Raw genomic sequence first — 72,089 nt, forward strand, 5'->3', positions numbered from 1 at the left:
CCTGCTCTCTGCTACCTTTGAGAGACAAACTTTCCCGAGGAATCCCACACGTGTTTCCCCTCAGAGCTCTTCTGTCCCCCCCCCCCCCAACACACACACACACTCGCTGCCTTAGAAGTCTCGTGTCAATGACCTCAGTATGGGACAGCTAGGTCCTCCATCCTAAGTTCCCGGTCCATATACCCATAAGCCTCCTGGGCACCTGCATTTCCCGGCTTCCCAGCTACTTCTGTCCTAGTTGAGGCCTTTACCTTGCCTCCCTATCTTTTTCTGTTGCTCCGCCATTTTGTTTCTCAGTTAAAGGCATGGTCACTCTGCCGGTTCCTTATTTCAAGTCATGATTTCTTTTTCTCTTCTGAAACACTGCGGTGGCCTCCACATGGGTCACCCCTCCTCTTTCTGCTTTGTGCTTCATTTTCTTCCAACCTCATTATTAATCATATATATATGTGAGTGTATATATTGTAAATGTGTATATATAATGACCATATCTTTGGTGAAGGAAATGTAGGTTAAAGCAAAAGTAAAACACACATTTCACTATTTTTAATATATAGTGAAAAACTTCCTTTGTTTTTGTTTGTTTGTTTTTTAGTTTTTCAAGACACAGTTTCTCTGTATTAGCCTTGACTGTCCTGGACTCGCTTTGTAGACCAGTCTGGCCTCAAACTCACAGCTATGCCCCTGCCTCTGCCTCCTGAGTGCCACCACGTCCGGCCTTATAATTCACTTTTTTAATCTATTGTATTTACTTCCTGAGACTTAAATATCAAACCACCACAACTTGGTGGCTTGAAACAACAGAGCTCTAGTCTCTCACAGGCCAAAAGTCTGAAACCAAGGTGTTGCCAGGGCAACATGCACTCTGGGGACTCTGGAGTAAATTCCTTTCTTTTGTCATCTGGGAATTTCCAACAAGACATCCCTGGCTTGTGGCCACAACACTCCAATGTCTGACCCCTTCTACGCATCACTTTCTCTCCTGTGTGTGTCCCTCCAAACTTCCTATGTCCCTTGTCTTATAAGAATATATGAGATTCTGCCGGGTGTGGTGGTGCACACCTTTAATCCCAGCACTCAGGAGGCAGAGGCAGGAGGATGGCTGTGAGTTCGAGGCCAGCCTGGTCTACAAAACAAGTCTAGGACAGCCAAGGCTAACACAGAGAGACCCCGTCTTGAAACAAACAAACAAACAAACAAAAAGAATATATGAGCTTCTATTTCAGTGTCACCCCAATGTCCTGCGGTAAGTCCTCCTCTCTCTTTTCTGTAACTTAATTGTGTATTTTTCTTTATGAGGCAATATTCACCCTTTGCCATAGAAAATGATGAGCACAGATTTCAGGGACCTGGATAGGGACTTACCTGGGGCGGGGGCAGATGGGGAGGGGGGGGGGGGTGGGGGGGGAGGGCAACATTCAGCACACTATCCCGACCTAATTATTAGGGCTAAATTAAAGATACAATGTGAACAGGAGAGGCAAGGCTCCCCACCTCTCTCTGTCTCTATCTCTCACTCTCTTCTCTCTGTCACATACAGAATTAGGAAAATTATATAAATGTTCAAAGCAACATGAACCAAGAGCATTAAAAATATTCATGCCATGGCAGGGGATGTAGGCAAGTAATGGAACACTTGCCAATAACATGCTAACGCCTGAGTTTGACTGCCAGCCTCATAGGCAAAAACAATGATGATGTTGTCTAATAACCCTTTTTTCAAATTTTTTTATAGACCAGGCTGGCCTTGAACTCACAGCGATCTTCCTGCCTCTGTCTCCCGAGTACTGGGATTAAAGGTGTGCACTGCCACCACGCCCGGCGTCTAATAACCCTTATTGAGCAAGTTGTCTTAAATATATTTCAATAAGACAAACAAATTATTCAAATGTACATATCTAGTCACCGTTACCTAAATATTTTATGATGTTACTTATATGTTTTATGGTGAGCATGCACTCTTTTTTTCTTTTCTTTTTTTTTTGCATGCACTACTTTAATAAACACCTGTTTACTTTTCAGTTTAGTCACTGAAACATAGACTGGACTTACAAGAGAGGAGTATATGATTAGCTACAGAAAAATTGAATATTAATTACCTAAATGTTTAAAAGCCAGCCGATAGTGGCAACATTTCCAGAGCTAAACAAAGCAAAATTAAAAATAAAATTTTTTCTTTAAATCAAACTTCTAGGAAATGTGATCAAGCCTCCAAAGATGCTAGGCTTCATCTTTCTCTTTAAAAAGATTGAAAATAAGACAGAGATAAGCCAAATTGGCATGACCTGTAGGAACTCTTGCAAGAGTGTAGGGAATCTTTTTGTTTTTTGTTTTTCTGTTTTTCGAGACAAGGTCTGTGTAACCTTGGCTGTCCTGGACCTGCTTTGTAGACCAGGCTGGCCTCAAACTCACAGTGATCCGCCTGCCTCTGCCGCCCAAGGGCTGGGATTACAGGCGTGCGCCACCACACCTGGTGAGTGTAGGAAATCTTTTTTTTTTTTTTTTAAGGTTTTATTTATTTATTTTATGTATATGATGTACATCTGTCCACCGGAAGAAGGCTTTAGAGGGTATAGATGGTTGTGAGCCACCATGTGGTTGCTGGGAATTGAACTCAGGACCTCTGGAAGAGCAGACTGTGCTCTGAACCGCTGAGCCATCTCTCCAGCCCCCAAGTATAGGGAATCTTAAGAAGTCATTGTGCTCATTTTATTATGCAAAGGCAAGCCACACAATGGGAAAAATCTTTTTTTTTTTTTAATCTTAAGTCTCTATTAAAATAAGTATGTAGGGAAGAGAAATTCAGTATCTCCAACTGGGCTTCCATATGCTTAAATACAATGCCTTCAACCCACCCCCCACCCCCCACGACAGTTCTGCAGGTTCAGACACTGGAGGAGCTATGCGAGTCGATGCATTTCCTTTGGGGAAGAAATTGAGAAAGGGAGGAGAAATGTTCCTTTAATTCTGTATTAAATCTATCTACAAATAGCACATTCTCTTATGACTATTTATAACAGACTCTTGTGTGAATTCTGGCTTAAGATATTGATAACTAAATAATCACTAGATAGGCCATTATTATTTAAAAGATCAGAAGTTAAAAGTCTCCATACAAGAGGAAGTTTTTTAGTGTCCCACGTTCAGTAAGAAGTAACGGATCTAACTTTTGTCAAATTAAAGAGATCACTTTGTTCAGTGACACAGATGCCTTCTTCATGCTGGTCTGTCTGGTTAGATAGAATCTGAGGGGGGCCACTTAGCCTTAAAATAGAGTGGCAGAGAATCTACCTATCATGAGCTTATTTAGTAGTTATTAACTTCAACTCTTCAATGCACTGGTCAATACATTCACCAAGAAGTAAATAACTTACAGACCCTGTCTCAGGACGCCTTAGAAGAAGTGATGGCTTCCCCATTCATGACACACAAAACATCTTAAAGGATCAAAACAGTGTGGTCAATGGACTCTCCTCCTCCATTGTGTGCAAAGATCTTCAAGGCCTTTAACCTACAGAGATTATGGAATCAGTTTGGATGATTAACTCCGCTAGAAGACAAAGCACAAAGGAGGAGAGACGCATCACCAAGGAAGACCTGCTTAGGTTGTCATCTACTCTGAGAAATTACATCCACACAAGTGCGTTTGGTCCCAAAGCAGGGCTTACCGATCTTAAAGGCATCTTTCTAAGGGAGTAACTGTGTAAGTACCAGACTAATACCTAGGAAATAACCTGTTTTGATGACTGTAAATATATCTAAGGTTTTTTATTATTACTTGTGGAGGAATTTGCTTTAAATGGAAAATGGAATAAAAAGAATAAATGATATACATATTTCAAACATATATGCATAGAGCTGAATTAACTCCTAGTACGTCCAAAGGTTGTCTTTTGCCATTTTCTATTGAAAAGTTGTAAGAAGTTAGATATATTCATTTCAGGAGTGATGCTAAGAAGGCATACAGAATTAAGAAAGGCCATATAAGCCATGTGTGGTGGTGCATGCTTTTAATCCCAGCACTCAGGAAGGCAGAGGCAGACAGATTGATGTGAGTTCAAGGCCAGCTTCGTCTACAAAGTGAGTCCAGGACAGCCAAGGCTACACAGAGAAACCTTGTCTCAATTAATTAATTAATTAATTAATCCAAAAAGAAAAGCCATATATTATATAAAATATAATATATATATATATAATATGTAGTCTAGGATTCTATAAAAGAATACTAGACAACTATAAGAAATGATACGAACATGAACTTGTTACTTGTGACATTTTTTTTTATGAAAAGTAAAAAAAATAATGGATGGGAGATATTTTATCTCTATAAATTTGTCTGTAGGTATATATATATATATTTTTTTTTCTGTTGTACAACAAACGCACAATCAATATTCTGTCCAGTGTCATAATGATGACTAGGATTTTTTTTTTCTGGGCTATAGTTACATTTCCAAGTAAACAAATACTACTACAAGAAGGGAAGGTTTTGCTTGGGTTTTTTGTTTGTTTGTTTGTTTGTTTGTTTGTTGTTTTTTGAGACGTTTTCTCTCAGTTGCCCTGGATATCCTGCAACTTGCTTTGTAAACCAGGCTGGCCTTGAACTCACAGAGATTTGCCTGCTTCGGCCTCCAGAGTACACACCATCACTGCCCTGCTACAAGTAGGAACACTATTAAAAAACAACCCCCCACAAAACTATTAACATCATTAACTCCCACCTCCCGACATGTAAGTCACTGATGCCATAGCACTGATAACCATTAATGACTCAGTTTGGATTTTAGCTGAATTCATGTTGTGATTCTGGGGCTTTGTAACTGTTCAAACGCCCAAGTTTCAGATATAAGAAAACCTGGATGAGAAAAACTCATTGATGCCGGGCGTGGTGGCGCACACCTTTAATCCCAGCACTCGGGAGGCAGAGGCAGGTGGATCTCTGTGAGTTCGAAGTCAACCTGGTCTACAAAGTAAGTCCAGGACAGCCAAGGCTACACAGAGAAACCCTGTGGGGGGGGGGGGGCAAAAAGAACCCAGACAAACAAAAAAGAGAAAAACCCATTGAAGAGACTGGTGCAAATAGAAAGTTAGTGTGGAAACAATAAACCTGACTTCACACTCCTGTGTTCAATTCAGAGTTTCCCACTCTTTGTCGACTGAGTGCCTCAGCAGCACAGGGGAGAGCCTAAGAAGGTGGCTTGAAGCTTTCTCCCACCTCAGATTTTCTTTCAAGGCTTAGATTACCTATAAACTATTATAAGAATTTTACTTTGTGTTTCACCATATTTTCAATGTGAATAGAGGTTTTTATATTACGGACGCTGGAGTAAGATATGTTCCTAGAAGGGGCTGGCTACGTTTGTTTGTTTTGCAATTTTGAGTGGCTGCTAGGTTGGGTTACCTGGGGGGGGGGGGGGTTGGGTACCCATCCCCCGCTCTAGAGACCAATCAGCATCCTAAGGCATACAGGTTGCCCTCAGCATCCTTAGGAACAGCTGCCCTATGTACAATGAGCCTCCAGCTCTGCTCAGGGCTTAGACACCTGATGAGAACTGCAACAGGTGGGATGGAAAGCCCACGATGACCACGTCGCTGCGGACGCGTGCTCAGCTCTCCCTGACCACAAAATATTGTTTGTATCACCAGTTCTTTTCAACATCCGAATTCTTAAAACTAAAATAGTAGTTTAAGGAAAAAAAAAAAAAAAAGACTTGGGAAGGGAGGTGCTGTTTGTAAAATATGTTCTCTTAGTGCTGAATACTTCGATAGGACATTAAAGAAAATCAGAGATAAAGCTGAAGTGTTTGTGTGTGTGTGTGATAATCTTATGGATATTTTGTCAATATTATACCTCCAGTGTAGATTTGCCTTGTAAAAATTTAAACTGTCTACAGAAACTAGCAAATAAATAAGACCCCAGTTATTTTATTCACATACGACTCACAATATCCAATTTAATTTTAATATGAAGTGTTTGCTTCATGAAGTATTGCCCCAGTCTACTTCTGTGGCAATGAACCAAAATTCAAGTGATGTGTCTAGCCCCCAGGAAAAAAGCAAAACAAAACTGTTAAACCGCACCAAATGCACTTTCTTTCAAGAAAGCGATTCTCCCAATCATCACTTTAAAAAAAAATTAGACATTTCTAATAAGCATGTAGATGACTCAAAATCTACCCATAACTGTGGCCACTCTTCTTATTTTTTAAAAACAAACAACAGTGCATCTGAAGAACAGGGAGCAACAAAGGAGCCAAATGGTGAACATCAAATCAAAACCATGCAGAACCAAGCAAGATGGTCCTGCAAACTTTTAGAAAGCATTTTTTTTTTTAATTGTGGCAACTGAAAAGGAAAAAAATGCACCCATGTTGTAAAACTGCGTTGTTGGCAGCTTTTTTGAAGGGGGATATAGCTGGAGCTGAGAAAGTTTTCAGTACTGTGAGAACTTAAGAAACACTTTTTTTTTTTCTTTTGCAATTACTTATTTTGAATCAGAAATGGTGATCTTATTTTATTTTTCCTTTCTTTCCCCAAAACATATTGTGATAAAAATTTATAGAAAAAAATTAATCCTCTTCTAGTCAAAGCCACATTTCAAAGAGAACAAGTAGATTTATTTTTTTTAACATTCAAAAGCAACTCAAGGCAGTAAACAGATTACTGTATCTGAATGTCCCATTTATGCATCACATTTAAATTGTCGGAGACTGGAAACTTAAGTACCAATGCTTAATTCAAAGAGATATTTATCACAGTCTCTAAATTGATGGGAAGAACACACAGACACAATGGGGATTACAAGTGTCTTTGATGAAGTCTCCCTCATTTGAGCCTGGTTTTTCCTCTTTTACAGAAAAAGAGATAATCACCCTGAAATAAATATTTCCCCCTTTTGAAAAATGTTTCAAACAAACGATAGTTGGGCAAAATAAGGCACTCCATACAGGGCTACAGTGGACAAAATACCAAGATTATTTCTCTCCACTCTATTTTTCAAAAGAGAGAGGTAATGAGCAGACAGCCACTTGTAATTTACAAGCTCAAGTCTTCCTTTGACAGCCCACAGATCAATTAAATCCTCTTCAAATTAGTTTTGATGTGTTAATGTGCCAGTCCCCCCACCACCACCGCCTGCCCCCCTCACCTCCCTGCGTTTCCAAGGACAGTTCCTAGTTTCCAGGCTGGCTGCTGGCTGGATTGTTTCTCGCGCTTTGTTGTTCATTAATACAAATCACTTGCAACTATGGAAAAGACTTAGAAAAGTAACCTTGAAGCAGAAAGCTTCTGGCGATGGTTTCTTCCCTCACGCTGCTTTCTATCTTCTAGCTAATTAAAGGGGGGGAAAGTACCGGGATCCTGGGTAGTGTTTCTTTCCCCTGAGCTGTATTTGGGACCTTTAGCTGCACTTCGAATACCACAAACGGAGCAGGTTGCCTCAGTTCCAGTTTCCAGGACCCTGCTCAAAGATGCCTCGATTCTAACCCTCGTTCACCACAATTTTTACGCCAACCATTCCCTTGAACCTTGAAGGTCCTAACGGGGAAGGAGGACTGTTTTACGTTCGTCACTAGGTGATGCTTTTCTCATACACAGGGACTCCAAAAACAATACCTCAGCTTTATCTGACACGGAATTACTGTCACGTTTGCCTCCCCAGTGCTTCCTGTTGGGGGTGAGTGGCCTATTCTTCAGCATGACAAAGTCTGATTTCTGACTGGCTGGTAGTGTCAAAGGGCCATTAGTATGCTAAGCCTTTTAGTGGCATGGGATAGCTCCATCCTGCTTTCCACAATTGTTACAACTAGCCCACGTGACTAGCTGATGATTTCAAGGCAGGCTTTGGAATCTTGATGTCTTCCAGAAATTAATATTCTTTCTGGTAATACAATCTAGTGACTCCTCTTGCCTGGTCTTTTAATGCTTAAAAGGACATGATCCAGAGCTATGAAGAAAAGGGAAGTTCAGCAAATAAAATGGCTAGGTTCTCTTATAATTAGTTTTTAAGAGTCTAAAAAGACAGACATAATTTGTTCAGTGAGCCTGTTGACAGTTTTTGCCATGTTGTTCGGTTTTAAAGTTTCTGCAAAATTTTTTGACAGTTTCACGTTAAAAGCAATTTTTCAAAAATTGGCTGAAAGATAAACAATGTTCTTCTTCTTTGTATAGTCAACTTTTTAATTCCCAGCACTGTCTCTTTTTCATTTCCTGAAAAATATTCCTTCATGCTGATTAACTGCCAGCAAGCATAGTACAATGGAATAAGCACAGAACACTCATTTGAAAATGAAAGGAAGTGAGTCAGACGGTATCTGAGTCTACACTGACTGAGTGCTTATTTTATTATGTCTTATGCTGATCGGCGTTTAATCTGCAAACCAATATGTTTGATGAAATAACACATACTTAGTTCCAGAGATTGAAAGATGAGACACTCTGGGTTCCCTATAAACGGTTCTATAAAGGCATGAACGGAAAACCCCAACCGATTTCTGGGCCCAGCACTAACAGGATCTAGGTAACATGCCTGTTTGATTAAGACGGCTAGTTCAAGACTATCAACCTCATAGATAATAAAATATAGAAAGAGAAATTATGTCTCAAAGCTTAACGCACTATGTTACTTAGTTTCGTACCCTTACATTTTGCACAAAACCATGTCCTAGTGCTGAGTAAAAATTTGACTTTTCTAAGTCAATAAGAGACTGACTAGCTTTTCAGAAAACAAAGCAAAACAAACAAACCTAGCAGCCTCCTCCTCCCCCCTCCCCCGCCCCCATCTTCCCTACCCCCATCCCCCAAGCACAGAGTTAGACCACACATCCTGTCCTCCTTGGCAATTTGATGCAATTTGTGCCTGAGTTTCCTCTAATACAATATATTTAGCTAACAGAATGTTCTTCGCTGCCAGGCCTGGCCCATTAAACTTTCTCATAGTTGCTCCTTTATGCCCTTGCTCTATCTGCCAACCTGGCTCAGAGCACGGTGACTTTGAAAGCTTTTGGAGAAGCCGAGCCAGAGGCTTCTTGATTCGGGAACATTTTTAAGAGGAACATCACCAGCTGGGCAGGGACACGGATAACGTATCTCTCCACTCCACACTTGTAGAACAGACGTTCATTTCCTTAGTTAAGCAAGTGCTATGGACAATCTGGCTTGTTTTGCTCAACAGAAAAAAAAAAAAGTTTTAGGGGCTGAAGTGGCTCAGAGGCTAAAAGAGCTTATTCTTGTAGAGGACACAGGTTCGATTCCTGGCAACCACATGGCAGAGTATGGCATTCTGTAACTCCAGTCCTCTCTGACCTCTCCAGGTAGCAGGCACACATGTGGTGCTCAGACACATGCAAGCAAAACACTCACACGCATAATGAAATAAGATAAACACACTTAAAAGAATTTAAAGACAAAAAAGCAATTTTAGGTCTTGGGATTTTAAGTTGGCTATGAGCAACTTCTAGATATTAGTAATCACGTTTTTAAAATCTGAAGGGGAAAATCAGTTTAGAGGAAAAGATCAATTAGATTTTGAGATCAAGCTTTTTTTTTTTTTTTTTTTAAGGCAGCAAACTCAGATCTTTAATAAGGGTAATTCATTTTAACAAAACATTTCTTCCACACTAGCACTCATTCTAGGGAATAGCATAGTCTACCAGGACATGACCCAAATAGAAATAAAACAGCGTGGTGGCATATTTACTGATGGCATTTGTGAAATGGAAAGAACCTTCAATGTAATTTGGCCAGAGACGGGAAAAGCAACTACAGACAACACATAAGGTTCAATTTGAAACAATTAAGTCTGAAATCCTGTTGCTACCAACTGGCTTTTCTTGGCAGTCTGGTGGGAGTCTAGTGAGCTGACCCAAGATGAACTGACTGGCATGAGTCAACCACGGAACTTCTTAATAGTCACAAATTAATACCGTGTGTGTGTGTGTGTGTGTGTGTGTGCGCGCGCGCGCGCGCGCGTGCGCGCACGCGCACGCGCGTATACAAGGTCTCTCACTATGTAGAGGTTGCCCTTGAATTCACAGAGAGATCTACCTGCCTCTGTTTCCCAGGTGTTGGGATTAAAGAAATGCGCCACCATGTCCAGCTGCAAATAAACTCCTTATCAAAGCTTCTTGTAAGGTCAGCTGGTTGCTACTCATCTCACTCTGGTGCTCATCCCTCATTTACAAATACTTGTTTGTGTTTTTCTTTTGTTTTTTTTGAGACAAGGTTTCTCTGTAGTCTTGCCTGTCCTGGAAATCACTCTGTAGACAAGGCTGGCTTCGAACTCAGAGACCTGCCTGCCTCTGCCTCCTGAATGCTGGGATTAAAGGCATGCAGGTGCATAGCATAGTTTGTAAATCTTAAGAAAAATAATTTGCTAATGTTTAATCTTGTTTACAGCTCACTGCCCTGGCTACACCCGCTCTGTTATGAAGTTTACTCCCCACCTAGACTTTAGACTCCCCAGAACCTGGAGCCCACAGCACTATGCATTTCAGCAGTACTTAGATTTGAGCTGGCTAATTTTACTTACATTTGTTTTGTAAGAGAAAAACCTCTTCCAACAAGTTTCCTCGGTCTTCCGAAAACAGCGCTGTGTAGGAAGCTATTTTCCCTTCCGAGCAGCATTGGGACAAGTGGAACACTGGATTCCTTTTTATTATTATCATTTTTAGTTATGGGTGCATGCGTCGGTGTGTGGGTATGAACACGTGTATTTGGGTGCCTGCAGAAGCCAGAGGCATTAGGTATCCCTGGAGCTGGAGTGACAGGAAGTGAGAGCTTTCCAACATGGCTGCTTGGGAACTGAACTCAGGGCTGTGCAAGACCAGTACACTCTCTTAACCTCCAAGCCATCTCTAGCCTTGTTTGAATTTTTAAAATGTTGCTATTGGAACCAGGTCGTGGTGGTGCATGTCTTTAATCCCAGCACTGGGGAGGCAGAGGCAGGCAGATAGATGCGAGTTCTAGGCCAGCCTGGTCTACAAAGTGAGTCCAAGGCACCCCTGGCTACACAGGGAAACTGTATCTCGAAAACTCAAAAAATAAGAAATAAATAAATAAGATGTTGCTATTGGTCTCATTTTTTTCTATATATGATGAGGACAGAAGTTGGACAAATCTCTCATCCTACAGTTTGCTGAGCAGATTCCAGTTCTGAGTTTGTACTCATCAACCTTCCAAGCAGGTGCCCACTTTAAGTGAGCCACAACATTGCATCAACCCAATAAAGGTATAGGTTCTATCACACACACCACCCACATTTATAGGGCTGGCTTCAGCAGTCCTCTTTTAGAAGAGTTATCTTATACTGACTGCTTTAAAGATTGCAGTGATAATTCTGTGATAAGGTAATGCAAAGAGCTCAAGTTATCCGAGTAGACACAAGGTGCATCACCCCAAAAAGCACATACAGTCTTCGAACTGCATCGCACTTTGGTGGGGGTTGGAGGGGTAAGGGGGTGGGGGGGGTTGTGTCAAGGGGCAAGGGGGGTGGGGAGCTAGCCAGTGTGTGTGTGTGTGTGTGTGTGTGTGTGCGCGCGCGCGCGCGCACGCGTGTGCTTGTGGTGGAGGATGTGAGCTAAGCTTCCTGATCCGGCCACCACACCTTCCAGTTGCAGCCATGCCTCCCCACCAAGATGGACTCCTATCCCTCTGGAAATGTACACTTAAATAGTTTCTTCCATAAGTTGCCTCTGCTTCGGATTTGTTGTTGTTGTTGGTGGTGGTGGTGGTTGGGGCAGAGGGCTGGGGGGCAGTAAGGTGGGGAGCTAAACTGAAGGGAAGAATTGGCTGATGAACAGGAAAATTAGGAACATTGTCTTCCTCCACTGTCTCCAGCCCCGCCCCATTTTTTGCTTCCAGATCGGTTCAGCCTTGGCAGGGCTTGACTTTTTTTTTTTTCCTCCCCATGTTTCTAGTTCCTTTGGAATGCCCTCTCTGTGCCTGGTGATCACAGCTTCTGCTACACAACCCTAGCTACAGTTTCAGATCCCATGAACAGTGCTGTGTGTGTGTGTGTGTGTGTGTGTGTGTGTGGTGTTAGCTCCCCCCGGGGCTAACACAACCTACTGATTTTAATATCTTCCTTGACTCACGAGCTACCTGGTTTGGCTTCTGTACAATGCAATCACCTATATAAACAGTTCTCATGAATTAAGTGTGTCTGCTTGGAATAATCTAACGTGGCTTGCTCTCCTGACCGGACACTGACTAATATGCACGTCATGGAAAGTCTCACAAAAATGGTGACATTTGATCAAAGACTTAAAGGGAGCCAAGCTGATATGCAGGGGAAATAAATTCCAGGCAGACAAACAATTAATGCAAACCCCAAAGGGGAGGTACCTGCCTGGCACATTTAGAAAGAATAACAGTGAAAAAGGAAAGACAGGTAGCAGAGGAGGTAAGCAAGAAAACGCAACTAATGAAGGGCCACCGAGGACACGTTGGGAAGCTTTGGAAGGAAGTGACTGATAAGAGCCCAATACTTCAAGAAAAACAGTGACGGCAGCTGTACTGAAAATATGCTGGAGGGTTGAGCCCAGTGGCTCAGGCCTGCAATCCCAGCTACCTGTGAAACCGAGGCAGGATCAACAAGACTTGAAGGCCATTTTGAGCTACAGAATGAATGTGAAGCCAGCCTGGGCAATTTAATGAGATCCATTCCCAAAATAAAAATTTTTTTAAAAAGGAAAAAGTAAAAAGAGAAACGAGGAGATGGTGTGTTGGTTCGTACAGTACTTGGCTAGCATGTATGAGGCCCTAAGTGTTAGGATTCTGCCTGCCAGTGATGTCATTGCCTACCTCCCATTGGGAGAGGCCCTACCCTAGATTATAAAAGGACAAACCCTCCTGGAGGCTCTCTCTCTTTCCTTTCTCTTTCCTCTCTCTCTCTCTCTCTCTCGGGGGCACCCTCTCCCCTCTTCCTTCTCTCCCTGTGCACATGTAATAAACTTCTCCATCTAATATATCTGTTGCCTGGCATTTTATTTTTAAAAAATAGAATAAAATCGGTGGATTAAAAAAAAGATGCCAGGCTACAGATATTAGATGGAGAAGTTTATTGTATTAGCACGGGGAGGGGACGAAAGGGGAGAGGGGGGCCCCTAGAGAGAGACAGAGACAGAGAAAGAGAGAAGAAGAGAGTTGAGAGAGAGACAGTGAGAGACAGGGAGAGAGAGGGAGAGAGAGAAGTAAGAGGAAAAGAAGAGGTAAGAGGGAGAGGGAGAAAGAGGCAGAAAGAGAGAGGTAAGAGCGAGACACAAGGAGGCTTTGTCCTTCTATAATCTTGGTAGGGCCACGCCCAGTGGGAGGTAGGCAACGGCATTACAAGTAGGCAGATTGGGCCAGAATTCTACCATTAGGTTCAATCACTACCTAGTAGTTGGGGGGAAATAAGGCAGCCTCAGAAAGACAAATAATAAATATTTTCTTTCACATACTGCCCTAGTGTGTTGTTGCTGTGATAAAACACTAACCAGAAACAACTTGCTGGGGGAAAATTGTTCATTTGGCTTGCAGGTTTGTCTTAGACAGGGTTGCTACGGCTGTGACGAAACAGAAGCAACTCGAGAAGAAAGGGTTTATGAAGCTTCCACACTACCTCATCACTGTTCATCACTGAAGGGAGTCGGGACAAGAACTCAAGCAGGGCAGGAAGCTGGAGGCAGGAGCTGATGCAGAGGCCATGGAGGGGTGCTGCTTACCGGTCTGCACAGCATGACTTGCTCAGCCTGCTTCCTTATATAGCTCAGGACCACCTGCCCAGGAGTGGATCCACCCACAGTGGGTTGCACCCTCCAAGCTCCGCCCACATCAATCATTAATTAAGAAAATTCCCTACAGGCTTGCCTACAGCCCAGTCCTATGGAGGCATCTTCTCAGTTGAAGTTCTTGCCTCTCAGATGACTCTAGCTTGTGTTGAGTTGACATAAAACCAGCCTGCACAAGGTCACTGTTGACCATTAAGGAAAGCCCAGGCAAGAACTCACAGCCAGAACCTGGAGGCAGAGACCAAGCAGAGACATTGGAAGAACTGCTTAATGGTTTGCATTTTATATGGCTTGCTTAGTTTACTTTCTTAAGCATCCCAGGGCCACCTACCCAGGGGTGACACCACCTACACTGAGTTGAGTCTTCTCACATTAATTATTAATCAAGAAAATATCCCAGGCCGCTCAAAACTCTAGATTGTGTCAAGTCAACAAAAACTAATCAACACAGGACCGAGGTTCAGTTCCCAGCATTCACGTGGTGGCTAACAACCATCTATAATTCCAGTTCCAGAAGTTCTGTCTCCCTCTGTCGTCCTCCGTAGGCACTGCACACACACACAGTACACAGAGCCAAAATACACCCACATAAAATAGAAATAAATAATTTTTTTTTCCTTTTCTTTTTTGGCTTTTCGAGACAGGAGTCCTCTGTGTAACAGAGCCCTGGCTGTCCTGGACTTGTTTTGTAGACCAGGCTGTCCTTAAATAAATAAATCTTTGGAAAAAAAAAAAAAAGATAAACAAATAAGGAAGACTATGGGTCAGAGAGATTTGGGGAAATATGGAGTTTGGCATGTTAGCTTTATGGACCTTTAATATCCAATTTAGGGAATAAGCAGGTAGGAATGCAATTCTGAAAATCGCCCCCCCCCCCCAAGGATGGTCATGGATGGAGAAGCTGCCCGTGTACAGGTGAAATTTGAAGATCAGAGTAGGTGATGCCATTGAGGGACAGGAGAAGACAAAGGACTGAGTCATGGCTTCTCCAACAGTACTCAGCACTGAGCTGCGAGGAGGAGGAGCCTGCACAGGAGGCCAAAAGAAAGCAACCCAGAAAAACAGTAGAGTTGCCAGGACGATAAGATGCCCTGTGACTCCAGCGACATAGAGATACCAAGGATTGAGAAACGAATTGTGTCAAGTGATAGGCAAAATGCAAAATCAGAGAGCTGGTTCTTGATTTATCAGCAGGAATACTGGTGACCTGGAAGAGGAGGAATCGGTGGGACCTCAGGAAGAAAGAGATTGGGAACAGAAACAGTGAAAGCAGTAACCGTAAAATTAGAGGGGGTGTGGCCGCAAAGAGACAGGACGAGAGTTGGTGGGAGAAGTGGGGTCAGAGTATGCTTACTTGTTAATCAAACTAGGGAGAAAGAAGCGTCTGCCTGTGGAGCAAAGAGAATGCTCCCTGAAAGAGTGAGATGCCTACAGATAAAAGTGAAGGGCAGGTCGTCCTAGGTGGTTCAAGGTAAGACCTTCTCTCCTTTGTGATGTAGATGGATTAGCCTTAAATAGAGACCCTAATGGCGGAGCTATGGCTGTTTCAGAAAGGACATAGAGAGAAGATGCGAAAGCAGCAGCCTGTGAGTGACCCTGGCGGGGGGGGGGGGGGGGGGGGGGGGGGGGGGGGGGATGGATGAAGGGGGCGGGAGGGGGGACAGGCTTAAAAGCTGTTCTGATTGTTTCTTTTCCCACGTGTAGAAAGTCATTAGTAAGAAAGAGGATGGAGCAGACAGCAAACAGGTTTGAGAAGAGAAAAGAGCTGTGAAGGATTTGTTGAATAGAAGTGACTGGCAGGAGAAACGGAAGAAGTCATGTTTATTACAAAGTTCTTTAGGACTGTGGCTAAGGTGAGGGCGGCGAGAAGAGGAGAAAACGGTAAAGGAACATGGAAGGGGAAAGAATTTGCCAACAGTTAAGAATTCCAGCCAGGCATGGTGGCGCACGCCTAGCACTCGGGAGGCAGAGGCAGGCGGATGGCTGTGAGTTCGAGGCCAGCCTGGTCTACAAAATGAGTCCAGGACAGCCAAGGCTACACAGAGAAACTCTGCCTCATAACAAACAAACAAACAAACAACAACAACAAAAACAACAAAACAAACTAAAAAAGAAAGAATTCCAGCACAATGAACAAAATTTGCTATGAAGGTCTTCATAGAGACAATATTCCTTTTGTACTTGTGTTTCAAATAACAATGACTCAGGACTAAGGCTTATGCATAGATGACCTTATTTCCCAGAGGCAAACCTACCATTTCCTGGGAGCCTCATAAACAGGGGTATAACCCTCATTCACAGTCAAAATACATCTCAATGACCCTGCTATCCCTGTGAACTATGGTGCTTTGTTTTGTTTTGAATCTTATCAGTTGTGGTCTTACTTAAGGCATCTCAGGAATTAACCTCTGATCTAATTTACTGAGAAAAAGAAAAAATATTTTAGATATAACTTCAGAATACATCAAAATTGTACATAGAGATATTGTAAAGACTATGTGGATACCGTCTTCACCCTAAGCACCTCTCCTTTTGTTAATACCGTGCCTAAATTTGTACTAAAATCTCTTCTTAGCAACCTGTTGCTCTGAGTCATACGAACTTGTTCTGACATTCTTTTTTGCACTGTGGCCAAGAAGCGCAGATTTTGGCTGGAGAAATGGCTCAGTTGCTAAGAGCACACACTGCTTGGTCTTCCTGAGAACCCAAGTTCAATTCGCAGCAGCCACGTCAGGTGGCTTCTAACTGCCTGTAACCGCAGCTCCAGGGGGCAGATTTCACAGCTCTGACCTCCATGAGCATTTGTATCATATACACATACCCCGCTCTCCTCCTACACACACACACACACACACACACACACACACACACACTTAAAATAATAAAAAATAAATCTTAAAAAAAAAATCCCAGATTCATTTGATCTCTAAAGAGATGCTTCTGGCTGTTTCAGATCTCCCATTGGAGCTGTGTGCAGAATTACAAGAGAAGCCAGGGAACTGCAAACATGCCCAGGATGATGATATATATGGATGGAGTGGGAACAGGAAGATGGTGGGCGTATCAGTGGGTGGTGGCTCTTGTGTATAAAAACTATAGTTGGAGGATCCAGACTGCCAGTCTTTCATCGTATGGTCTTGTCTTTAAGATCTGAATTTTCAGACTTATAGATTCACAGCAGAACAGAAAATAAGAGAATGAGAAAAAGAATTATGGCTGCTATGGATATTTAAAGAAGAATGTTCAAAAGTTACCACGTAAGGGCTGGGGATGTAGTTCGGTTGGTGGAGAACTTGTCTGGCATGCCTGAACACCTGGGTTTGACCCCCCCAGAACCACACAGAAGCAGACATGGTGGCACACACCTGCCATCCTGTCAACCAGGCAGTGAACACAGGATGATCAGAAGAAGTTTCAAGGTCATCCTCAGATGCATGGTGAGCTTCAGGCCAGCCTGGGCCACTCGAGGCAAACAAGATGCCTCAGTGACTAAAAGTGCTTGCCACCACACTCACATGGCGGGAAGAGAGAGTGACTCTTAAAGTTGTGTCCTTTGACATCTACAGATGCACAATGGTATTTGCATCATGGTACACACACACACACACACACACACACACACACACACACACTCACATGCACGCACACACCCATTTATAAAAATTAAAAAAGGAGTTGACAATTCACATGTCCTTTGTATTTCATTGTGCAAAAATTGATAATATTGCTACTTATGTTAATTAAAAAGTGCTTAGTAGGCTGAGACAGAAGGACCATAGGCTACCCAGTAAGAACTTATTTCAATTAAAAAGAAAAATAAATAAATAAAGCCTTTATTCCAGTTGTCAGTAAAATATGAGTTTTATTACCAAGGACAAAAGGGAAAAACATATTGTTAGGCAATTGCCATATTTTTTTGTTTGTGGTATGTGCATTTCCCCACATTGTACCTCTAAAAATAAGATACATAATTGGCACTGTGTCATGGTTCAGTTGTTGGATTTTTTTTTTTTCTTTTTTATTGGAATAGAACATAGGCTGGACACGGTGGCCCTCACCTTTAACCCCAGCACAGGGAGGCAAAGGCAGGCGGATCGCTGTGAGTTCAAGGCCAGCCTGGTCTACAAAGGGAGTCCAGGACAGCCAAGGCTACACAGAGAAACCCTGTCTCAAAAAAAAAAAAAAAAAAAAAAAAAAAAAAAAAAAAGGAACATAATGGAGCGCTTTGTAGTTCATGACATCTTCCACTGTCGGCCAGGTAGTAGTATTTTGCCAAGACAGAGAACATATAGAGGGGCAAGAGATTTTCTAGTGGGTTAGAAAGAGAGAAAAAAAGGACACGAGTGGTTTATTAAGCTTGAGAAGGACATAGAAGCCGTTGAAGCCGTAGACCAGAACCCAGGAGTGTGAAGGGCCATGTGATTAAATTTGCGTAGGAAAATTCCTTGAGCTCACAGGGACTTTGATCGTTTGCACCCATTTCCCAAAACTGGTTTCAGGAAACAGTTCTTAACTACACATGAAAATTGTTTCATTGGTTGCCAAGGTCTCAAAAGCCCTGCCAGAGGTCATGATAATTTTATAAGATGATACTGTGTTAGTTCAAGGTTTTTCAATTAAATTAGTAATAAAAATATAAGATGTGATTTAAAAAATTAGTTTGTAGCCAATAAATGATGATAGAATTTTGCCATGCCTCTGGTGATTTTTGTGTGAAACTTCTGATAGAAATATCTGGTTTTAATTTATCTTTCTGGATGCTTTATTAAAGACCCATGTACAAGGAGAAAAATTAAAAACAGACAACTTTAGATCCATTGTAAATTTCACGTGCCATCAAAAATACTAAGCTAAATGTTTCTTTTGGCCACCATGCATGAAACGCAACCAAGAAGCGAAGTCAATTTCTATCCTAATGCTCTTATTTTAAACAGTAAAATGCAATTTGCATTGAGACATTCTATTAAGCTTACTAGCATAATCTTAGTTTGGATGAAATTATATTAAAGAATAAAAAGAAAAAAAACCCCGCACACAGCAAACTATGTCTGTTCCATTACCCAGCTTATATCCAATCCCTGAAATGTAAAAAATAAGAAAATGAAAGTGGCTGTTATTAATTTTTTTTTTTAGTGAAAGCTTATTAAGAAGTAGATTATGCTTTCTGATCCCTTTCCAGCCACAGGAAGTCCTCATCTGTGATAGCCACCAAGTCTTTAGTAAGTGAAACATGTTGAAGGATGGTATTTTAGAAACCAGTAAGATCTATGGACAGAGAGGGTAATCACAGTGACCATAATCTACACAAGCTTTTTCCTAAACACCAAAACAAGAGAACAACTCTTGTGTTTTAAATGTGTGAAGTTTAGTTGAACACGGAACAAGAACTGACCAATCAGGGCCACAGTAGGAAGCAACATTACATTATTTTGACAAGGTAGACAAAGCACTTCTAACTGACCTTTAGTTTGATCAGTTCTGTAGTTGGGGGCCTTTACACAGTGTCTAGGTAACAAAGTATACAAAGTTTGAGAAATGAAGCCAGGAGTGGTGGCGCACGCCTTTAATCCCAGCACTCGGGAGGCAGAGGCAGGCGGATTGCCGCGAGTTCGAGGCCAGCCTGGTCTACAGAGAGAGTCCAGGACAGCCAAGATAACATAGAGAAACCGTGTCTCGAAAAAACAAACAAACAGTTTGAGAAATGAAACCATAGAGATATAATCACTGGAAGGCAGAGCCTGAAAACTTAAACTTAATTTCACCTTATAATCAAGATAGAGACTAAAAACAAAATGGCTACAACTATGCTATATTGAAGGCTGAAGTAGGCCTCAACAAGAGGCGATTGGGTTTAGAGCGTACCAATCAAGAGGAACACAGTAAGTGAAGTCTTTTCCCCTCCAGTGCTGCGACTGAACCCGGGCACTTCTCCATGGTGAGCAGAAGTCATGCCACCAAGCTACATCTTGGTCCCTCTGTTGGGTTTTACACGTCATAATAAGGTCTCTGGCTTTTCTGTTGATTCGCTGAGCTAGAAAGCCCTTGCGGTGTTCGGCAGAAAGGAAGGGAACTGTCTGACCCAACAGCTTTGATCGCTGTGCGGATGCGTGTTGAAGGGCAGCGAAAGCTAACATCCCAGCAAAAGAGGACTATGGTTTGGATCGGAGTCTAGGAGAGGCAGGCAGGGAAAAAGTCAAATTCTGGATATGTTTGAAAGAGTGAGGCAAAAAGAGGAATTAGGAACAACCCTAGGGACCCGGCTGGAGAGCTCAGTGGTAAAAGTACTTGCCACCGAACCTATGACATGAGTTGGGATCGGATTGAGAAAACCGACTCCTGCAAGTTGCTCTCCGACCTCTTCGAGTGTGCCATGGCGCGCATTTGCACGCTTATACAAATAAATACATTTAAAAAGAATCATGACAGGTATTATAAATACCCAAATTAAGGATGTACCGATATAAAAACATTTTTTCAGGCGATCTGCTAAGCTCTTGCAAAATTAGTGTCTCCCATCAGTGTTGGGGGTACCATTTGAGAAACAACGTTGAAAACGCTAGTCCATGAAAAGCTGTATTAATATTCTGAAGGCTGAAGGAGGAGTTGAAGTCCAGCCTGGACTTCATCGAGAGATCTTGTCTCTTGTAAGAAACAAAAAGGCTAGGGATGTAGTTGCGTGATAAACTGCACATTTGCCCTGGGTTGGTGCACCCACCACCCCCAGCCTTAGAAGAAAGGAAAAGGTTTGTTGAGGAGCCAGATAAGATTAGATAGGACTCACGGTGGTTAAAGCTGGTTATTGTTTATAGTCTTCCGTTATTGTTGCTTTTAATGGTGATTGGAGAGAGATGGGTGAAAAATGGAACGGATGATAGAGAAGGGGAGGGCGTAATCAGGATGGCTCCGCCCCCATTGGGGGCGGGGCGGGGGCGGGGCGAGGTTTTAGCCTAAGTAGCACCAGGGACAAGAACAACCCACCACGGAAACTCTCTGCCCTCAGCCTCAGACCCAAGGTTTGCTAGGAGTCAAAGGCTTACAGGGTTGCACTGCCAGGCCCCTGGTCACCTGCTGGGCAAGCAGTCCACCAACTGAGTTATATATCCCCAGCCCCGACTAGAGTTCATGTAAATCCTTATGTTCTTTCTTTCTTTCGTCTTTTCTTTCTTTCTTTAAAAAAAACAAAATCTTTGAGGAGGCCAGATTTTTTTAGTGTGGAAAATATGAGTATTATGACTGCAGACCATCAATCTGATCGCAGCCTGTTCTGAAGGCTTGCAAACAGAATCTGGCAACACTTTAGGAAAGTACGACTTTAGTTTCTCAAAGACTCAAGGAGCCCTCCGGCTCTTCCAGTGGGCTCAGCCTCAGATATCGGAGTTCTTTGAAAAAATTATGAGTTACAGGTGTTGACATTTTTGGAGCATCCCCCCCCACCCACCCCCGCGGCCTTCTCAGTTTTAGTATAAATAACCAACCCTACTAACAAGGATTACTTTTTATAGAGGCAACATTTACATTCACTGAACCTTTTCATTTTTATTTTATCCCTTTTCCTTTCTACTTCTCTCAATTAGACCTTACAACTCTTTTCTAAAACCCCAGTATCAAAAGGAAAACAAAAACTTCACGATTCTGTTTCCCTGCGGCCGCACTGCCTTGAGAACGAAGGAAGTGAGTCCCTAGCGGGGATCCGTCCTCCCGTCCCGGCGTTTGCCCGCAGGAAGATGGCGGCGGTCTCAATGTCAGCGGCGCTGAGACAGGCGTTGTTGGGGAGGAGGGCAGTGGCTACAGCTGCCGTTCCCGTCTCCAGCGTTCCAACCAGGTAACCTAATTATCGGCCTTGTCGAACACTTTATTCCTAGGTCGCTCCACTTTGGCGGAGGCCCGGTCGGCCGGGCCCCGCAGGCGGCCTCGGGAGCTCGTCCTCCTCTGACCCTTCCTTAGGGATGCGGGGACGGACTCGGGGCTCCGGCCGGCGCCTGCGGGGCCTCGGGTTCCGGGGAGCGCTGGGTCTGCACCGGGCGGGGAGGGTCCGTGCGGAGGACCTGCGAGCAGCATCCTGGCCTCCCCGAGAAGGGGAGAAGTAGCCTGGGCGACTTCTTTCCCTACGTCCTGCATCCCTTCCGTTTGTCACCTGTTTGCCCTACGCCAGCCTGGAAGGGTAAATCCCTGCTTTCTTTTCGCTGGCGTTAGTTAAAACATCTGCTGAGCGTCTACACGGAAAAGTTGTTTTAGTCATCATTCTGCGTACGAGGAAAACTTCGTAGGACTTCAGGGCCAATAGAAGTAGTTACTGGAAGGGGATAGCGTACCTGTGTTTTTCTATCTGTGGTAGGAATGGAACCCCTGCCTGCCCATTCCAGGCTTGAGCTCCATCACGGAGCTAACGACCCTTAGGCAGCAAGGTGATTTTTATTATTTATTTCGTTTGTTTGTTTGAGACAGAAGCACACTATGTAACGGCCCTAGCTAGCCTGAACTCAGATCTGCCTGCCTGAAAATTCTAAAAAGGTTGAGGATAGTGCCTGAAAGTTTCTCAGCTACGTTTTTGCTATCCCATTACAATAGTTGAGGAGTTGTTATGTTTTAACTCTTCTTTCGCAGTTTGCCTCAGTGAAGTATGGCCTTGTATTGACAGCCGCATGCTGTGGAGACCACTCTAAACGTTTGCACTGCAGATGGAAGACTATATAAGGGGTGGGAACAATACAGTAGTTAAAGAAAAAAGAAAAGCCAAGCATAGTGACACAGGCTTTTAATGCCAGCACCTAGGAGCAAAGGCGGTTGGATCTGTGTGAGTTTCAGGACAGCCAGGGCTAGTAGAGAGTCCCTGTCTCAAACAAAACAAAAACAAATCATTAAATTCCTTAAAAAAAAAAAAAAAAAAAGAAAAAAAGAAAAACGGAAACAGGGTCTATCAAAAATGCTTGTTAATGTTGTGTTAAGCTAAAGACAAAGGGAGTTAGAGTTAAAATGAGCTGACTGGAACTTTTGCAGGTAAATCTTACTGCCAGTTTTAAGCAGTGGTTGTTTTGTGGCAAAGAAGTGGTTGCCTTTACCAAGGTCAGGGGATTTGCAAAAGGCTTCTGGGGCTGGAGACGGGGGTACAGAGGTGCCTAACATTCATGAGGTACTGGGTTCAGTCACCAGCACCAAGTGAATCTGTTCTTGTCCACTTAAGGAGAGTAAAAGATACTTGCAATTAAGTGCTTTGCTTTACATAGGAAGAACTTAAGAAATCCCAAGTAACGTCACGATGGGCATGGTGGCACACACCTCTAATGCCAGTACTTGGGGAGGCAGAGGCAGGTGGATCGCTGTGAGTTCGAGGCCAGCCTGGTCTACAAACCCAGTCCAGGACAGCCAGAGCTACACAGAGAGACCTTGTCTCGAAAAACCAAAAAAGAAAGAAAGAAATTCCAAGTAGTTCTCTAAGTGGTTAATTTAAGGCTAACATGGTGGGCATCTAGTTTAGTCCTTTTCCCCTTAAACATTGTGGGGACTAATTTACATACCCTAGTACTAATGCACTCATTATAGGACTAGAGCTGAAAACAAATTTAAGGGACCATTAGTGTATTTGCCAGTAATTATGGTAGTTGAAGTTTAGATAATACTGGATTTACAAACGGATAGCTGTTATTACACATCTAAACTTAATGTTATTAGAGATTTGAAACTAGCATCTATAAATCTACAAGATGGGATTAAGGGGGGGTGGGACCTGGAGGAGATGGGGGGCTATAATTGATATGTAAAGTGAACAAATTAAAAAAGAAATCATACAGGAAGACCTTCGCTATATTTAAAAAAATTTAAAACCCAGGGAAAATAATTTTGACTTCACACTACCACGTTTATTTTTACATTTATTATGTGCATCTTGAGACAACTATGTTTCTCCTCCCTTGTTTGTATGGAAACTTTTTATAGTTTGTGGTGAGTGTAATGATTTTAAAAGCTTGAATAGCTGGGCGGTGGTGGCGCACGCCTTTAATCCCAGCGCTTGGGAGGCAGGGGCAGGCGAGTGGCTATGAGTTCGAGGCCAGCCTGGTCTACAAAGTGAGTCCAGGACAGCCAAGGCTACACAGAGAAACCCTGTCTCGAAAAACCAAAAAACAAACAAACAAAAAAAAACAGCTTTATGTAATCCTTAAAGAAACTGCTGTGGCATCCATCAAACTTGAGGTGAGTGAAGTAAGGGAGAGAGGAATCAATCAGTGAGGCAAGTGGTGAGAGGAGAAGGGAGCAGTTCCTACCACATAAACATTTGAGTTCAATTATAATGTCACTATAGAAAAAACCAGCAAGAAAAAAAGAGAAAGGCAAAGCACCAGCTGTGTCCTGACTGGAGGGAAAGCGGAGTAGGACTAGTATTGGCAGCTTACCTATTGAACTTGCCTGTGTGTGTGTGTGTGTGCGTGTGCGTGTGTGTGTGTGTGTGTGTGTGTGTGAGTGAGTGAAGAGGGTAAAAGCATCACTGGTCCTCCATTCCTCCCCTTACATCCCTAACTGTCCTAAGGGGTTTTCCAGCACAAATTCTACCCATTTAAGATAGGAGACTATCAGCAGATATGTTGGTTTTCTCTTTCAAGATAGTGACAACTTGGGACTTGAGGTGCTTATTATGTTGTTAGGTTTTCCTTCATTTTAACATGCTTGCGCCACCTGCGTCACATTGCTGCTCACAGTTGGACTAGGTTTTGTATTTTTAGAGGCACAGCTCTTAGGATAGCAGGTCTCCAGAGGGTGTTGTCTGTCTCTGTGATAAAGACTAGGTGGATGAGACTTCTGTGAAGTCCGTTTTGTGCTCCAGTCATTGGCTTTATTTTGTGGCTTCCTTTCCACTGTGGAGTTGACCCTGTAGAGACCTTCGTGAGGCGGTTCTAAGATTGGCGTCAGTTCTGTGCTTATTATACCTTCATAGGAAAGGAAAGGCTAACTTGGTAAACATTCAAGATCAATAGGTTGGCTTCTACTTCTACTTTAAATATTTTTGTTTACATTTATTTTGTATGTGTGTGTATATTCATGTGGGAAAGTAGGTTTTAAATGATATAACAGCAAGAGCCAGGTAGGCACTAGTCTACATAAATGTGAATTAAAAAATATCTACAATTTGTATTTTTGCCTTTAGAATTATCTGTAGTGGTCTCAGTTTAGGATATTCACCTTGAACGCTGTTGATTTCTGTATTGAGATTGTTTTATGAATGGATTTATACTTCACATATGACAAGAAAAGTGTCCTGACTCCTTTTTTTAAAAATTTAAAAACCGGAAGTGGAAATGAGTGGTTTGAGAAGGGCACTTCCTGGACTGTGAGGACTTATGTGGAGGGCTTTACCGGATGTGTTTAACCATATGAGGCACAGTGGGAAAAGATGGAGCCCTTGGTTCCTCAGTAACATCTGCTGGAATGGGTCTGGAGATGAGGTGAACATAGAATTCAGACACAACGCAGACGGCGCCCGATCCAGATGAACTCAAATGGAGAAGCTTATAAAAATTTTCATCCCTTTTATCATTTTTGTTGTGAGCAGAAAGTCAGAATCCTTAACTTTTCTAACTTACTGTGATTCATTTAGCCAGTGTGCCAGAGCATTCCCTTGTATTGAGTCTTGTATTTCCTGTAGAAGAATTTTAATCCTGCAACATGGCTGCTCTGATCACATCCAAAGACATTCTAGGTCTATGTTATTTGGCTGGAATGTAGACACAGCCTTAGTACACACCTTTAATCCCAAAAGAGGAAGGTAAAGTAGTTCTCATTCTTTTTTTTTTTTTTTTTTGGTTTTTTGAGACAGGGTTTCTCTGTGTAGCCTTGGCTGTCCTGGACTCACTTTGTAGACCAGGCTGGCCTCGAACTCACAGTGATCCGCCTGCCTCTGCCTCCCGAGTGCTGGCATTAAAGGCGTGCACCACCACGCCTGGCGTAGTTCTCATTCTTTTTTTTTTTTTTTTTTTTTTTTTAGATGAGTAGACAGATACAAAAGAGATATGACTTAAGTTCTCCTTAGTAGAAAATAGTTTGACTTATACATGTAGTTTGACTTCCACACTTAAGCACATAGACATACACACACACACACACAAACAAACAAACAAAAGAATAAAATCTTACACTCTTTTAAGGTCGACAGAAAATACTGTTAATGACCTGAGTTCTTATATAGCTTTTTTCCCAGTTATGCAGTCGGAAGATGCTAAAAGAATCTGTTATGACTGAATTATACAGTAGCCACATTTTTTGGCAGCTGCTCTCATCTAAATATTTGAATATTTTGTATATTATTCTGTAAGGACAAAGGGACAATTCAGAATTCCTGTTTCAAGTTCTTTGTGTCTGTTGAGTATTTTGACAGGTAAATGCAGCCTTAAGTTTTTAGAATTAATTAACCAACTGAAATCTTTCTCCTTGCCTGCATTCACTAGACTTACTTAAAAAAATTAAGATCACCCCCCAATTTAGTGTTTTGTTTTTTAGGTGTCAGCGGTTCATCAGAGTCACCTGTTATATGCATCTGAGGCGGTCAGATAGATACCTTTGCCAGTTTCTTGCTTCAGTAAATGTAGGTTTCTTCTTAGCTCTGGCAAGTCTGAGAGGAATCTAGGGCAGAAAACTCCTGACTTTTTTCCCACTCTAAGTAGTTTTAATAAGCTTTTATTTTCAAAGACATCAAAAATGCGGCTTTCTTTGGGAGAGGAATAGGGGAGATTTCCAGAAACAAAAGCGTCAATTTTTGCATTACTCATTTATATACTAAGTGGGGGTTGGGGTGGGGTGAGTTAGAGGCAGAGGAGGCATTTTGGTACTTTGGAGGAAGCAGGCCATGTTACTCCTCTCTAGAGGCTCTGGGTCTTCATTTTGGAAGGGCTCAGGTTTAATATGGCACAGCTGTTGAACTCTGCCCTTCAGAGGCTTAGGAAGAAAGTGTCTTATTCTTTATAGTGGAAATGTGCTTTTTTAGGGAGGTGATCTTTGTCGGGATGAAATTTTTAAGCAAGTTCCTTGCTTCTCTAGAGTTCTTTTGTTTCAGGGTCTCCTAGAATTGTTTCTTCTTGGGGAGCCTTCTCCGCAGTGAGATCTGATTGCTTTTGTAGTGTGTTTTGCTGTCTCCTTAACAAGCCAGGTGAAGAATTATTTCTTTGTGTTTTCTAGGGCTCAAAAATATATTCTTTGCTTTATTTGGCCACTTCATACACAAGTAAAAAGTCTTTGCTTGACAAAAGATCCGTTCTAGATGACTGTTCAGCAAGCTATATGCTTCTCCTAAAAGTGTCACTCTGTCTTGATGAGCTTTAAAGTAAATGCAGATGTTTTGAGTCTTCTGTGGACCACCACTCATTGAATGGAAAGAGCACTGCTTTTCACGGGTTTCTTCATTGTACATAAAGGTAGTTGAGTAAAATTTATACCTTTTGTTTTAAAGTTTGAAATTCATTTTAATATCCTTATTACACATACATTTTTGAGAAATAAAATAGACCTCATAATACAGTGTTGATTAAGAGCTTATATTTATTGGACCTTTTAAAAATATGAAGCTTAAAATATTTTGTGGTAATTACTTTTGGGTAGTGAGAAAACAGTTAGTTTTTAATTGAAAGAGTGGCTTCTACCGTCCTAGGGTAACTTTAGAAGTGTAGTATAGTATAGAAAATTCTTGTTGGGTTGTCAGCGCTGCCCTTTACTTGATGTAAGAGCCTCTGGAGCCTCGCTCAGGGTTGGAGTGTCTGGAGCTCTAGAAAGCGGTTTTCTTCACAGGACAAAGTGCCCTCTAGAAATACCAAGGGGGAAAGGCCTGTTGTGGTAAGTGCTTTAAGCTCATGATGTGCTTCTTGTTTCCAGGGACCTAGGATGGAGCAGAGTAGCATGGCAGCAGAAGGGTGTGGCTCACCTCGTGGCAGGCAGGACTCTCAAAGACAGGAAGGGGCCCTACCTAGATCCAGTCCTGAGGCCATCTGCCTCTTCCAGCTGCACCCTGCCTCCCAAGTTTCCAGCACTTTCCAAAATAGTGCCATTAGCTGGAAACCAAGCCCTGAAGACATGAAGGGTGTGGGAGACATTTCACAGTCAAACCGTAACACACACTGTTCTTTTACACTCGTCGATGAGTGCTGTTTCTCTTTGTGCTCCACAGTCTTTGCCCTGTGGACTCAACATTCCTGTCCATACCTAGGCTAAGGGTCCTCAGCGTGTTTATTCTGTTAAGATGGCCAGATTTCTTAATGCTTTCGTGTCTCTGTGCTCCTTACGATGCTGCCGTGGTTAATTTTGACTGGCAGCTTGGTTGGATGAAGAATGCCTAGGTGAGCAGGGAATCACACTCTTGGATGTGTGCGAAGGGTGATTAGGACATACGGACTCTGCTGTGAGGAATGGGCTTATCCTTAGGTGGATTCATATTATTATGTACAGTTAGGACGTGAGGAAAAGAAGGAAGCATGGTCTGTAGAGGAAGTCAGTTATTTTCAGGAGTCCTCGAGTCTGCATCTTTCCGCGTCCCTGTCTGGGCTGTCCCTTTCTCCGCTCCCTGGAGCACCATGAATGAAGCGAACAGTTCGTATGTTGCATATTTTGCCCACCCTCATGGGGCCACATGACTTGATTAATAACTTAGAAACTGTGGCTCAAAACAAAAATTTTGCCTTTTAGCCTGTTCTCAGGCAATTTAGTCACAGCTGTGCAAAAGTAATGACAGTAGATGTTTTCTGTGCCTGTGTTTGAATTATGTTTTATAGTTTTGATTAAATTTGATTGTCAGAGGTTATGGTTCAGTGAGCAGATCCTTACCCCCCCCAAGAAAACAGGTGTATTTTGTAGCAGTACACTGCAAAGGTCAGCGGCTGAGCAATGATAGAGTGCTACCTGCAGGCTCGTTCCCTTTTATTTCTTTTTAGATTTGTAGTTATTTTATGTGTAAGAAGTATTTTGACTTCATGTATGTATATGTGCCATATTCATGCTTGGTGCCCATGGAGGCCGGAAAAGGGAGTTGTGTCTCACAGGCTCCTGCCAGCTGCCTTGTGGGTGCTGGGAATGGAACCCGAGTCCTGCAAGAGGAACAAATGTTCTTCAGCACTTAACTAACTCCAGCCCGTTCCTTTTATCTCTGAACAGTACCTTCCACAAAGTAAAAGTTCTTGCAAGTTTACTAGGCTTTCTCCCTGTGTCGGCTAGTCTTCTGTCAACTTGACACACAAACTGTCGTTCTCTGATTGGACAGAACCTTGGTTGAGACAATGTCTCCATGAGATGCAGCTGTGAGGCATTTATTAGTGATTAATAGAGGAGGGCCCAGCCCATTGTGGGTGGGGCCGTCCCCGGGCTAGTGCTCCTGGGTTCTGTAAGAAAGGAAGCTGAGCAAGCGGAGCACCCTTCCATGGCCTCTGCATCAGCTCCTGCCTCCAGGATCCCGCCCTGTTTGAGCTCCTGCCCTGACTTCATTTAGTGGTGAACAGTGCTGTGGAAGTGTGAGTTGACTAAACCCTTTCCTACCCAGCTTGCTTTTTGGTCATGGCAATAGAAACTCTTAACTAGCACGCCTGTATGCCAGCACTCGGGGAGCCAGAGGCAGGCAGATCTCTGTGAGGCCAGCCCTGCCTACAAAGGGAGTCCAGGACAGCCCAGGCTACACAGAGAAACCCTGTCTTGAAAAACAAACACACAACAAAAAGAAACCCTGACTAGGACATGCCCTTGTGTAGATTGTGTGTCTGCTGCATCTGAGAGCTCCATTCTTACTCACTGGTCCCTTTTCTATATTTTTAGTTTTGAAGTTTTGTGTTTCACTTTTAGCGGGAATACTTTCAGGACCTTTGCCTGCCAGAGGCTCCTCCTGAGTACCTACCCAGCCTAGTTTCCTTTCTTTGACCCCTCTCTGGTTAGATTTATATGAAGATGATGCTAAAAGGAAAAGAGCTAGGAATTGTTTCTCTTGCTCTTTTCTTTTGAATTATTGTAATTTTTATTTCACAAATTTATATATGCTGTATTTTATTTTCTTTAAAATGCCTTTTAACTCTTTTTGAGTGTTTCATACCTGAATACTAAACTTACATCCTTCTCATCTCTCTTTAAACCATCTTATTTCCCCCGAGACTTGCTTTTTTGATCCAAGGATTACTTAATGCGAACTCTTGTGGGGCTCAGGATGATGCTCACTTGTGGAGGATTGTCTGCCAGGTGTTGGAGCCTTAGCCTCTCCCACCGGCACTGCAAAGCAAATCAGTAAAGTAGAAATGCTCACCTGACTTCTAAATACTATTATTCTCGGAGAATCCAGCTCCCTAGAGCTTCCTTTTTTAGTGTCTGTCCTGACTTTGTAGTCTGCTCCTACAGCTGTGCTGGAATCAGCCAGAAGCGAAGGGACCTAGAACAAATAGCAGGCTAGAAGCAGTGGGTGTTGCGTGAGGACACCCCCTTACAACCATCACTGTAGAGACTGGAGATAAAGAGCTTCATGGTTTTGCTCTTACAAATACCCATTTTCCCCCTCTGCTGTGGTTTTAGAATTACCTGATTGGTGCCAGGTATATATGAAAGAGAAAGAAGGCATCTACGATCTCTGGGCATTACTTTCTTTTTTGTTCCTTGAGACAAATTACTACAGAAGTTGTCAGCTGTGTTAAGCACAGGCTTGGAGCATTGGGGGGTGGGCAGGAGGCGGGTAAGGTAGACGCACAGCTGGTTAAATAATGCTCCCAGGTCTGCCGCTGCTTTCCCTGTTCTGCCTGCTCTGTGCATCCTGTCCAGATTACTGCTGCTGCTGCTGCTGCTGCTGGTACTGCTACATTCAGTGGGAGAGACAAGTGAAGTGTGTTTACAAGATGTTGCCTAGGACCAGCCATCCTAGGATGAATTATCATAAAAGCTAATTATAATATTTTTTGCATATGTGAATGGACTTAAATGACCCAAATTGACTTGAAAAATCTTCATATCTTCAGATTCCTAGCCAGTTGTTTCTCAACACTAGTGGGCAGATAAGAGAGCTTCACATGCCAGATTCTGGGAAAGAAAGCACAGAAAATATTTCAGAGTATACACTGAGCTCTTCCTGTAGCTGGAGTTAAAGGCAGTTGTGAGCCACCTGACCTGGCTGCTGGTGAGTGAACCTGGGTCCTATGCAGAGCAGTCAGAGCTCTTAACCACTGAGCCATTTCTCTAGCCTTTTTTTTTTTTCCCCTTTAAAAGACATACTGCCAATGCTGGCTTTGAATTCCTAATCTCTCTGTCTCTACCTACCCAGTTCTGGGATTAGAGTTGTGTGCCACAATATCCAGCTGTTTGTAGGTTTTTAAAGTAAAATTTTACTGTTTTGTGCTTGTATAAATGCTGGCGTGCACTTGGCCAGAGAATTCATACAGTGGTCGGAAGACACTGTTCAGAAGCCCGTTCTCTTCCTGCTCCTTACTGAGGCATGAAGAGCAGATTTCTGCTGCTGTGTCCCAGGCTATCTTGCCTTCTAGCGCCTAGGACATTGTCCTGTCTTCCCTCTACCTTTGCCACAGGAGTGCGGGGATTAGAGATGTATGCCACTCCTTGTGTGGTTTTTATTTGTGTGTGTTTTGAGTTTTTGCCCGCTTGCGTGTGTTTTGAGCCAGTGTCTCAGTTTACTGCCCTGGCTGGCTTGGCACTCCCTGACGTTTGCCTGCTTCCTCCTCCCAAGTGGTGGAGTTAAAGGCATACACCACCATACTAGACTTCCAAATGTGTGGTTTTGTTTTAAGACAAGCTCTGACAAATTTTATTAAAGAACAGCTCCAATGGTTTACTTTTCACCAGTCTGTTCTGGTGTGCTTCTAATGAGATCAGAGTCACCTGGGACGATGAGAGCCAGTATGTATACTCAGTAGGATTTTGCAAATGCTGAGCCCCATTTGATATCATTGCCACTATAGGGATGGACACCAATTTGGGCCAGCCTCTCATAGTGTCCATTTGGACTCTCTTACAGCTGGCCGTGTTGTTGGTATGGGTAACCAATTTCGCTTTACCCTGGCTGATCATCTTCAGAGTTGGCTTTATACCAGGATATATTTTTCAGTTTTCATAGCAAGTTGATTGACTGCAGAGAGTTTGTCGTCGTCTTTGTGGCCACTGTCTTCTTGCTTTAGGCATAGAACAGCCAACAGCAGCTACCAAGATGGCTAAGGAAAAAGAGAAGCCAGATGTGTTTTTTTTTTTTTTTTACGTTGGATTTTGGGAATTGAACTGAGGTCATCAGACTTGTACAGGAAGACAGTTTTATTGCTAAGCCATCTCTTTGGCCTCAGCTATGTCTTAAAAATGCTTTAAAATTTATATATGAATACATAAATGTTAGGAAATATAATAACAAATGAATTCTTACAGACTCACTGTCCAATTAAGGACTAGAAAATTTGAGTTGTCAAGATGACTGAGCAGGTAAACACACCTGCGGCCCAAGCCTGACAGCCTGAGACTGGTCTCTGGAACACCCCCACCCCTCTGCTCACAGAGCTCCTGCCTGTTCATCCTCAGGCAGCAGTCTAGTCACCTACAGTCTGTGGGGACTTGGATTCCTACTGCATGTCCCAGCGTCCAGCATAGGCTGCTTATTCCTGTCTGAGGGATTGATGGTTGGCTCCTCTTATTTTGAAGTATTTGCAAAACCTTTAAAGAAGTATTTGTATATACATGAGATATCTTGGGGATAGGACCCAGTCTAACACAAAACTCACTTTTTTCTTACACAAATAACCACTGTAGTGTAGGATTTTCCGTTCATGATCTCATGCTAGTATCCAAATAGTTTCAAAATTTGGGAGCACTTTGAGTTTGAGATGACTGGAACAGGGATTCCCTGTGCTCCCCTGAGCCTCACCGTGATGCGCTGTTTACTTGTCCACATCCCTCTAGTCTTAAGGTCACTGTACACCTGGAGGTGTTTGCTTACTACCTATGTGTTTGCAGAGTATTCCTGTGGGGGGTCACTAAATTATGGAATAGTGTAGAAATTTTAAAAATACTGGCTTTCCAATAAGCAGGATGGCATTTTGGGTATTCTTTTCTTTCTTTCTTTTTTTAAATTATCTTACATCATTATATTTGTTTATGTATGTATGTATGTATGTATGTATTTTAATATATATTATTAATTTATTCATATTACATCTCAATTGTTATCTCATCTCTTGTATCCTCCCATTCCTCACTCCCTCCCATTTTCCCCTTACTCCCCTCTCCTATGACTGTGACTGAGGGGGACCTCCTCCCCCTGTATATGCTCATAGGGTATCAAGTCTCTTCTTGGTAGCCTGCTATCCTTCCTCTGAGTGCCACCAGGCCTCCCCATCAAGGGGATGTGGTCAAATATGGGGCACCAGAGTTCATGTGAAAGTCAGTCCCCACTCTCCATTCATCTGTGGAGAATGTCTTCTCCATTGGCTAGATCTGAGTAGGGGTTCAAAGTTTACTGCATGTATTGTCCTTGGCTGGTGCCATAGTTTGAGCAGGACCCCTGGGCCCAGATCCGACCATCATAATGTTCTTCTTGTAGGTTTCTAGGACCCTCTGGATCCTTCTGTTTCCCCATTCTCCCATGCTTCTCTCACCTGGCGTCCTAATAGGATGTCCTTCCCTCAGTCCCACTTTCTTGATAAGTGAAGACTTTCATGGGACATGCCCCTTGGGCTAGTGTCCAGATATAAGTGAGTATATACCATTTGACTCTTTCTGCTTCTAGGTTAACTCACTCATTATGATCATTTCTAGTTCTATCCATTTGTCCACAAATTTCAGGAATTCCTTGTTTTTAATAGCTGAGTAGTATTCCATAGTGTATATGTACCACAGTTTCTTTATCCATTCTTCTACTGAGGGACACTTAGGCTGTTTCCATGTAGGCTGCTATGAACATGGTTGAGCAAATGTTCTTGTTGTGTGCTGGAGCATCTTCTGGGTATATTATATTCCAAGGAGTGGAATAGCTGGGTCTTGAGGAAGCCCTATTCCCATTTTTCTGAGATAGCGCCAGATAGATTTCCAAAGTGGCTGCACTAGTTTGCATTCCCACCAGCATTTATTTTATCTCATTTGCTGTGCTTTTTACCTGCATATCTGTATGTATACCACATGTGTGCATGGTGTCCACAGAGATAGGAAGAAGGCATCACGGTCCTGGGATTTGAGTTATGGATGGTTGTGAGTTGCATGTGGGTGTTGAGAATCAAACTTGCTCCTCTTCAAGAGCAACAAGTGCCGAGCCATGTCTCTGACCGGATTTTAAATATAATAATTATGAATAGTATTGTGGATTGCTGAAAATGATAAAGTGTTAAGTTTAATAGTCTACCTTGGCTTTTCTATACTTTTGAATAGAGATACTGCAGATTTTACCTTTTCTGTTTTTGAAGACATGCTATGCTTTGCTCTGTAGTGCTGGCTGGTCACCATGTAGCTCAGCCTGACCTTGCACTTTCTCTGATCCTCCTGCTTTTGCCTTCCAGCTGCTGGGTTATAGGTATTTGCTACTACTCTCAGTAATTGTAACTGACGATAGTATTTACTAACATGCATTAAGTAGAAATTCTGTCAGAAAGCTTTTTGTGTGATTTAGATTTTTTTTTTTTTTTTCACAAGCTTGTACTGGATTGCATGAAAGTAAAAATGTATTCATTCCCAGTAGGGAACTAGGTTTTTTGTTTTTTGTTTTTGTTTTTTAATGATCACTAGCTGTGTTGTGTAGACTTTGGAACAACAGACTACAGAACAAAATTTGTATACAACTACAGGATAAAATTTTGAGGTCGAACATAAATTCTTCTAGATGACTATTATAGAAACAGGAATTATTCTTCCTATATTAATCAATACAGCAAGCTATTAAGGTGGTAGTTTCCTTTAACCAGTTAGTTCCTCAATGACTGACACAGAGAGACTGAATTATTTTTAAGCGATAAGCACTATGCTGGGCAGATTCTGAACTACTCTAATCCTAGTGCTTTTAAAACCCACATAAAAACCAATCACTTGCCAATCTGATGGCTCCCGGGGTGGCTCCTGCTCCATCAGTCTGTTCCTACAGCCGCTTGGCCAGCTCTCCTCACCAGGAAGTCCCTCCTTCTGTTTCCTGTCCTGGCAATCAGCTCTTTATTGACGGCTCCTACATCCACACAAGGCATCCCTCCACGGATTACTTTAAGCAGGCCACACAATGTCATCCAGCTGAATTTGTTCATTTGTTTTTATTTTCACTATACAACCAGTTGAAAAGTAAAATACCCTTGGGCTTAAGGTATAGGTGAATTGCATAGATACTGTTAAATTTTACTCTGTTAATTTATTAGAATTTGAGAAGAGGCAGATTAAAAAAAAGTATCAGTGAACATACCTGAGAAGACCAAAATTTATAGCTATTCATTTACAATTTTAGCTAAAATGTGATACTTATGTGTACATTAAAAAATTGTGTTGAGTGTTGTCATTATCTATCTGACCATTTCCCTTGCAATAGGTGTGTGATCCAAAGAGACATGATGCTCAGGGTTTTATAAACTGTGCTAGTCTTGGGTACTGGATGCACAGTGAAAACAGAAGTACTTGACAGGGTAGGTTTGTTGAGCAAGTTTTTCCTGACAGTCTCACTGCATCCGATAAAGCACCTATGTGTCTGTAATGTAGAAAATGAGTATGAGCATTCAAACCCATGATAATGAAAATTTTTTAATTCAGTAGCTATTAAAAGTTACAGGCTAGCTATTGGGTCTAGCATTTTACATAAGGCATTGTAGATATTTCAATAAATTGTTGGATAAGTTGAGTAGGAATTACCATCTCAACACACATTTTTTAAAAATAGAGTCTTGTTAATAAGTAGCCACACTAGCTGGAGATCATTTTGCCTCAGTCTCTCATGTGCTCAGATTACTGCAGGTCAACTGTGGCTGTCCTTTGGTGTTTACGGTCTGCAAAGTGCAACAAGACTTGATAAATAGATGCATTGTCCTATATTTTAGTATTAACTTGCCAGCTCTTTAGAATTTCTCTTGAAAACCTATTATTTGTCTCACTTTGGTCATTTTATCTTTTTGGGTTTGTTTTGGTGTTAAGATTTAACACAGGGCCTCATACATGCTAAGCATGACTTCTAACACCGAACTACACACTCCTAATGCCAGTGTATTTTGTCATGTGGATATTTGTCAACATGACTAAAGCTACTTTAAAGTCATAAAACAGCTTCTTAAGGTGAATATATTTTTATTTATTTGTTTATTTTTTATTTTTAAGGTGAATATATTTTTAAATGATCGACTATTATGAAAAAATCAATGGAAAAAGTACTGTTGTTGTATCTCATTTTCTTGGTAAGAATGAATATGTGGTTGTGGCGCACACTTTGAATCTCAGCACTCAGGAGCCAGGCAGGTGGAGGTCGAGGCCAGCCTGCTCTACAGATCCAGGACAGCCAGGGCTACACAGGAAAACCCTGTCTGAAAACAAAAAAATAACAACGAAGAATGGATTTATGAACAAAATCAAGTTGCATATACAGCCCTGACAGTGCTTCTTTTTTTTTTTTTTTTTTTTTTTTTTTCGAGACAGGGTCTCTCTGTGTAGCCTTGGCTGTCCTGGACTCGCTTTGTAGACCAGGCTGGCCTCACACTCACAGCAATCCACCTGCCTCTGCCTCCCGAGTGCTGGGATTAAAGGCGTGCGCCACCACCGCCTGGCTCCTGACAGTGCTTTTTATTAAAAAGTCACTGACTTGGGCTTTTAGTTAAGGGCTTACTGAGGAAGTCAGTGGAAGTTTTCATGACTCCATTCAAGTCTGTTGGTTTGTAGTTTTATGGACTGGATTTGGATGACTCTTACTGTGACTACTGAGTATTTCTTAAATGGCATGCAAGCCTGTAAAGCTGTACATTGAGTAACAAGAGGTGATTTTCTCCATTACACTAACCACTATGAAGCTTTGTGTGTTTGGATTGTAACTTATTTTTATCTGTCCATTGGGTCCTTATGCATATATATTTTGTTGTCTTACATTGTTGAAGCCATAAAGTCTAGATTACTTTGTGTACTTTTTGTTTTAAGATTTGTTGAACTTTAAACTGAAACACACTATAGGCCCATCAAGTTTATAGACATCTATTAGTCTTTTAACCTTTAAAAATATTATTTTATTATAATTTATTCAGACTGCATCCCAGTTGTTTTCCCCTCACTTGTATCTTCCCTTTTCCCCCTCCCTCCCTCTTCCGCCCCCCTTCTCTAGATCTCATACAGAAGGGGACCTCCTCCCCCACCACGTGACCACAGCCTATCAGGTCTCATCCCGGTAGCCTGCTTCCCTGCCTCTGTGTACCTGCTGGGCCTCCCCATCAAGGGGCAGTGATCAGATTGGGTGCACTAGTAGGCATCCATTATTAAACTACACTGTATTGCAAATGCAGCTACTTTGCTGAGTAGTGTAGAATATTTTCAGTGTTTATTGCCTTTAGTTGTGTAATTGGTTTTTTTTTTTTTTTTCAATATGAACTTCAAAAAATATGAACCTATGATTTAGAGTTGGCATGAACTTTAGGGATTAGGCTAATAGAAACAATTAAAACTCCCTAAGTTGAACTCCTTTTTAAATCTAGCAGGGAACTGTGTTGATAACTGTTGCGTATAGTTTTGCTTAGAGCGTGTCAGAATTGCTCTGCCTTCTTGTTATCTATGTCATGCCGTTCAGCCTCGAGGCTCAGGGAGCGCTGTGCTCAGGAGAAGCAGACTGTGGAGTGGCACTCTTGCTAAGTTGTAAAATGCTACTCAGTGATACCTAGGTAGCTTTTCTAGCCAACTATATTTATTTCAAGTATTAATCATTTCAGTGAGAAAGATATTTTGGTGTGTTTCAATGAATAGTATTTAAAGTTCATAGCCATAGTTATTTCTGAAGAGGGTAAATATCTATTGAGTATAGTTTAAAATTAACTTGTATCAAATGGTGCTGTTTATACTGAACAATTATTTCTTATGCAACAGTACCAGGTACCAGCCACTAAATAAGGACTTTATTAATACAGATTCTTTTAATTCTCACAGTATCTATATGCCATAGGTGACAATACAGCCAGTAGTGTTTTCAGTGTGATGCTTTGAGTGGCTAGCACAGAGTTCTATATTGTGCAGCAGGGTTTGTACAATCCCCTCATATCTCTGTCCCCATCAGTCCTCATTTACTACTGTTGTTTCTGTCACTTAACTATCAAATCACTGTTAGCAGTTTCTTTAAATAATTTTTTTAATAATTTATTTTTATTTTGTGTGCATTGGTATTATTATTATTATTATTATTTTAAGATACTTTATCATTTTTATTTATGGCAAGTATTCCCGATCTCTTCTGATCAAAAGTTCTTGGAGAGCACTGGTATTATTACTGCATGCATGTCTATGTGAGGGTGTCAGATCACCAGAAACAGGAATTACAGACAGTTGTACCCTGCCATGTGGGTGCTGGGAATTGAACTCAAGTCCTCTGGAAGAATAGCTGGTACTCTTAACCACTGAGCCATCTCTGTAGCCCCTGTTCGTTTAAATTCTTTAAAAAAAAATTTTTTTTTCCCTTCAAATGTGTATGGTTTGTGTGTATGCATGCCTTATCCCCCTAGAGGCCAGAAGAGGTCATCAGATCCCTTGGAGCAAGATAGAGTTGCAGATGGTTGTGAGCCACTTACGAGTGCTGAGAATCGAACCTGAGCCCTCTGGCAAAGCAGTCAGTGCTCTTAATCACTGAGCCATCTCTCCAACCATGTTAGGGGAGTTTTAACACTTGGAGTTTATTTCTACGTATTCAAGAAAAGAGATTGTTATTCTTTCCCATTTTTCTGGAGATGAGGCATATAATTTTAATTTCAATTTTACTGCTCTTAAAATTTTAATACACAGGAAAAGTTTCAGTAAAATAAATCTACGAACACACAATCTATATTTAAATTTAATAATGTTAATATTTTGCTGCTGTGTTTTCTTTCTTTCTTACTTCTTTCTTTTTTAAATTTCTTTTGAGACAGGGCTTCTCTATTTCATCCGGAAACTCACTGTATATTCCAGGTTGGCCTCAGACTCATAGAGATCCACTTGTCTCTGCCTCGAGTGCTGGGATTAAAGGTGTGTGCCTCCACACCTGGCCCCTTCCTCACTTTCTTATTTTGCCCATATATGCATATAGATGAGAAAAATAATTATTAAACTAGGGGTGGCAATACAAGCCTGTAATCCTAGCTGTTAGAAGGGTAAGGTGTGAAGGTTGTAAGTTGGAGGCCAACCAAGCTACTTCGCAAAACTCTGTCAAGCAAACCAGCTCACCCATTCAACCCACAGCTACTTAGATTCCTTTTGACCTAAAACATCTGAAATAATTAGAAATGTCTTGGTACTCTATCTCTACTTAAATTTTAACCAACAAACTATAAGGCTGAGGTCATAGCTCACTTGGTACAGTGCTTGTTAGGACGCAGATGGTCCTGGGTTTCCTCCCCAGGCACACTGCATAAAATTGGGTGCACACCTGCAGTCCCATGGACTGGAGTGTGTAGAGGTAGAAGCATCAAAAAAAAGAAAAGAAAAAGATGAATTAATGAAGAGTTTTAAGGAAAGAATGATATGATTGAGTATAGTTACTGGGTTAAGTGGGAGGATACTGTGGCAAAGATTAGAGACAGGAGGTGGGACTTAGGGTCTGAGCTGGCCCAGTGGAAAGGCCTGAGCATGGAGAAGAGCCGTGCGTTTGCTCATACTGTAGCTGTTGGAGGGAACGGAGGAAAGTAATTGTCCACATTTGTTGACGCAAAGTCTGGAGCATACTTGTTTTGTAGGGTTTTCTTTCCTCTTGGGCTAGCCCTGCTTTGTCCTAGAGGGAAAGAAAGGAGCATTTGTTTCTCTCTAGCAGGCATTACATGCAATTACTTAACATGCTATTTAATTCTACCATAACTCGGTGAACCATTATTAACCTTATTTTTATAGCGGAAGAAATTGAAGTTTAGACTTTGAAGTCAATTTTTCAAAATCATATTGCTGTTAAGCGGCAGATCTGGAAGTCTAGCATGGATCTAACACCTTTTTTTTTTTTTTTCCAAGACAGGGTCTCTGTAGCCCTGGCTTTCCTTGAACTTCCTGTGTACACCAGGCTAGCCGCGAACTCAGAGATCTGCCTGCCTCTGCCACTGTCAGGCAAGTCTGAATAATTATTAAGTTGTAGTCACTACATGATTGTGTTCGAGTTTGTTTCATGGAGAAGGGAAATTAATGCTATTTTAAACTTATATTTATTAACTTTAGTCATGCAATCATCAAATTTTGCAAAATGGTTTGTTCAAGAATACCAGATATTGCTGATGGACATACACTTCATTTTTTATCTAAAGAGTAAATAAGCAATAGTTACTGACAGGCTTAATCTTTGATGTAATAGTGTTGATAATGTAATATTACTCAAAAGTTAGTGTTGTATGTTCAAAAAGCACTTCTTACCTTTTCAGCATATTGGCTGTGGTTTAGCTGTTAGGTATGATATTTACACACAATCTCGATGGTTTTTGTTGCAGGCACAGAGATGTTCTAAACCAAAAACCATAACTGAAGCAAAAAAAGCAGTAAGTGGGCATACTTAGAGTTGCAGATAAATGCAGAGGCTGAGGTAGCAAGAATTTAACAGGTGAGCTTGGCAGGATCCAACAGTAGCTGTAGCACTTTCGTGAAACAATCATTTAATGGCTTTTGAGCTTGGAACTCAAAATTATGCTGCCCTTAAGACCAAAATGTAGCTTTGTAAAATGTGACATCTTGATTCACTTGAAAATAGCAAACTCTCAAAATACCACACTGAACTTCACACAGGGAATGCGTAGCAGATGCCATACAGCTTGAGTCCTCACGTGGCGCTTGCTAGCGAGGTATTATCAGCGCACAGTTGCTTATCAAGCTGTATCTGTCAGAATCTATGACTTAAAATTAATAAAGGCTTATTTCTTGTTTATGCTTATGGAGCAGCTAGTAACTCTGTTTTATATGCCCTCACCTGTGGACACTCACTTACCACCTTTAATTACTGTGACAGCGGAAAAACCGTATGGGCTTTCTATGTCTGTCCCAGCTCTGAATAATGACACGGAGACTTATATTTATTTGTGATATCCTTAGGCCTTAGCTCACTGCTGTTTCCAACTGGTTCTTACAGCCTATGTTGAATCTGTGTTCTGCCCCATGGTTCTCAGTCCTGGCACCCTGTTTTTTCCCCTCCGCATCCTGCTGGGGAATCCTCCTGTGCCTGTGCTGCAGGTCCTGCCTCCCTCTCTCCCCTCAGCTATTGCCCATTCTGCTCTTTATTCAACCAATCAGTGAGACAGGCGATGCTTAACAATACTAAAGTCCGTCCTGTTCTCAACTTTCTGGGTACAAAACCAGCATTGGAATAATGCAAGGACAATCTTTTTTTTTTTTTTTTTTTTTAAATTATGTTGTGAGTTTATTAAATAAGCATGGGGGGGGGAGAAAAGGGGGGAGGGGTACTCCAGAGAGAGAGAGAGACTGAGACAGAGGAAAACAGAAAGGGGGTAAAGGGCTGCAAGGACAATCTTTACACAATGCACAAAAGCATCACTCCAACAAAGGCAGGCATATGCAGACTTAAAACTTGTGGATATTGTCACTTTCTATTACAGTTCACTGGTAACATAAATCGCATGCCCACAGCTAACTTTGAAGAAGGTAAGGCAGTATAATCCCATCAGATGCTTGGGAGAAATGTAATATTGCACAGCGCTAATGACTAAGCCTTATGAGGAATATATAGAATTATTTATGGTTGACTAATAGACTTTGGTAAAAGATGATAAGTGGCTCCTGAAAAATCCTACTTCAACTCCTAACCCCAAACCACTAGGGCTCAAGCCTAGGGTGTGTTCTCTACCACTGAGCCGCAGCCTTAGAGCTGAGGTAAAGATCTTGCTGCCGGGTGGCTCTGTGCAGTGCTGCTTACTCCATCGCTCCTCTAGTTCCTCCTTCCCGTGACGTGGGCTCCATGGCCACTGGCATGAGGGGGCAGCCTTGCAGCTGCATTGTCTGGCCACTTCAGCCTAGTGACGCCTTTAGTACACCCTTGCCATTCAGAGTTGTAAAAGAGGAAACCTTTTTTCCTGTTCAAATGAAGTATGATTTGCCAGGCGTGGTGGCGCACTCCTTTAATCCCAGCACTCCGGAGGCAGAGGCAGGCGGATCGCTGTGAGTTCGTGGCCAGCCTGGTCTACAAAGCAAGTGCAGGGCAGCCAAGGCTACACAGAGAAACCCTGTCTCGAAAAACAAAAAACAACAACAACAAAAAAGGATGATTTTAGCTGTGATCGTGTTTCTTGTGAATGTAAAGCAGTAAGACATGCTGGTAGTGGAAGGCGGGGTTCCTGCATGAGGTTTTGAAAGGATTGGTGTTAGGGTTTCCAAACGCAACTTTGAGAAGAAAGAAAGGGCATATTTCCACTTACAGGTCCCTCACTGATCGCTGAGGGAGGTTACACACTCACTCGAGGCAGGAACGGAAGAAGTCATGGAGGAGGGCTGCTTCACTGCTTCTGGCTTGTCAGCCTGCTTTTTATATACCCAAGACCCCCTGTGCGGGAGCAGCACTGCCCACAGTGCCCACATCAATCACTAAGGAAGAAAATGTCTCACAGGTTTGTCTGCAGTTCGATCTTTGGGAGGTGTTTGTTTGTTTGTTGAGACAGGTTCTTTCTGTACCCCTGACTATTCAGGAGCTTGCTCTATAAACCAGGCTGGATTTGAATTCACAGAGACCTCCTGCTCCACCTCCGTAAGCAAGTCCCACCAGCATGTCATGGGCAGTACAATTGGCCATTTTCTCAGTTGAGGTTCCCCTCTCTCAAATGACCCTCGTGTGTGTCAGGTTAACAACAAAAGTAACCAGCACATCCTGAAAGGCTGTCAAGTCTTTGAGTTACCAGTTGTGAGCCCTAGGATTGTGAAACTTGAAACTAAAAGCAAGCCCTGTATCCCAAGGAAAATTGACACCTGCAACAAATATTTAATAGTTCTAATGAAACAGATAAGAGAATTAAGGACCAGTAGACTACCTGAAGGCAGTGGCCATCCTGCGTTTGTGTGTCCCCAGTGAGCTGAAGATCGTGCTCTCATACTGAAGGAAGTCCTGTCTACTCAGCTGTACACCCTAGACCAGTAGCTCAACACAAGCTGCTGCTAGTTCATCATTTAGGAAAAATGGGTTGTTTGACTTTTAAAAAGAGTGCCTTCAAAGGGGATTCCTCCAGCTCTTAGTGAATACTTTCCTGTTTAGTGATACACTTAATTTTTCTAAAGTAAGTAAAATTTGAAAGGCAATTCTAGAAGATAAGGGCGGTATTCATCTGCACAATAAAGAAATAATAAAGAACTCTTGAAAGTAGTAACTTTTTACTATATGCTTCAACCAAAAGATGCTATATTCAGAACTGTATTAGCTTCCATTAAAAAAAAAAAAAAATCAGCAGCCTACAGCGCTGGAGAGCTGGCTCCGAGGTTAAGAGCACCTGCTGCTCTTGCAGAGGACGTGGGTTTGGTTGCCGGCTCCCACTTGGTGCCTAACAGCTGTCTGGCCACCTTAGCTGTCAGGTGTACACATACACGTGTAGACAGATACTTACACACATAAAGGAAAAATAAATCTTTAAAAAAAAAAAAATCAGCAGCCTGGGATTCCCCACCATCCCCAAAGATGCTCAAACCAAGTTACCATATGCATGATGGGAAAAGTTCTAGTTACAGTTGACACACAGAACTCTTGGTGTTCGCCAAGATCCTGAAAAACTATGGAAGGGCTACAGAGAAGACCCGGTGACCAAAGCGCTTGTCATGCAAACCTGAGGCCTGAGTTCAGCCCCCAGCACCCGTGTCAGATCCAGCCCTCTTATCATGTGCCTTAATCCCAGGCTGACGGGGGAGACAAGAGCTGAGGCATTGTCCAGTCAGCCTGGCATAACTGATAAGCTCCAAGATCCCAGCCAGAGACCCTGTCTCAAAACATAAGGTGGAAAGCAACACTTGACCCTCTCTGTCTGGCCATCTGCGTACGCAGTTAGGGCTACCACACCTGCACACATGAACATGCCCTTCCCCAAACAAATGGAGCATGTCAAAGCCTATATTCACTCTAATTGCCCCACAAAATACATTACAGCATGCAACCTGCATATGGTGAAGCTGTGGACTCCATTACTGAACAAGTGTCTGTATGATTATCATGACATCAAAGGCTGTTCACATTGCTGCTTCTGAAGGGAGTGGTAGGTAAAATAGATCCTTTGTCTGGGATCTAAAAAGGCAAAAAGAATTTACAAAGATAATTTTCCTAAGGTACTTTACCATAAAGTTTAAAAGTTTTAAAATTCTTCATGAAAGCCCAAACTATAGTTTTTTCTGTGTTTGGGTGAAATATTCTGTAGTTACATGTTAGGTTCATTTGGGTTGTAACATGTTAGCTCTAATATTTCTCTGTTTACTTTTTGTCTGGATGACCTCTCCATTGGTGAGAATGGTGTATTAAGTTTTTAGTATTTTAAGAAAAGGGGAGAAAGAAATAGTTACCTATTTATGGTTATAAGGTTAAAAAATACTTTAATTTTTTTTTTGGCAAAGAAAGTTGATGAAATTTTACTTAACATCTTAAATACAAATCTTTATCATTGTAGCATTTTGGGCATGCTTTACTAAATTTATATCAGTTATGATATAAACATCTGTCTGTCTTTGTCACCTTAGCCTGTTTCTTTCTAGTACCTCCCATGCCCACAAAAAGTTTCTTGTGAAGTCTTGCTTTCTCTATTTTTGAAGTATGTTTAGAATATTTTGAAATGTAAATAATTCTGTTTTCATGTGCCAGTGAAAAGAAATATATACAATTTATAGTGTTAATTTTGTTTCTGTTATGAATAAAATTTTTGTCTTATAATTATGAATTTTGTTTTGATGCTGAAAAGTGAAGTGGGTGACTTACACTATGTAGCAGTTACTTATCTGACTAGAAGAATCACTGACCCACCTAGGCCTACTTTCCCTTTTGTTTTTGTTCATTACAGTTTTTATAAGTATATTATGAGAATAATTGCTCTCACGTTTGTACTATTAATTTATTAAGAAAGATTGAACATTAGCAATTATTTGTATGCCAAATGTGTTGAACCCTGGTGCCAGCCTGAGGTCTGAAATTCAGTGAGGGTGGCAATTGGTGGGACATATGGTCACAAAAAGCATGACCATATTTTGTGTTACACAGACACTAGAAGTTTCTAAAAAGTGTATATTTTTTTTTCAAAAGTGTGTAATTTTGGAAAATTTGCTACATGATGCAGTACAAATGAATAATTATTGTGAAGTTCAGCATCTCAATCTGGACTTCTAAGATTTTGCAAAATGAGTGGTTAATGTATACAGACATAGTATTTCTACATGCATATGTGAAAAGACTTTCTCTAGGCAGAGTTACAAGTCTACAACTTTGAAAACCTCTAGGAAGACTTTCTGTTTATGAGGATAAACCAAGGCTCAACAGTTCTCACAAGCTATACTCTTTCTTTTTGACAGGGTGTGCAGCTCCGGCTGCCTTTGCATGTGCCGTTCTCTTTCCTCAGACTTCCAAGCGCTGCGCTTTCAGAAGGGCACCCCCGAGGCTGGGCTCTGCTTTTCACTGTGATAAAATAATCATATACAAAGTGAACTATTTCAAGTATAAGTCATTATCATCCTGTTTGTTGATGTTATTGTGACAAATGGCCACCATTGTCAACCCTGCCCTTGTCAGAGCTTTTCATAATCCCAGTGGAAACTCTGACCCATCATCCTCCATTTCTCTCCTTTTCTCAACCTTGCAGCTTCTGGTGGCCATTGATGTATATCCTGTGTGCTTTGATGCTTCTGGAAACACACAGGTGTTGCCTTTGTAACTGCTCTGTTTCACTTTCCACAATGTCTTCATGGTTCATCAATTTTGTGTTATGTACCAGAATCAGCTTCCTTAGAGTAAGTGTTCTGCTGTGTTTTTATTTACCACATTGTGTTTATCCACTTAGCTGTCAATAGATTCTGGAATTGTTTCTACCTTTGGCCTTTTTGTTTTTGTTTTTTTGAGCCAGGGTTTCTCTTTGCAGCCCTGGCTGTCCTGGAACTCACAGAGATCCCTCTGCCTCTGCCTCCCAAGCCCAGGGATTGAAGGCGTGCGCCACCACCGCCCTCTGGAACTGCTGTCTGTGTTTAATGCTGCTGTAGCTGTAGAGTTGGTTGAATCCTTGCTCTCAGTGTCTTTGCTCATAACACTCTGAGATAAAGTTGTTGGATACTGTAACTTCATTTTAACATTTTAAGGGAGGCTGCGCTGATTTCCATAGTGCTGCAGGGAGCAAATTTCTCTATACCTTTGCTAGTTGTTGCTGCTTTCTGGTAATAGTAACTTCTATGATGGGCATGAAGTAGGTTGGGTTTTTTTGTTGTTGTTGTTTGTTTTTTTAATTTTTAGACAGTGTCTCACTATTTAGCATACCTGTCTGGGCACTCAATATGTATACCAGGCTTGTCTGAAACTCATTGTCTGCTTCTTCCTGTTGCATGCTGGGATTAAAGGTTGCTCTACCAGACACAGCTTTGACCACAGTATTTGAAAGATTTTTGGATTACTTTTTGGCACATTTTTGTGTAGACATTAAGCTTGTAGCTCAGACACACAGTGGTTCTTGTGTTAGCTTTTTAAGAAATGTCCATGCACACTTCCAAAGTGGCTACACCATTTTTGCAGTCCAGTGAGGAATGGTCTTCTCATCCTTGCCAGCATCTAGTGTAATCAGGGTTATTGAAATTTTAGTTGTTTTGTATTGGTTTTTGAGAAAGGCAATTTCTGCATAGCCCTGGCTGGCCTGGAACAAATTTAGCTACTGGTCTACTGTTCCATCTATCTCTCTGTCTTAATTTTAATTGGGGATTTCCAAATGACACATGATGTGGACCGCCTTTTCGTACAGGCTGACTATCATCGGGTTGCTGTTATTGTATTGCCTGAGACTACAGGATCCTACTATGTAGTCCTGGTCGGTCAGCAGATCGGGCTGGCTTGAACACATAGCAGTCTTCCTGCCTCTGCCTCCCAGGATGTGGGCATCGGAACATGCACGGCTCTCGCTCACTCTTTAACTAGGTTGTTTCCTAGTGAGATTGATGAGCTGCATCTGTATGATTATGCATTTTTTTAAATCAAGAGAGATGTTTTGCAAATACAGTCTCTCATTCTGTAGCTTTGATTTAGAAAACAGTAAGTTCTATAGAACATAAGCTTTAATTTTAATAAAATACAATGAAATTCCCATATGTATATGTCATGAGTCACTTTTGGTAGTTGTCACCTCAGTGCCAACCATGAGAGCACCTAGAATCTTGCTAGTTTTGTGTCTTAATATTAGTCCTCTGGTCTGTTTGAGATAATTTTGGTGGAAGGTTTAAGGTCACTATATGACATGTAGGGAGAAGGCTCAGTAGCTACAGAGCTTGCGGAGTTCAAATCCCCAGAACTCACATTTAAAAAGGCCAGGTGTGACAGGAAGCCTGTAACTGCGGTGCTGGGGAGGCCGCTGGCCTGCTAGTCCCGCTGGTGTGTGAACTTCCATTTCAATGGCATGGATGAAGTGGAGAGTAATAGAGGGTCCCAGTGCCCACCTCTGGCCTCACATGCCTATGTAGACTTGGCAGACAGACAGACAGACAGACATAACATTAAGATGACTATATAGATTTTATTTTTCATCTTATTACATTGGCTTTGCTTCTTTCCCAAAGGTCAGTTGACTACATTTAAATATGTAGTCAACTCTTGTGTATCCATTGCCACATGCAGACATGTCTTAAATTTCACAATCAGAAAGCATCAGTTTTCTGACTTTAATTTTCTTTTCGCATTGTATTGCAGTTTGGATCTTTTGTCTTTGAATATGAACATTAGAATTGGCTTACTAATGTCCAAAGAGTGACTTACTGGGATTTTGATAGGGTTTGTTTTAATCTATAGAATAATTTGGGAAGAAATGATATTTTTAACAATACCAAATACCTCTGTTCATGACTATGAAACAATTCTTCATTATTTAGATATTTTATGATTGCCTTCAGAAGAGTTCTGCCTATGAAGATCTTACACACAGTTTGTTTATTTATTTATAGTTGTCTGTCACTTAACTGTGGGAATAAATTCTGAGAAATTCATTGGTGATTTCTTCATTGGACAAACATCACAGAGTGTGCTTTGGTGAACTGAGACACCTATGATACTACTGGAGACTGTGATCCTATGGAAATCTCCATATTTGTTGATGAAATGCTACTTTATGGCATAACTATAATCTTGTGTTGACATATGTACAGTTGTGTTTTTAATATCACGTTTTGTTTGCTTATTGATGGTAGCTAGGAAAGCAGTTGACTTTGGTATATTAATATTGTATTGTGTAAGCGTTAACTACTTTCAAGTGATTCATGTGTTTGGCTCAGCTACACTATGATGTCATTGGCAAACAAAAACCATTTTATTTTTGTCTCATATGCTTAGTTTTCTTTTCTCTTGTTTTTTTCTTTTTTTCTTAATGCAGCACTGGCTGGTCTGGGACTCCTTATGTAGATCAGGCTAGCCTCGGTCTGCCTGCCTCTACTTCCCAAGTGCTGTGATTAAAGGTGTGTGCCACCAGGCGCAGTGGTCTTCGTTTCCTGTGCTTACTGCATTAACTTGAGCCTTTTTCCTGGCCTCAGAGGGAAAACTTACAGTCACTTAACCACTAGGAGTGATCTTTATTGTGGTGCTTTTGTATATGTTGTGTTAAATGATGTGCCAGAAAAAAGCCATAACTTTGTTACAGATTATACAAAGGGTAGCATGTACTGATCTTACAGTGGACCTGACTTTGATTCCCAGCACCTATGTTGAGTAGTTCAAAAGTGCTTATAACTCCTGCTCCAGGGTAACCCTTGAGGGGTCACCTGTACACACATGCACAGACCCACACAGGCACACATAACTAAAATATTAAAGCTCAAGATGTTTTAAAAATTTTTTAAATATTTATTTCATGTGTGTGAGTGTTTGGCCCTTGTACAAGTATGTGTACCACTGTATGCGGTGCCAGAGGAGACCAGAAGAGGGCAGCAGATCCCATTAAATTGGAGTTACAGCAGATTGCACACTGATAAGGGTTCTGAGAACTGAACCCAGGTCTTCTGCAAGAGCAACATGTGCTCTTAGTCACTGAGACATCTTCTCTAGTCCCTACAAAAGCTTTCTTTAAAAAAGATTCTACAGCCAGGCATGGTTGCACATGTCTGTAATCCCAACACTCGGGGGGGGGGGGGGCAGAGGCAGGTGAATCTCTGTGAATTTAAGGCCAGCCTCGTCTACAAAGTGAGTCCAAGACAGCCAAGACTAGACAGAGAAATCCTGCCTTGAAACATGCCCCCAACCCCGCCAAAAAGAAAAAACTACCCCCAACCCCAAACCAACCAATCAACCCCCAAAACAAAAACCAAACTTCAGCGGAGGAAAGAAAGCTGAAGGTCTAGAAGTAAATTACCCTGGGTTATCTTCTGTCTCTTCACTGGCCGGGCTACGTCTCACTATGGTCTCGTGACTGTGAGGTAGAACCCTTTGGACTGTATTGACAGGCCCCTGCTTCTACCAGTCCAGAAGCTGGCAATGTTACCAGGTAGCATCTGAAACCTATAGAGGAGATTTCCTCACTGTATCTGCACCCGCCTACCCGATGCTTCCATCAGTGTATTTGAAAAATTCCTTGATTCATAGCTTTCTGTTGTTTGGTAACTACAAAAGTGTGATGAGCGATTTCATGTTGGAACTTGTTGAGGCCAACGTGAATAAAGGATACCCTTTCTGTGTGTGTGTGTACACACATGTGTGCCTATGTGTGTGTACATGTGTGTGTCTGTGTGTGTACACGTGTGTGTATGCACATGTCTACATGTGGGTGTGCATGTGTGTGTATACCATGCGTACACTTGGCATCCCTTAGAGCAGAAGAGGATGTCAGATCCCCTGAGTGTTCAGAACCAAAGCAGAGTCCCCTGGAGGAGCAGGAAGTGCTCTTCACTACTGAGCCATTGCTCCACCCTGCACCCCTTTCCTTCTTTCCAGGTCAGGGTTATATAGCTCGCGTTTTCTCTACTTTCCTATGGTGGATGCTTAGATTTTCCAATTTAGACCTGTGATTTCTTTGTGTTGTATTATATATGATTAGTTCCCATCACAGGTTTTCTCTGCTCATGGGAATAGGGCAGGGAGTGACTATGAACAGGAAATATTTGCATTTTATTGATTTGATCAGCTGACGTTTTAAGTTAGTATTAAATACTCAACAATAGAAATTACTGTAATGAGTCTCAATTATAAGGTAAATTAGGTTTTTGTTTTGTTTTGTTTTGTTTGAGACAGGGTTTCTCTGTGTAGCCTTGGCTGTCCTGGACCCACTTTTAGACCAGGCTGACCTCGAACTCACAGAGATCTGCCTGCTTCTGCCTCCCCAAGTGCTGGGATTGCAGGGTAAATTAGGTTTTGATAAAGAAATGACAAGTGAATGATTTTCACTTATTTTTTTAAACGTAAAGAACGTGTAGGATCTTTGTTTTTACTTTTATTTTAATTTATGTATTTCCCCAGGCTGACAGACAGACAGACACACACACACGCGCGCGCACATACACAACCTAAGGTAGATAAGTGAAGGTCAGAGGACAGCTTGTGAGGATAGGTTCTCTCCACTGTGTGGGTACCAGGAATTGAGCATCTTTATCCATTGAGCCATTTTGTTGTCCCCTTTAGTCCTGTTATCCTTAATTCTATTGCTAGAGAATACAGTATGCTGGTGATAAGTTACATTTTCTCTGTTGATTTGTTGATTCAAATTCTTGAGAAGGTTTAAGATCATGAATTGAGTCTGGCTAACATACCAACACATTCCAAGTCCAAGATAATTATTGAGACATGGAGAACATATATTATTACTTTATCATTCCAGTTAGAATCTCAGTAATATTTTCTTGTGGTTTAATATGGAACTAAACACTTTCTGATTTAATACTAATTTGGGTTAATTCAACTTGTAAGACATTGAGAACAAACACAGTGGGCTCTAATCAGATGGCTAAGGGTGAGTTAATTAGTTCCTTAGAGATTTGTGTTAAGAGTAGGAATTGTGCTCCATACACAACACCTCATGTCTGGGCTTGAAATCACTATCTTAGCTTTAATGTTCATAAAGCAATAGTCAGGTATTTGCAGAAAATTTAAAAAGCCGCTGACTCTTCACCGAAGGAGATAGGTGCATATCTGAAATGTGGACAGGTCTCAGCAGGAAGCTTGCCTTCTCTGTGCTGTTCATGCTGTGACAGCTTAGCGTGAATGTTAACAGAAATCATGTTCCTGGGTGGGAAAGTGATACAGGAAGTCAGTTGTTCTTCTTTATTTGGACCTCTTTGTGGCACAGTCTGATCTTCACACCATGATCTCTGGGTTCCAAGAGTGATACATCGCAGGAACCAGTGTCTCGGGAGTTGGGCAGTAGGAACTGCTGAGCTCCCAAGTCCTGCCCTGGGAATCCGCATAGCTACTAGCTGCTGAACACAAGGCGGCCCTGGCCGCCAGCTGCTGGTGGGAAGGAGGGCTGTCAAAGACACTTGCAATTAGAGCAGACGAGAAGGGGACCCTTAGCTACACTATTTTTAGTTGATAAGGTCAATGGCTCCAGAGCAGGCATACTATTTGTACTTGGGCCAAGAGTTTTACTTTTATTCAGATTGTATTTGGTACATTTTGAACAAAATTGTTTCAGTTATTTAAAACATTTGAAAAGTTTTAAGTTGAAAACAAGCATGATGGGCTCTTAATCAAAAAGCCAAAGATTAATTAATTCTTCAAATCTGCTATAGGATTAGAAATTTTATTCCATACACAAGATCAACAGACCAATTCTGATCTTGAAAGTACTTAGTTTTATGTTTATAAAGCTGTATTCAATTATTTGCAGAAATAAAAAAAATTGATAACACTTCACCAAAGGAGATACATGTGTGGTTTATGCATGTACACAAATACACAGCATGCAAACAACTCTAGTAGTCAGTTTTTTAGTTCTAATAGCCTTTTTTTGTTTCCTGCCCACAAATCTGCAGTTCACACAGGCTTTGGCAGGGAAGTTTGTCTGCTCCATGCTGGGTGTGCTGTGTATGCTTTGAAGCATTAAATCGGCACTTACAAGCTGGGGTTTTGGCATGAGCTTGTATTCTCAACTGCTTGAGAGCTTGCGCAGGAGGATCACTTGAGATCAGGACAGTGAGGCCTGCTTGAGCAAGTTGCTTTGTCAAAACAAGCACCCTAGTATTTACAAATGCAAATGGAGCCATTCAAGTGGAATCTCACAAATGTGACACATGATATATTATTAATAAGGCACAAAACTCACAATCCTAGCACTCCAGAGGCAGAAGCCAGAATGTATCGCTGTGAGTTCGAGGCATGGTGTACAAAGCCAGTCCAGGACAGCCAGTACTACACAGAGAGACCTATCTTGAACACTCCTCCTTCCCCCCCAAAAAAATGAGAAAAAGAGAGATAGTTATCTATTATACACAAAGATTTTTGGCAGACAATGAGGCTTGGTGGCACAGGCCTATAATCTCAGAACTAGGGAGTCTGAGACGGGAGGATGGCAATTTTGAGACCCTTGTTGGGTATATAACAAGACCTTCCCCAAATGACCTACACACACACACACACACACACACACACACACACACACACAAAAGAAAAAAGAAAAAAAAGAAAAAACCTGGTAAGATAGTTCGGCAAGTAAAAGACACTTGTCACATAAGACCTGTGATCTCAGCAAAAGTAGGAGATAGCCAAATCCATAAAGTTGATCTCTGACTTCTATATGCATGCCTTGACATGTGCACACTCACAGACACACACACACACACAGAGAGAGAGAGAGATAGCACTGCACACCTATTAGAATAGCTAATAGCTGAAACAATGACCACAGTCAAATACTAGCAAGAACAGAAAACAAAAAACCTCACTTATTGTTAGTGGGAATATAAGATGGTCCATCCACATTAGAAAGCAGTGTGGAAGTTTATTAAAAAATATTAACATAAGACTTATTCATATAGGTATTTGCCCAAATAAGCTGAAATTACATGTCTACAAAAACCCATACACCTTGGGTGCTTTTTTTCCCCCAGGGTTCATCCATAGTGATAGGAGTGGAGAACACGATAGTTATACAGAGAATCCTTCCAGCCAATTAGAAGTGTAGTCATTTGTGCTTATTGGAGTCACCTAGACTCTCGTTATTAGAAGCGTTAGAGCAGTAAATTCCTCAACTTAGGAACATAAAGAACAAAACCTGAAAGCAGAGGGGTTAAGTGCTCACAGACTGTAACAGCCAGGTATGGTGCTTTGTATTTGATTGTTAATTGTCTTGTTCCCTGAGATCTGCTTGCTGTCTTTTTCATTTTTGTTGGTTTTTGGCTTTTGTTTTGTGTATGTTTCTTTCTTTCTTTTTATTCCAAGACAAGGTATCTCTGTGTAGCTCTGGCTCTCCTGGACTCTCTTTGTAGGCCAGGCTGGCCTCGAACTCAAAGATGAGGGGGTGAGATCTGCCCGGCCTCAGGTGAGACAAGGCTTATAAAAGTCTATCAGGTGTCTGTGTTTATTTATATTATAGCAGGTTAATATTAACTGCTATAATTATATGGATTAATAATAAACATGAATAGCTTTTTAATTTTCTACAACAGACAGCTAGTAAATTGTACAGCCAGAGTTGGAGATAAATTGATCTCCAATCCCCACTTCCTTTCCTTCCCTCCCCCTCTCCCTCCCTCCCTGCCTCCAGTGAATTTTCATGAAAAATGAATGAGTTGTATACTTTAATAATGGCAGTGATAATTGCAGGCGTAGCTGGCAGGGATTTATCCTTTGGGCAATTAGGATTAATACTAGAAATCTAGAAATGTGATCAGTACAGTTACAAAAAGTGTTTATATGGCCGCTGGGTGTGATGGCTCACACCTTTAATCCCAGTACTCAGGAGGCAGAGGCAGGTGGATCTCTGTGAGTTCAATGCCAGCCTGGTCTACAAAGAGAGTCCATGGCAGCGAAGGCTTCACAGAGACACCCTGTCTCGGAAAAAAAACCCAAACAAATCCAAAAAACAAACACACAAAAAAAGTGTTTATATGACTCTTAATGTTGCCTGTTTTCGCTTTTGAATAGGTATACTGTTGGGAGCACTGGTGTATAAAAATCTGCTCAAGGCACTGCTCTCATTCTCTCGGGCATATGCCCACTAATGGGACGGCCACATCAAATGATAAGTGCATGTTTAAGTTGTTAAAGATGCCACCACATATTTTGCATAGTTCTGTACCGTCTTATATTGTACAGAGACTCAGTTTCTCCATATTCCTGTCATTGGGGATGGTCTATTTGTACATAGCTATCCTACAGGGTATGGAATAACACTTCAACGTATTTTGACATGTCTTTCCCTAATTCCTAGTAAACTTGAGTATTTTCATGTACCTATTTAGTCAGTTATAAACAGATGAATGCTAGTACAGGTCCTTCTGTTTTTACTTAATTATTTGCTGTCAGCTTGGGCGTTACCCTCCTCAGTGAGTTGGTCTTGCCTATGTGCAGGTTGGGTCTTTACTGTCTTAGAAGCACTTTCTCCTTGCTTACTGCCTAATGTTTATACTTTATGGTACATTTGGTTTAAAAATTACATTCTGTAAGTGTATCCCGTGAGGGTCAGGTCAGGGCCTGTGCTTTCAAGACAGATGCACCACTATTGCATGCAATTATTAATGCTGTGTTCATAGTTGCCTCTGGCCCTTTGTTGTTACCTTACATATTTGAAGCTAGAGAACATTTTCCCCCAGCAATTTGACACTCATCTAAGGAGTATTTAGCACGTAGCCCATACGAATATATACTATACATGATCTTTTATGTAAGCAATTTTTCCAAAATTAAATACAGGAATGTATTATTTTAACAAAAATTAGAATATTACTAGGCATAGTGAATGCCTTTAATTCCAGCACTCTAGAGGCAGAAGTGATAGGATCTCTGAATTCAAGGACAGTGTAGTTAACATAGCAAGTTCAAGGCCAGCCAGGTTTATATAGTATGATCTTGCTTGAAAACAAACAATGCCCTCCCCCCAAAAAAAACCCAGAAAGGGTTAGAATTTTTACTTTGATTTTATTGTGATATCGTAAGACTTAAAAGTTTTTTCTTATAAGAAATTTTTAATTGTAGGCTGGGGGATATAGCTCAGTCTGTAGAATACCTGCTAAGCATGCAGAAAATACTGGTTCAGTCTCCACTACCACATAAACTGGCATGATTGTGGAGGCAAGAATATCAGAAACTCAAAGGCATCCTTGTCTACGTCAGGAGTTCATGGCTAGAGAATGGGACACCCATATCAAAGGAAGAAGAAGTCACGGAAGGGATTGAGTTTGTGCCCATCTTATTTCCAACTTAACATTTCTGTTTTAATTATTCATGAATACGTTTCTCAGTCTTGTAACAAGATAATTGGCTAGATTAATAACATTAATTAAAAAACCACTCAAATAATTTTTGATTAAATTGAGTGGAGAAGCTTGTCCTAACTGAGGACACCCCCTTCCTTGATGGAGAAGCTTGTCCTAACTGAGGACACCCCTGTCCTTGATGGAGAAGCTTGTCCTAACTGAGGACACCCCCTTCCCTGATGGAGAAGCTTGTCCTAACTGAGGACACCCCCTTCCCTGATGGAGAAGCTTGTCCTAACTGAGGACACCCCCTTCCCTGATGGAGAAGCTTGTCCTAACTGAGGACACCCCCTTTCTTGATGCCATCATTTAGGGATCAGCATTTCAGGACAGTTGTTACGGTTTCTCATGTTTTCGCCTGGTCTTGACAAACCAACCACTGTACCCTCAGAGAGCAGCCCAGTACTTGTCACTGGTGGCCTTTTTGTGAGAGCGTCTGTAGACCGACATGAAGTGCCGCCTGTTGTGAGCTTGCCAAAAACTCAGCAGACAGAACTAATTGGGGAGAAAGGGGGCTTTTGTGTGTCTTCTCTTTCTTTCCTTTCCTTTTTATTTTTAAGAAGACAGATACTGTTAAAGTAGCGTGTTGATGTAAGTCTTGTCTGCTGCTCTCCATGACAAGGTCATGCTTTAACTCCAAGTCTTGCACTGCAGGCTGTTGAACACATCCACGTGGAAGCTGGCACAGGACCAGACTCGAGACACACAGCTTATAGCAGCTGATGAAAAACTGGTAAGGATTTCCTACAGCATGCTGCTATGATTCTGCTACTTGGCATTGTCTTATACAATAGAGTATTCAAAACAGTGTTCTGAGTACGTCTAGGAAAATTATACACAAAGCTTAAGATTTTCACAACAAAAGAAAAAAAATGAATACTATATGCAAACATCATGTATAAGTACTAAGAAATTAAAGACAGGGTTCTATCTCTGAAATGCTGCTGAGTAGTAATTGGAACTCCTTTTGAAATAAATACATCATTTAAAAATTTTCTAAGTTGGGATGGTAAGATGGCTCAGCAGTTAAGAGCACTGGCTGTTCTTCCAGAGGTCATGAGTTCAATTCCCAGCAACCACATGGTGGCTCACAACCATCTATAATGTGATCTGATGTTTTTCTCTGGCCTGCATATATACATGCAGGCAGGGCACTGTATACGTAATAATAAATAAATAAGTCTTAAATTTTCTAAGTTACACTTCACTTTAAGTTATATGATACATATCAGTGCTCTCTAAATTAGATATATTGGCTTCTCCTAGAATCATGCAATATTATTACTGGGTGTTTATATGTGTCTATAAACAACATTTTTGCATACTAATGAGTTAAATTATAGCTAACAACAAATGAACATTTTTTTCCATTATCTGTCAATAAAATTTTGGCAAATTTCATTGAAAAACTATTTTTAGAGTTTAGATAAAGCTTGATATAAATGTTTATATTATATAACAGCACAACTTTTGTGATGTTTCAAGACTATTGGGACAAATGTATAATAGTAGTTTAAGTATGTTTTTTATTTATTATGTGGTTTACTATATAAATAGAAGTGTCTCTTAATTACCTCCCTAGGCTAAGCCCCAGTACCACCACTTCCTTTCTAGTGATGTCAACTTTTGTCACTCAACTTTGACTCTGTGAGCACAATCAAACAAATCACTCTGAAATTTTTATTTACTACTAAATTACTAAAGATAACAGATGGATAAATAAATAGAAAAGTAAGCAGATAGTTTGGCCAATTCATCTTAGACCTCAGGCTAACTGCTTTTTATACAAATTACCTTAGACCTGTCTATTGGCACCACCACTCTCTTGGTGTGGAGCAGTGATTCTCCGCCTTCCTAGTGCTTCTGTGTTGCTACTTCATAACTGTAATTTTGCTGTAGTTATGAGTTGTAATGTAAATATCTGATATGCAGGATATCTGATATTCGACCCCACGTGAGTTGTAGCCCACAGGCTGAGAGCCACTGGTAGAGACAGTAGCATGTAAATTACTGCAATAATGTCATAACTGGTCTCCCTGTACATTTTAATCTCATTATTCATTTTCTCTGAGAAATAATTTTTCTGGGGTTTTTTTTTTTTCTTTCTTTTTGTTTTTGTTTTTGTTTTTGTTTTTTTGAGACAGGGTTTCTCTGTGTAGCCTTGGCTGTTCTGGACTTGCTTTGTAGACCAGGCTGGCCTTGAACTTGCAGAGATCCGCCTGCTTTTGCCTCCCTGAGTGCTGGGGTTAAAGGTGTGTACCACCATGCCCGATTGAACAGATCCTTTCTTTTTTTAAATACTGATTTTTGTGTTCCTATTGCCCTGACCATTAACATTAAAATCCTGACAGCCTTCAAAGCTTGCCTGACTTAGTTACTGTCTTCTGTCTCGGTTTGTTTTGTACTGTTCATTTACAGAGTATTTTGTAGACATGGAACTTTCGATTTTTTTTCTTGCATGCAGAGTTCCTGCTCCCCCTACCTAGATGCTTTGTACTGACCCCTAGGTCTTTATTCAGTCACCATCTGTTCCTCTTAAATCATAATCAAATATACATGCATAGTCAAGAATAAAAGAAACAGGTAGTTGTGTGTAAGAGGAGCAGCTTTCCTTTCACACGTGTTACAGTCATTAGTTAGGACAGCACTAGTGTTTTAAGGTTCTTGACCATGTCTTTGAAGCCCACAGATTGGCTTATTGTTACAGTATTACTGTTTATTCAAACTTTATAGAGTTTACTAGTAGTGTTTCCTGGTTCTTTCCAATGTAAAGAATCACCAACTTACTACTCTAAATGACCACTGAGGTGTTTAGACGGGGTTAGTGTGACGTCACACAATCAGGTGTATGCGGCTGGTGGGTTTTGCTCTGTATACATGTCCCCCAGCATAGTTACTTTTCTGGAGGTCTGTCAGTCAAATGCCAGTACAGTGTTCTAGTAGAGAGCAGCTGTGTTCCTGCACACAGTCTCAGTTGTTGCACTAATATTTAATATGGGCAACCAAACCCTTAAGTTAGAGTTTTATATATTTATTTTTATATTCCAATCATAGCACTTAGTAGTTAACAAAATACTGCCGGACTTTCATGTCTTGTTCTTACACAGCATTTAAAGAAGAGCTGAGTAAGCAGCATAATGAAAAGACCATGGAGTCAGAAGAGCTGTTACAAACCAAGAGTATTTGGAATTAATTATGTTTGTATTTTGAGCAAAAAAAAGATTGCTATACATATAGGCCATATATAAGTATCAACATTAATGGTAAACGATAAAAGTATTTCAGAATCTAAAGTTAGTTCCATGAATATTTTTAAGGATGTGGAACTATCATTTTAATGTTGCTATTATGTAATATAAAGCAATTTATTATACCAGGCATGGTGGTGCACACCTGTAATCCCAGCACTGGGAGACAGAGGCAGATGGATCTCCGAGTTTCTGGCCAGCCTGGTCTACAGAGCGAGATCTAGGACAGTTCAGACTACACAGAGAAACCCTGTCTCAGAAAACCAAAAACCAAACCAAACCAAAAAACTAATTTATTAGACTGGTATGCTTTTTCTGATTGTCTATTTGGTTAGTTATTAATTTTTTATTGGTGTGTGTGTGTGTGTGTGTGTGTCTGTGAGCGTGCATGTGCGTATATGCGTTTGTGTGCATACATGCTCGCACCTCAGGGTGCCCACAGAAGCCAGAAGAAGGCCTTGGATCCCATGCAGCTGGGCCCAAGTGTAGAAGCTAGAGACAGAGCCACATGGAAGAATCTCTAAGTAGAATTTAGGATCAGAGTTAACAGACAAATGATCCAGGCGCACCTGTAAACGTAGCGGAAGCACGGGGCCTTCCTCACAGACCTCATGTTAAGGCTAAACAGGTTTCAGGCGCTTTCTCGGTGTGTGCTAGGTTAGCTAGTGTGGAGCCTGAGCATCCTCGCCTCTCCATCCTTCCTCTGCTGAAACCACGCCCATGCGCTGTGCTTGGCTTTGTGCAGAGCGGCTGAGACAGGCACTCTGGTTCTCGTGCTTGGCTGTCAGGGACTTTACTGCCTTAGCTACTGCTCTAGTCCTGAAAATTATAATTTTTATAGAACTTGGTGCTATAATTTTATAGAATTTGCTGGCTGATTAAATTTGATGCCTTTGTAGTGCTTCAAACCTATTTTAATGCGATTAGAATTTACATTAACAAATGTGAATTTATTTTTTTAATGTGATAATGAAATGTGTTAGGAATATGTATTTGGAATATATACATCTAAGTCAGTATAACAAATGCGTGATGATTCAGGGATAAAATTTTAGAGGATTTTTCTTTTAACCTTTTAAAATTTTCAAATTCACTTTTAGCCTGATCATAGCCCTCCTTCCTCTCCTCCCAGTTCGACTCTCACACCCTTTGCCATGCTCACACCCTCTCCCCAAGTCCCCCATCCTCTTATCCTCAGCAAAGGGGCAGCACCCATAGGTAACCACCCACCCACCCTGGTGCATCAAGTAGCATCAGGACTCAGCATCCTCTCTCACTGAGGCCAGACAAGGCAGCCCAGCTATGGGAAGGGGATCCAAAGGCAGGCAACAGAGTCAGAGATAAAAATTTAAAGTTTAAGATAATACAATGAGGGGCTGGAGAGATGGCTCAGTGGTTAAGAGTACTGCCTGCTCTTCGAAAGGACCTGGGTTCAATTCCCAGCACCCATATGGAAGCTCACAACTGTCTGTAACTCCAAGATCTGACACCCTCACACCAACGCACATAAATTAAAAGTAAAGATAATACAATGAATTATAGCCAGATATGAAGCTATTAATATTATTAAAGAATTGGTTTTTTCTGACTAATGGCTATATGGAAATGCATTGTTTTGTATTTCAGCCAAAGCAACCCACCATTAGAATGTATGAACAGATGTCAGAACTCACTGGTCTTCCAGTAAGCTAGATGTCAGTTAAAGAGAGCTTCAAAGATGCAAAAAATCCCAACTCAAGTGTATGTTAAATTTTTACTGCATCAGAATTAATCACATAGTAAATATCTGTATCTATAGCTCCTATAAACAAAACATCATTGGAATTCCCATAATATTTAGTAGCATAACAAAATCTTGACACAATAACAATAATCACCCCTTAATTCTTTTCTTCTGGTGAAACATCCCAGGGTGTTGAAGGATTTCCTGTGAGTTGCAGGAAATCATTCAGTCCTTTGAATTCCTTGAGTACCCTACAGTTGCTCTGAGTCTCTTTAAAATGCTGTTGCCAGCTTTTCTTGAGCCACTGCAGGACAGGGTGCTGGTGCATGCAGGGTGTGGTGACCAGTGTCGCCTCTCTTTCAGTCACAGCAGTTTTTGTAGGACCACGTAAGATTTAGCTCTCCTGTGTCTTTGTGCAGATTTCATGGAGAGCTAGAAGCTCATCAGTTTGTATGTGGGCTGTTACCAAGTCAACTTTCTTTTCTTCGAGCTTGAGGATAGACTATTATTTTTGACTGTTGTTTTCAGATTCAAGTGAAATTTTTATTTTTAACTATTGCATATTATGTGAAGAATTTGCTATATAGTGTATAAATTAAGGAATCTCTATAGTTGTTTTGTGAATGTTAATATGATAAATACAAAGGAAAAATATTTTTCTCAGTATCAATTGTATATTGACTCTGTCCTTAAGGCATTGAATGTAACAGGGAAGTCTGCTAGCATTTTCTAGTATAAAGACTCACCTCTCATTTTGGAAATATATACAAAGGCATAGTTATAGAGCATAATTTTCTGGGTGTTTCTTTGTTCTCTATAATTTTCTTTCGTTTTTGGTTTTTCCAGACAGGGTTTCTCTGTGTAGCCTTGGTTTGGCTGTCCTGGACTTGCTTTGTAGACCAGGCTGGCCTCAAACTCACAGAGATCTGCCTGCCTCTGACTCCCAAGTGCTGGGATTACCGGCCTGTGCCACAGCAACTGGCTGCTGTGTATAAATTTCTAGTTCATTGTTTTTTTAACTAGTGAGAATTTAAATGTCAAATATGCAAAATATCCTAAAACAATCATAAACTCTTACATTTAGGAGTACCGTTTTCTTTTTTAAAAAACGTTTTTGTGGGCTGCGCCATTACTATTTCCACATATATGGCCCTTGGATTTTGTAAGAGGAGGAGCTGGGGCATGGAGGTGAGGAAGAGTGTCCTTGCTTTTGAGTGTCATTGGAAGGGCAATTTTCCTCTTACCTGTGCCTCTCCCACCCCCAATCTCAGTCTCCTTTCTGTACATTTGATGAGTACCCATGACTAATGAATATGTTGTCCCTTTATTTTCTCTTCAACTTTACAATAGAGCAAAGGTAAATTTGTAATGTTCTTTAAAGATTCTGAGTAGTTGTTCTCTCTCAATAACCAAAGCGTGAATTAAGCTTACATATGGTACAGTTTTAATTGCTTTTTAATCATGTTAGTGAAGTGATTGCTTATTTGTCAAAATTTCTTAAATTAACAATTTACTACTCCAGTAAAAATATGACTAAAAAGAGAGAAAAGTATTGGTCAGAGTATTTTTCCATTCTTTTTTTTTTTTAATTTTTTTAATTAATTTATTCTTGTTACATCTCAATGGTTATCCCATCCCCTGTATCCTCCCATTCTTCCCTCCCTCCCATTTTCCCATTATTCCCCTCCCCTATGACAGCTCCTGAGGGGGATTACCTCCCCCTGTATATGCTCATAGGGTATCAAGTCTCTTCTTGGCAACCTGCTGTCCTTCCTCTAAGTGCCCCCAGGTCTCCCCCTCCAGGGGACATGGTCAAATGTGAGGCACCAGAGTACGTGAGAAAGTCATATCCCACTCTCCACTCAACTGTGGAGAATGTTCTGACTATTGGCTAGATCTGGGTAGGGGTTTAAAGTTTACCACCTATATTGTCCTTGGCTGGTGCCTTAGTTTGAGCGGGACCCCTGGGCCCAAATCTGCCTATCATAATGTTCTACTTGTAGGTTTCTAGGACCCTCTGGATCCTTCTACTTTGCTATTCTTCCTTGCTTCTTTCATTTAGAGTCCCAATAGGATGTCCTCCCCTCTGTCCCAGTTTCCTGGTAAGTGAAGGCTTTCGTGGGACATGCCCCTTGGGCTAGTATGCAAATATAAGTAAGTATATACCATTTGAGTCTTTCTGCTTCTGGGTTAACTCACTCATTATGATCATTTCTAGCTCAATCCATTTATCCACAAATTTCGGGAACTCTATTTTTCCATTCTTAATGAAAGCTTTAGTAGTTAGGACAGGTGACTAGTTTTGTGAGAACTGTTGGCTGTCGTCTTTCCTTTGTTTAGCAAGTGCTCACTGAGCACTCACTCTGCTTCTGTATTTATGCTGACGTTTGAGGTAGTTTTCATTTATACGCTTAATTGTCTTGTCCATAAACTACTTAATGGCACCTGTATATAACTTTTACGAAAGCATTGTGGTTATACATGTATCCCTAGTTTAAATGCAATGATGCAGGAAGCTTTTAGTAGTTTATAAATCTGGCATCTTTTTCTGAGGGGATAGAGAAGGGCAGCTGCCATTACCAAGGTTTCTTGAGGAAAGTCTTTGTAGTATAATATTACTAGTGTAAAAATACTAGTATTGGACATTTTAGTTGCTGTTATTATTTTTACTAGAAATCAGGTATGTGTTAAAAATAGTCATTGTTAGATTTTGCTACTTTGTATCTATTAAATCCCTTCTGAATTGCAATAATGCAGCGGTTAAAGCTGTTTGTTACTTGCAGTAAGTCAGTGCTGGCTGATAATAGCCACATGGCACTAGCCGGAGTCTTAGCTGGGGAGATTGTCATGTTTCGGTCTTAGGTGTATGTAAGCAGTGACTTATTTCATTCAGTAGAATGTTTTGTTACTTTAATTGTCTTAAGTCTTTTCATGACTTCAGCTTGTTCTAAATTTTTTTTAAATTGAGTAATTTTTTTTTTGCAAACCTCCAAAAGTAAAACAAGTAGATTTGTTATGTGCTCTGTGTTGTTGTTTTTTTCCTCTTGCATACTATAAGTTCATGATGAATTTTATAAACTTAGATTTAAAATTGACCAGTAACAGCGACCCACACAGAGAGATGAACCTCAGTTGAAGGCTTTCCTTTCCTTTGACTGTGTGCTCCTTCCCCATCAGGGGTCAGCTCTCTCTCAGTGAGATTACTTTCTTTTGGAGATGGCAGCACTATCTCTGCTAGATTATAAGTGGTGTGTGCAGCTGGGGTTGTGCAGCCCAGGTGTCTGTTTTGTCTGGCCCTTCTCACACGCGGTCTTTTGCAAACTGTCAAGGCTTTAGTCTGCAGCATTGGGTCAAAGGATATGTCTCTTTGAAGGGTAGACAGGTTTTTTTTTTTAATGTTTTATTCACTAAGTAGTATTTCATTTTACATCAAAAAACATCAGTCTTTGTGAACCCACCATGGTCATAGTTTAACATATGAGTTTTTCTCTTTCACTAAATATAATGTTGCTTCACACAAATAGGACTGTTTATGATACATAGATGAGACTATTGATTTAAAATATAAAGAAAAGGCTGACTATAAGTGTTACTTTGCAATATCACTTATATTTTAAAAAAGAGCTATATTATTTTAAAGTGTGTTTCTTGTGAACTGTTTGTTACCTGTGCTACTGAATACAGTGAGTAACCATGAAGACTGCAAAGATGGTGCTTGTAACTCTAAGGGATGAGCTAGCCACCCTGAGTCAGCTTCTTTACTATTATAAATTTGTGGACATTACTTTGAAAAATGTCAAAGACAAACACTAAGACATGTTTTTAGGCTTAAACTAGAAGGAGAGTTTCTTTCTGTGCTGGTTGCGTGGGTTTATTTGGTCATATGCTAATACATGCTGATAATCATAGAATGCTATTATTTCTGTTTTTAAGATTACTGCATTTCATATTTGAATTACATGATATATGTACACCTAAGCATATGAATTAATATAATTGTTTATATGTAAAGCATGCAGTGAAATTTATTGATGGTTTGTCTAAATAGAATTAAGGTAGAAATATTTCTACTCCTGATGGCATGACAATTTTAAAACAAGTGCAGCTAAACTGTTCACTTAATTTAATAATGATCATTAAGTCAGATTTATATATATAATTTCTGTAGACAGAATTCTCTGTATAAATCAGAACTTTTATTTCCAAAATATGTTTCCAAAAATGTTATTTTAACATATCATTAGGCTGTATGAAACTTACACTTTTGAAATGCTACAAAGGAAATAAGTGTGAAAATAATAGCTTTTATATATATACATATATATATATAGAAAAGAACCATTAACGTTTAGAGAATAGCTATATTAAATTGCTGGAAGAACAAAAGATCTCTCGTCTACAGTGTTCAGCCATCCCTATTATCTGTGACTCTTCAGCAATTAAAGCAGATTATTTTCTTCTTTGTTCCTACTTAGAACACTTGAACAATACCGAAGAATTGAACTGACTGGAATGTTTTATTTTACAAAAGCTTTAAAGTTCTATGCACCAATTAGCAAAATACAGTAAAGGTTTAAACTGTTAATAGCCACACACGGTGGATGCACAGACCTGCAGAAGGCGAGGCCTGTGGGGCAGCTCCTACTGTGGTCTCCTCAGGGGAGTGACTGTGCCTGCTCTTCTCTTGCTTTACTTCCTGCTGTGCATGGAGATTCTGACTAGTACTGGACACTTGCTTTTAAGAATTTCACATTCTTGCATGTTATTATATTGTCACCTTGGCTCTCATTTAGAGTTGATAATATTTTATTTATTAGGATTTATATAAAATTTATTTTGCTATTTTAAAGATAGTTCTAGTGTGAAAACACATATAAGTCGATTAGTCACAAATCCAAAGTTTGTGCTGTGTCTTATCTTCTTGTAGCATGCTACTTGTCTAGTAGTTTTCATTTAACAGAGCATAGCCAACCCCAAGTGTTTGTGTTGTCTCTAAGTAAATGTTGGTTTTGGTTTGGGGTTTTGCTTGGTTTTGATCTCCTTGATAGTAGAAAATACCTTGCTTTAAGCTACGATTTTTTTTTAATTGGCCAACTTGCCAGATTGAAAAGAGTTCATCCAAATTGCCACTATCTCATTAAATAATTTGTGTCCATTTTGAAGTAGGTTCTGAGTAAAAATAGGGACAAGAGGAGGTAGAAGGTTAGATGTAGCACATTTTGGTGATGATTAATTTTTCCTTTCTATATTATATATCCCAGTGAATAAAATTGTAGAATTAGAGCAAAAGAAAGAAGAATCCAGGCCCCAAAGTTGGAAGCTAGCAAACTTTGCCTCCTTGTTTAGCGTCTCTGATTTATCTCACATAGTCTCTGCTTTCATTCAAGAAGATTGTCTACAGCAAGATCACAGATAGGTCTGTTTTTAAAGCCAGCACTGATGTGGAGGCTTCACCGTCTGGAAGGTGCTGTGTCGCCACTAAGCTGCCTCTTTCTAAGCCACACGTTTCTGCAAACGTGTAAATGGATTTTTGTTCAGTTGCTGTTTCATGTTAACACTTCTAATGGCTTTCAAGTTTATTGAATGTTAGTTAATGAAGGCCTCGTTTTTTTTTTTTTTCATGCTTCCTTAGACATAAACAATTTTTTTTCTTTAAGCAAAACATGGGATCCAGATAAGCCAGACTTCAGGCTGGGCTTACTAATTTTAAGACCAATGAAGAACCATGGATCTGATCGCTGTGGCTATTTGCATGTATTATATAGTGACTATTGAGTAGACATCATTATAAAACATCTTATCAATGAAAAATAATTTAACCCAATTTCTTCCTCTCTGGCTGGCTGGTTATCTTAATTTTCCTATTAAGTGGCCTTGGTTATCCCCGAGATATAAATACAGCTGTCGCACTCTCGGGACTCTCGTATATTGCCATGCTGGTCATTGCTTTTGTTCTTAGGCTTTGGAGCTGGGTGGACTGTTGATTGCGCTTTTTCCTGGGCAGCTTGCAAAGCACTTCCAGATGCTATGAGAGCCAGTCCTCAGGGAGGAGCTTCCCAGGCCAGTGTCAGCTCAGTTCCTCCAAGTCCTGTGTCCAAAGTGTGTAACTTCAGGTAATGGGAGGCAACCAAGGCCAACGACAGCAGCCTGTATTGTTCTGGGCATCTTTTTGATTTTCCTGACCAACAGCTCAAGACGAGGTGTCCCAAGCCTGGCACCTGCACTGGGGCTTTGCTAGATAACCTGTGGCTCTTGGAAAAGAGCATTACCACCCCAAATACATAACTTCATTCAAACCATGCCTATGTCTACCTTTGTCTATATGTGTGTTTACACATACACATATATTGTATGTGTATTTTTAAGTAAATTGAGAATAGTGCTTTCCCTATGGCCTTTTCACACATCCTTAGTGTTATTTGTCCCATCTCCCTCCGTTTACCCTCTGTATTACCTTCTCCCCTAGTTATGGCTCCTTTATTGATGTAATAAAAGATGACCAGAAGCAACTTGAGGGTGGGAAGGGTTCATTTCAGCTTACAGGTTTCACATCGCAGCCCATCACTAATGGAAGTTAGCGGGAACTCGAGCAGGCAGGCACCTGCAGGCAGGAACTGAAGTGGAGCCCACAAAGGATTGTTGCTCACATGGTTTGCCCAGCCTCTTTCTTATAGCATGCAGGACCACCTGCCTAGGGTGGCACCGCCCACAGCGTGCTCCTGCATCAGTCATCGACCAAGAAAATCTCTGCAGGCCAAACTGGCAGGGCATCTTCTCAACCAAGGCTCCCTCTTTGGAATGGCTCTTATGTCAAATTGCCAGAAGCCTAGCCAGTCCTAGTTAGCCCTCCTTCATTCCCCATTTCCTCCTGTATAGCTATTCCTTGTCCCCACCCACAGCTCCTCATCCCCTCTATGTTCCTTTATTTCTTTCCTGGTTTCCATAGTTACTCCAGGTTATATACTCAAGTCTATAATTCAGAACTAGGATCCACAAATAAGAGAAAATATGTAGTGTTTGTCTTTCTGTGTCTGAGTATTTAGAATATACAACATGTAGTAAATGCATACAAGCCTATATGCTTGAGCATGCACAATATACTTATAAACGTATGTGTTTATACACATTTAAAGTGTATCATATTTTCTTGCAAACTTTATGACTTAATTTTTCTTTATATTTGAATTTCACTGTGTATATGTACCATATTTTCATTATTCAACCTTTAGTTGAAGGACATCTAGGTTGTTTTTAACTTCATATAATACCTGCGGTGGTTTGAATAAGAATGGCCTCCATAGACATATATTTGAATGTTTGTTTCCCAGTCGATGGACTATTTAGGGAGGATTAGGAAGTGTGGCCTTGTTGGAGGAGGCTTCATGCAACCTAGGTTAGCTTTGTCCTTACTAAGTTGCTGACCTTACTATGCTAAACTTTTGATCCTCCTATTTTCACATTGCTAGTGCTCAGATTGCAGGCGTAAGCTATCATGCCCACTTTATACATAGTTGGGGATTAAACTTTAGGGCTTTATGCATTCTAGGCACACCTTCTGCCAACTGAGCTACATTCCTAACCTGATGATTTCTTTACTAACATTAATTGACCTTTTCCTCATTAGACCAATTTCCATTTTAGTGCATTTTATCAATATTCTTTATGTGGCTTCTGTTCACTGACAGATTGACTTCCATCCTTTGCCTGTTAGACTGTGAGTCTCATTTTGGAAACAACAGATAGTTGGATATAATTTTTTAATATAGTCTGCAAGTCTGCATCTCTTTATTGGTGAGTTGAATCAATTCAAGATTATTATTGAAAAGTGTTTACAGCTTTTAGTTTTACTGTCTGTATTTCTGGTTGGTTCGATTATTCCAGCACTTAGGAGGCAGAGGCAGGCAGATGTCTGCTTTTGAAGCCCGCCTGGTCTACAAAGTGAGTTCCAGGACATCCAGGGCTATACAGAAAAACCCTGTCTTGAAAAACAAACAACATGAAAAGAGTAGGAAGAAAAAAAAAAAAAAAAGAGTAGGAGATAATTTATTTTAGCTGTTTGAAATTATCGTGGGAGGGAAGGCGAGGCAGGGCGTAGCGTGAGTGTGGAAGACAGGGCAGGTGAAGAGCTTGGTTCTCTCCTCCTTCCATGTGGATCCTGGGGTCTGAACTCAGATCATCAGTCTTGGTAGCAAGTTCCTTTCTCCTGGGCCGTCTCACCATTTCCATAAAATTCTTCCCTGGACTGTCATTATTGAGACTCTGTTCTTCCCTGTGTGTATAGTATTCCCTTAACTGTCGTCTCCAATGTTGGCATGATGGTCACGAACAGCAGTTATCTTGAAGTGTCTTTATTTCTCAGTTAGTTGTAAAAGCTCAGGCTGCAAGATTTATCACCCTTGGTTGACACTTCTTTATTTTCATGGTTTGAAATTATCATTCCAAACCTGCTCTTTTTTTAGGGCTTCTGATGAGAGATCTGTTATGTTCACCTTTGCAATTGAGTTAGCATTTTTTTTTCTTAAAGCTTTTTTTCTTTGTATTTTTGATATCTTGATTACATCATTGAGATTCTAGTCATGTCTGTTGAGTTCTAAATGCCTTTTGTACTTGGATGTCCATTTCTTTCCCTAGATTTGGGGAATGTTGTTATAATTTTGTTGAGTAGAATCTCTGTCCCTTTAGTTTTTATCTCGGCTCCATCTCTGCCATGGATCTTTTGATTGTATTCTAGAGTTCTTTGACATTGTGGTCATAGATTCTCTCACCATGCCCCATTGTTTGAATGGGGTATTTCCACCATCCCTGATAACTTTATTGTGGTCATGCTTTCCTCTGTGTGTTTATTTCAATCATTGAGTTTTTGTTTCCAGTATTTTACAGTTTTTCTTGTTAAAAATGTTCCTTTACAGGGTCGGAGAGATCGCAGGTAGGTCATGGCAGCAGAGTTCAAGGCAGCTCATCCCATTGCATGTGCAGTCAGGGAGCAGAGAGAGATATGAATTGCTGGCACTTAGTTAGGTGTCTCTTCTGTAGTCCAGAGGAATGGGGCCACCCACTTTGAGGGCTGATCTTCACACTTGACCCTAATCAAGAAAGGAGCCCTTGATTATTTAGTCCCAAGAGGTCAGTCCTAAACACAGATTCTTACCAACAACACTAAACAGACTCCAGCAGGATGTTTTTATACTTCTAAAAGAAGACAGGCCCTCATAGGCCTGGCAAAATTGCTTACCTAGTCTAAATAACCCTCCCAGGAGTGCTCAATGGCTCCTGGGTGATTCTTGGACCTGTCAAGTTAATAATCAATATTAAACATCACAAGTAACCTACTGTCTTTGTCAGGAGCTGCTGCTGGCCACACTTAGGTGACCGGAATATATGTTCTGGACAGAATCTTTTTCCATCAAAGACTCTCTGTGTGGCACCCAATATTCTGGCTGGAAGGTGACTCCCAAGTGTGTTGGTAGCAGCCTCAGCACTGAGATCTGTACACACATGTATAAGATCTCCAAAGTCTAACCACACTGCTGTTCTATTCTTCAGAGTTCTAGGGCTCAGCAGCAGCAGAAAGCTTACACGTGGCTCTAGAGCAGTGGTTCTCAGCCTTCCTAATGCTGTGACCCGTTAATACAGTTCCTCCTGTTGTGGTGACCCCAATCATAAAAGTATTTTATAGCTACTTTATAACTGTAATTTTGCTACTGTTATGAACTGTACCTTAAATATCAATGTTTCACCATAATCTTAGGTGACCCCTGTGAAAGAGTCACCAAAAGGGGGTCTTGACCCACAGGTTGAGAGTCCATGCTTTAGAGGTTGATCACTGCCTGGGCGACCTCAGCCCCATTGTCATGACTCAACTGTCATCCTGGCCACTGAAGATTTGTTACCTTACCCTTTGTACTTCATTGCCTAATCTGAACTGCCTGACCCCTGCACTTTGCAGTCAGCTCCTGGCACCTGTCCCCACATCCGCCTCTCCAGGTGTTTCTCACCCTAGGGCTCTGGTATGTTAAATTCAAGTTCTCTGACTTGAGTTTGTCCAGTTCACTCAGTCTCCCAAGATAGTGCACAGCCACTGGCTCCAAGTCACACAGAGTGACCAAATAGGGTTCTTCCTTAAGGTTGACCCATTGATTTTCTCTATGTTCCCACCCAAGCCAACAGCAGGGGTGGAGACTTGTGAAGGCTGTGAGAAGCCATGAGACATGGGAAGCCATGAGGCTGGAGCTGTGTTTGCCATGGCTTCCCGTCTTTTTCTCAGAAATTTTCAGCTTTCTATCACAGCCTTCATGAGTTTTTGAAGACTCCCACACCCTCTGTCTTTGGAGTTGAATCCATTCTTTCTTCTTTTTAACTAGGTTATGCAGCTTTGGTGGGATCTCTTACCTGAAGGACAAAATTTCTTGAGATTAATTCTCATTTCCCAGAATTTGTTTTATTTTCATTTGTAATGCTGGGGATTCACTTCAGGCCCTTGTGAACACTAAGCAAGTACCCTACCAATGAGCTACATCCCATCCACAGGCTTATCTTGATTAATGTTTTATATACATTTCTAAAGAATATGTATTCTGCAGTTTGGGAGTAATCTAAGAATTGTAATTAAGGGTTTTTGCTATTAATGTTAATTAATAAATATTTTAATGTTTTATTTTTGTGTGTGGGTGTGTTGGGGATGGTATATCCCTCGGGTCTGGAGTTCTAGATGGTTATAAGCTGTATGTGAGCTCTAAGACTTGAACACAGGTCTAGAGGAGCAGTACCAGCTGCTAGTGCTCTCAGTGGCTCAGACACCTTCCCAGCCCTACAATTAAGTTTTAATTTGATTAATGGTATTACTCAACTCTTATATATCCTAAGTGATATTTTTATCTGTTCTGTCAGTTCCCAGTGAGAAGTATTAACATCTTAAACTGTAATTGGACTGGTTATTTGATAAATTGGATGACTTCTTTGCTTCACTTATTTTAAATCACTACTATTAGGTACATAAAGATGATTATCTGTTCTTCCCGAGTTGATGCTGTATCCTCATGTGACACCCTCTTTATCCTGGCATGATTGCTTGTTTAAATCTACATTGGTATTAATATAACTGTCAGGGTTTTTTAGTCTTAGTTTTGCATGGTACGTATTGAATTTCACCCATTTACTTTTAATTGAATTGTGAATTTACATTTACAGCTTTATTTTACTTAATACATTTGAATCTTGCCTTTTCATCCAGTTTGATGATCTGTACCTTTTAATTTAATGTTTAAAATGATTTCTTAAAATAAGCATTCTTAGCAAAATGGTTGGGCATAAAGCTACTGCCTCGAGATTTGTTTTCCATTTACCCTACCTGGTTTCTAATTTTCTCCCCACCCCCAGCAGTTGCTTAAAAATGACAGAACACACCCTTAGTTTTTCAGAGTTACAAATGGTTGTTTTCTTGGTCAGTTTCACTGAATTTCGAATCACCTAGGAAACACACTTTGGGCATGTCTATGGTGTTATAAGCAGAGCTTAATGATTTATTCTGATGGGATTTTGGAAAACCAAAATACCAAGAGAAATGTGGACAGAAAAGGCCTCAGCATATGAAGTTTCAGAAGGGAACAAGTTATAGTCAAGCAATGAGTCTTTTTTCAGGGGTTGGAGAGACTGCGCAGTAGTTAAGAGTGCTTACTG

Source organism: Acomys russatus, chromosome 30 (genome assembly GCF_903995435.1).
Source record: "Acomys russatus chromosome 30, mAcoRus1.1, whole genome shotgun sequence".
Classification (NCBI taxonomy): Eukaryota; Metazoa; Chordata; class Mammalia; order Rodentia; family Muridae; genus Acomys; species Acomys russatus.